The 50706-nt window shown below is 41.1% G+C and overlaps 2 protein-coding genes across 2 annotated transcripts; both read right to left on the bottom strand.

Annotated features, from left to right (window-relative positions):
• Positions 1-1700: 1700 nt before the first annotated feature.
• Positions 1701-25447, bottom strand: LOC131663181 (nuclear receptor corepressor 1-like). Its single transcript, XM_058933380.1, has 2 exons — positions 25289-25447; positions 1701-4222 (listed from the first exon to the last, which is right to left on the bottom strand). Exons 1-2 carry the CDS (start codon positions 25304-25306, stop codon positions 2573-2575), a joined length of 1668 nt encoding a protein of 555 aa, XP_058789363.1. The 5' UTR covers positions 25307-25447; the 3' UTR covers positions 1701-2572.
• Positions 25448-38441: 12994 nt separating this feature from the next.
• LOC131663108 (uncharacterized) lies at positions 38442-45518 on the bottom strand. Its single transcript, XM_058933212.1, has 5 exons — positions 45344-45518; positions 41211-41498; positions 40540-40787; positions 39575-40010; positions 38442-39491 (listed from the first exon to the last, which is right to left on the bottom strand). Exons 1-4 carry the CDS (start codon positions 45359-45361, stop codon positions 39599-39601), a joined length of 966 nt encoding a protein of 321 aa, XP_058789195.1. The 5' UTR covers positions 45362-45518; the 3' UTR covers positions 38442-39491; positions 39575-39598.
• Positions 45519-50706: the final 5188 nt, after the last annotated feature.

The following is a 50706-nucleotide window of genomic DNA, read 5'->3' as shown; positions in this document are numbered from 1 at the left end:
CGTAGCCAGGATTATTCGGCTCGCGGTCCCAAGGAAAACAAGCAAGCAAGCAAGCAAGCTCATTTGGCAGACTTTCTTCAACGCTCCCGAGCAATTGTTCTCCCATGTTTTATCGAGAAAAATAGGCGTATAATTTTTGCCAACTCCGTTCGCGCGGGCATGCACACACACACATACACACACACACACATACACGAATAACGCGTTAGCGAAGGTTTGTTTATATAACAGTCTGCAAAACGATATCGAGCCAATATAAAAGTATTAAATCCAGTCTCTCACCCGAGTGAGTGCTCTTTTACGTACCCACACATACACATGCATGGACGAGAGCCCGATACGGATAACCGGAGAGGTTCGCCCGAGGTGTATAAGTACGTGCACGTATACACATGAGTCTCGTGCAAATTCAGTGCTGCTTGCGTAACCTGCATTTACCGTTCTCGGTCGACCGATTCCCAGCGTATCGAGCGCTGAGAAGGAAGGAGGCGGGGAAGGGTGGGAGGCACTTTTTTCAACTGCATCTGGAGCAGCGCTGCTGACCTTTACACAGATACGCAAGATCGATCGCTATCTCGCTCCAAGCTCGGACCGGCGGCCCCGCTGTTTTCTCCTGGCGAGTACGATTTTCGAACACTGTCCGGAGGGCTCGCCGAAGCTTTTTCCCTCCACTGCCGGTCTCCGCGATCGCGTTGCAACATTGCGGTTTCGAGTTTGTGCCATGGATCCCCTGCGGTTTTTCAGTCACTCGATACTCCAACGCTGATTTGAATGTCTGCCGTTCCCGGCGCGTCGAGCTTTACGACGCCGATCGACGATCCATCTTTTCGACTCCCGCAAACTAACCGCGTATTTACTACGGCAGTGCGTGATAAATTCGATACACGCGCTCAAGTCGATTTGATTTGCCGCGGTGCATAAATACTCCTTCGTCGGTACGGCGACAGCGGCGCATTATTAAATGCACGGCAGGTTGCGGCATCGACGTCGTCGCGACTTTCTCCTGAGTTACACATTTCGTTGTTCGCGGTCAATCCTCGCGAGGAAATCGTTTCAGCCGATCGGTCAGTCAAATTAGCTGCATCCATGCATGCCACAAGCGTGCACGAAGGAGTAAAAGCTGGTTGCGAAGAAACGTTTTCGCGAGCCCGATCGAAACCGATGGGGGAATATCGTCGTGTAATTGATCTCGCGTGTTCGCATGTGTGAGTGTGCATTGCGTCAGTCGATCTTTCTCGCTGCCTTGCTTGTCCTGCGGTGGTGCTTTCACCCACGCGCTCGCGAGCACGCGGCCAAAATTGGCCTTTTTTCTCAACCAACGAAGCAAAGGTCTCCCAATCTTGGATTGTTTAAATTGCAGTCTCGTTCGAAACAGCAGGCAAATCGTCGTGTATTTTACTGCGATCCCCCGCGATTATTGCAAGCGAAATCAGATTTGCTGTCAGATGGCAAGGTATCGCACTAGAGAACTGTCCATCGAATAACATAATGAATCGACAGTCCTTATTGAAAAGTCCTTTTAGTGCATTAGCGGTTAACGATAAAAGCCGATCTAACAAGGAAGTGTACTGCATAGGTACTTGCAAACAACAAGAAACATTTGAAAACACCTCTTTTTCCAACGAGACCGATCGATTACTTGTGCAGGCAAGTCACATATTACCGAAGAACATAATACCTCTCGTGGAATCCGTTGATTTTTACAACTTTCCCCGCTCAAAGCCATTGAAACGCCAAAACACGATGTTCGTGCGTGTTAAGATTTCACTTTTCGCGCGGACACATACGTAATAGAAAGTATTTAGGAGTGTGTAATCGTTCTCGATTTTCATCATATATTCGAAGCTCCTATACGCGTCAGAATTTCGGACCACTTTTCCCATCGGCAAACGTTTGTTTTGCTTTTGACCGCCGCAGACCACATGGGATTATAAAAAATAACGCAGAAGACTTGACGCTTACATATCCTCAGCTTGCGAGTGTACTTTCAGTTGGAGATAATGAATACTGCGGCAAGTCGTTGCTGATAAATGGATGCGAATGAATAATTTAAGCCTGGTACGTTTCGCAAGATTGCGTCAGCCGAAAAATGATTAAATTGTCTAGTCGTAGTAGGTATTTCTTCTGTTCTCCGAAGAAGGTGGAAAAAATACTCATAGCAAACAGGCGCCTCGCGTCCACTGAACAACGCCATTGTCGCGACAGCAGTGATATCATTATCTCCATTATAAAAGTGTTCGCGAGGCCGATCGATTTGCCACTCATACATCACCGCTTGGCTTAGCCTGCAACACGAAGTCATAAATACGTCGCCATCCATTTATCTCCCCGACGATGTGACGCCGGGCAGTGGCAGTGACAGTGGGAAATGCGGTACGCGAAGAGCAAAAGAAAGAAAGTAGAAGACGGAAGAGAAAAGAGAAAACGAGAAACGAGGCCGCGTAGGAGGCGCTAGCGCGGATCATAGGAATCCTCGGGGCAATCGGTCGCACTAGCTATTACGAAAAACAGAGCTTTGGGGGCAGGGAGGTTGGGTGACTCGATTGGTGCTCGTATTCTCGTGGCTCATCTCTCAAAAACTGCCGCCACCCCGGAGGAACTGGTCGATCTGTCCAACGGAGAGAGACTGAGCTTGCTGGGGTCCCTGTGCCGCCGCGATGTAATAAAAGTTCTGAGCGTCCCTTTGCGGGTCCTGTAGCAGTTGGATCCTCTGGTGAGCTGGGCTGGCGGCGGGTTGCTGTTGCCTGCGCTGCTGCTGGGCGTAGAGCTGCTGAGACTGCTGTAGCAGCTGCTGCTGCTGCTTCCTGTAGATGGCCTCCTGCGGTTGTGGCTGGGCTCTTGAGGCCGACTGCTGGGCCGGCTGGGGCACCGAGGCTGCTGAACGGTAGATCGGACTCTGCGACAGACCGACCAGCGGCTGCTGCTGCGTAGCTACGAACGGTTGCAGCTTGTGACTGAGGCTGAAATCGCCGAGCGTCTGGGGCAGACTCTGGTAGAGCTGAGTGTTGTACTGACCGGTGGACGGGTCGTAGACCAGTTCGGACTGGTATATCGGCTCGCCTCGGGCAGCCTGCGCTGCTGCGGCTGACTGCGACGACGCGGCCTTTACGTACTTGGGGGTGGCGACTACCTGGGGTTTGGGGGTCGGGCTACCCACGCTGTTGACGTAGCGCTCGAGTTCGGCGGCGAAGTCAAGGTGCTGGCTGGGTGGAGTTGACGTGGTGGTCGAGTAGACCGGAGTTACGGTGCGGGGGGCGAACACGACTCCGGGACGCTCGGTGCTGCTGGGTGACACATACTGGGCGGCTACTTGGGCTACGTGAGGTCGGGGAGTGATGGCAACAGACTGGGGTCGAGCGCGAGTTACCGCGGCACGCGTGCTGGTCTCGATTGGCTGGTAATACGAAGATTGGCGCACGGGTGCCGGGGTCGTGGCCGCGTTGTAGCGAGCAGTAGCGGCCGTCGATGCCAGACGGTACAGGGTAGGACTAGTCGTGGGTGCGGGTTGGTACAGAGGAGACGAGGGTTCGGCCGCAGCGACCGTCACGTACTGAGGTCTAGCATTACGGAAAGCCGAAGGGCGGATCTGTTGAGCCCTTGGGGCCTCTTCCTCGAGCTCTTGGCTGGCGTCGTCGTCGGCAAGCTGATACTCAGTCTGGAAGATGGTTGTAGGCGCTCGCTGTGTGGTAGCAGGGTAATTTGGTCTGATGGGTCGTGGCACCGGTCTCACCGATGGATAGTTTGCTGGACCGGAGACGTCATCAGCTTCCTGTTTCCTGACCAGTTCATCATCATCCTCGTCTTTCGGAGCATTCGGGTCGCAGGGATTACCGGAAACGTAGGTGAACTCCCGTTTGTTGCCGTCGGGATCAACATATCCGTACTTGCCGCGTACAACGCAGTCGGTGCCTCGGGTCTCCTCTTTGAAGGAGCCGTCGGCGGCCTCGTAACCGAAGGTGAACGATCCATCGTCGTTGACCTTATTGTAGTTACGAATGGTCTGCACTGGAGGTGGTTTGGAGCCATGTATCGTGTCTTTGGAACGAGGGGAGGGCAGAGCTCTGGTTCGTGGCTGGTAGGCGATCTGCGAGCTGTAGTCGTCAGTCTCAGCGGCTGGTTGAGCATCATCCTCCTCCTCGTAGTAGACCTGGGGCTCTGCAATGCGAGCCCGTAGCTGAACTCTTCGCGCTTCCGCGAGGACCAGCAGGCATGCTGGGATCACCTGCAAACGGTAGGTCGATTAGTTGCTTATCGCGTTTTAAAACACCAGTTGGTGTATAAATATTTAAGAGCGAATATTTTGGTTAAAAACTATAGAAGAAAAATATATGGTAGCAGTTATTGCGTTACGCACAAGCAGGATACACTATAGACAAAGCTCGGTAGCCTGTGCAGTAGGAAGACGGACGTCAATTTTCGCAAGAGATTATTGGACACGCGTAATTAACGTCAGAGGGCCGTGCCACGAGAGTCAACCAAGCATTGCTCAACAATCATAAAATTGTCTCTGCTTCACTCATCCCTCGACATAGTGGCCACGGCTCACTGATAACATTTTAGTAGCACGAAGTAAAGTGCGCACGAGCAATATTGGTCGCGCAACTTACATGGCAAAGCGTGCGTATTGTGTACTTGCCAACGTACTTCTGCTTCTGCGTAGACGTTGCCGAGACAAACGAGTATAACTGGAAGTTCGTTCTACTGGGCACGGCAACTACGTGATTGAGTAATAAATTTTAATTCTAGACTATCAGCGCGTCGTACGTTTCCATTTTCGTTGGTTTTTCCTCTTTTAAATTATGTCTATGAATTAAATTCCACTTGATACTAGGAAGTTATAAAAGCAATATTTACGATTTGAGAATTAAAATATTAATCAAATGAATTTAGTCGTAAATGATTTTTTGATTTACTAAGCTTCATGACTCAACTTTAACTATATCATAAAATATATATCACTCTGGTATAAAAGATCCGACAGCGCGCCATCCATGGTTTAACGATTTTGTAATCTTACAGTTGAAAAAATACGCAAGACGCGCGTATTAAAAACTCATTAAACACGTGTACAGTAACTGCAACAAGCTATTGCAATACTGCAGAGTTATTCGCCAGTCTTTACAGCGGCAAATGAAAAATATAGGCGCTACGAAAATATATAGATTCGACTACTACTCCAACGTTGGCTGACTAGAACCGGTTTTATCTACTGAGGCGACAATGAATAGAGCTGAATTGCTTGCACAGTAATCTAGCAACTTTGTCAACGAAACGAACGAGCTCGTGATCAAGTTGGATTATCGCGACGGGTAAATCCTTGGTCTAGGCGCCATTACAAATATCTCAATCGAGCATTGCCCACGGCAAATCAGCTTGGCGCGAGACAAAGAGAGGCTACACGGAACGCAACGCAGCACGTCTAGCGGCAACGGCGCGTCAAAATTCATCAATGAGGCCGCTAACAAAGCGCCGAGCACACGCTCGCATAAATAGACAAGAGCCTTTTCTCGCGAGAGAGGCTGAGTTTTCGCGCGCGCTCGGCCGAGAGAGTGAGAGTGTTTCGCTGCGGATCGCTGAACCCACCGCCGACCCTATATGTAATGCACGTAGCAGCACCAGCGAATGCACGCGTGTGTCGAAACGTGAGAGGTAACGGCCTAGCCGCGCCCACGTAAATCGGAAGTTCCGGCTCCTTGCAGCCTTGGCCGGCTACCGCTAATCGAGTCCAATTCGCGGATCGTATCGCGCAGCCTGTTTCGCCCGCTCGCTCGCTCGTACTTGCAACCGATTTAATATGCGCACGCGTGACATTCGCCGATATTAGTTTCGGCGTGCACATATATACATTACTGCGGAATGGGAAAGGTCGGCCGCCGTATAGACTATCGATCGATCTGTTGATCGATTGATCGACTTTGTCTGACTGGAGTAATGACGGGCAGCGATCGCGCGGGAGCTTTGAAAATCCCGCGCTCGAGCTGTGCCAGCACGCGATTGGGAAAGATTTTGTATAATTGGATACCGCTGTTCGCCCGAGTTGAAATTGAATGAACAATTTCAGAGTGGAATTGAAATGACGGCTATCAGCTATCGCGTCTCTCTACCGGGGATAGACCAATTTGTCAAAAATCTGCGTTATTTCAGACTGAGATTGTCGGCCGAAGCCGCTAACGTGGCCTGTTGCTTGTCTCTCTAGGCTGCACATGCATAAACGAAACTATAATATTCCTTGCTGTTTTGAATTACAAAACGATTTTCCCATCCTTAGATTCTCAAGATTTCGGGCTTCACAACGTTGCTTGCGCTTTCGGACTGTTGTTAGCATTTCAACGGTCTATGCAATACGGTGTGTGATAAAAGATTTTTAACGGTATAACGTAACGCTCAGTGCTATATAAAATTGCAAGAACTTCGCGTATTCTGCAACTCGAAGATTGATGCAAAATACGAGCAAGAGTAAAACATGGATTACGTATTATGCTAATGGGCAAGATAAAACCAAAAAATAGGGTTCCAAGGCTGCACATTGTAATTAATGAGTGTGAAACAAACTTGCAACTGCAGACATTTCTCTTGAAAGTCAATTGACGGAGCATAAAATTTCCGAAAACTTGGCAAGGAAAGTGCCGTTTGAAAGCGCATCTCGATCGCGAAAATGTAACGCGCCGGCTTGTTTTGGGGTGCATTTTTCAAACTGACAAGTTGGCCGTAGAGAGAAAGGGAGAGAGAGAGAGAATTGATAAAGCAGAGCAGGCACGCACTAAAGTGAGCCCTCGCAGAAAAACACAAAGCTCCCACGCGAGCAAGTTATTGTCTGTGGTGTTGGCGGATAAAAACACCAATTATATCGACGTCAATCGTGATCGACGATCTATCAATTAGCAACGGCTATCAGATTGGTAACGAAAGAGCATAAGAAGGCAGGTAAAAGAAGGGGAAAAAAATGCTTTCGAAAGGTTCGACGACGAAGACAACGGTGGACGACACGCGTGCTGGACTTCCGGCAAAAAAGGACGGTGGGAACACCCAGAGATCGCGCGTGGGGCGGTGGCGCATGTGCTTGCGTAACCTATATGTATATATGCGGCGAGCACTCTTTCACTCTCGCTAAGCTGACCCGAATCCGTGCGGTGGCGGCAGCAGCGGCGTTGCACGGCAACCGTGAGATTCAGATTCAGAGCGTCGTAACTCGGGCCCCACGTCTCTCCTTGAACCGTCGCGCTCGCGCTCACCACCACCACGCCTGACGAGCCGCTACGCTCAGGAAATTGTACCGTTGCGCCGCTGTCGCTTTTCATGAGGGGGGGGGGGCACTTTTACTTTTTCTTGCCAGTCGATGTGCCGTGCCGCCACGCTGCACCGCACAGCAGCACACCGCTCGTCGTGAGAGAAAGATGAGAGCGGATTGTTTTGCTTGTTCAGCCGATGATGAGTTTACTGATGGTTATCGCTCAGGAAAATGCGCTCTCTGATCTTGTCGCTTTCTGCGCGACGAGGAAGCTTGTATTAACTTATAATCTTATAAAAAATTATTCAAAATGAATTATTTGCTCACTGTACAATAAGATCCATATTTATTGTTTGCGTGGATTTGTTTATGACGTCAAAATATCGACTCCGTAAGGACAGTTCCCTTTATATAAGTTTCACATATGAAAATGGCACAAAAAATAAACAATGCAACAAGTTAGTTGCACCTTTCGAATCTCTCTCTCTCTCTCTCTCTCTCACTCAAGCTATATGTTATCTATCATTTTCTTTATAACGCCGATAAGAAAACTTGACTTAACCAGGAATTAAAAACCTTATCCGAATGATTTATAAATGATATACCAAGGGATTGATTATTTTCGATGATTTATTTGATACATGCAAATGTATAATATTGTTTCTCAGTTGATCATGAGATTTTGAAAATGATGTTAATGGAAATGGCCAAGTTCCTCGAAATTTTCTCTCAATTGAGTTTTTAAATATACCTCGTGATGCAACAGAGCCATAAACCTGAAATTTTATCACTTATGGATATATATTTTTTCAAGTTAGCGTGATGTTTTGCCTCGAAAATTCGTATGATATCGGCGACCTTATTCGGAAAAAAAATATCATATTTGTGGCGAGAACTGATTGCAATATGTCATTGATAACATAGGGCGCGAGATCGTGCTTTCGTCCAATAAGCTCAAAAGTAATGAAATATCGCGTTGGTAAAAGGCGTCCAAGGCCGTTTGCACCCGTGCGCACGTCCACGCGAAATATCGCCGCGAGATTTTAGCACGATATTGCTCTCCCGCGGAAATCTAATCGATTTTCTCGCACTAGCTTGCGAATAAACTAATAACGGCCTGAAAAATCGTGACGCTCAAGGCAACCGCGTACCCGCTAATCTCTCTCTCTCTCTCACTCTCTTTCTCTCTCTCTTTCTCTATTCCTCTCTCTATGTGAATAATTAATATAACCATTATCGTTTATCGTTTTAGCTGCTTTCAAACCAGTGGTGTAGTATCGATGAAAAATAACATCTTTTAAATTATCCTTTTCTTTACCGCAAACTTAATTTTTTACCAATTTTATTTAGCAGTTTAAAAATAAATCGAGATGAATTTATAATTTAATGCTAGTGAGCACATATGATTCAAAATAAAGTATAGAATAGTTCTGTCAAAAATATGCGAGTTATTTGTTGTGGATTGCGTATAAATTTTTCAATTTCAGTATTTCCCACACTCTATGTGGCTAATAATATTTTTCATTAGGCCAATATATCCTATAATAGTCAATACCTTTGGTTCCTAATGCAATCGTGGCAGTGAGAGGCGCAAAATACCGCAAATCGTAAAGAATCGAGGGCGAGCTAGCACATTTGAATCCATGAAATTGCCACACACAAGTGGTCTAAGTCTACCAACTTTAATATGCTCTAAGATTAGAGTTAGAAAATAAAAAAGAAAAATATACAGATAAACCGGTGAAGAACTGAGTAATAATTAAACATAGTGTTTGCAACTAGTATGATATAAGTTTAAAGTACATTTCTGATTTAGGAATCTCATAAATTATATGACTTTCACTTTGAATATCGTATTAGTATCTGCTCTATATAACGCGGCGAGAGAACTGCTGAGATATTTAGATCGAATTAAGGATCATTTATGATATTACTTTAACGTAATAACATCTGGAATTTCGACTAATATGTGAAATATGTTCAAGTATTTATTTGCGTTCCCGTTTCCACGAAACTACCAGAGAATTTTACAACAGCAATGAAAGCTCGAGACACGTTTACCAGCAAATGCAGGTCAACGTAAATTTGTAAAATTTAAAATCAATGGAAACTTTTGGATTTATTAATAATCTTAAAAGTAGTGTTAAATAGCATTTGAATGTATACCGTGAAAATGTTTTGAAGATGTTTGATGAGTTAATGGTACTTGAAAATGTACTGGATAGTGTAGCAGGAATCGGGAGAAGGCGCGATTTATCCGTAAAAAAGATGAATGTACCGCGCAGGCTGACGTAAAAAATGTGAAAGTAGAAAAAGACGAATATAGTCAGACCAGATCTTAAGTAACGTGTTTACAATAAATTGAAGCACATTGCACGCCCTGGCAGAGAACCGAATTCTCTCGGAAATAACAAGCGAACGAATGCAGAAAAATACACAGGTGATCGAACTCGAGCAAGCATAATCAAATATACTTATTTTCACCGTCCAGACCTCGCATCGAGAACGAAAGTGAAACCGCGTCTCAGTGACCGCTTGCTTAGCCGCCGCAGTCAAGCGCCTCCGCACGTCAATTTTTGCTCTTCAATTGCCGATTCCCTTCTCCGTGGTCGCGACAGTACATTGCCCGTACAATAATCATTTACTTGGTGCAGATTGCTCGTGGTGAGTTAGCCGGCACTTGGGCAGAGCGCACGAGTGAAAAGCACGCCGCCATTCGATATTCGTCGACGGCTGCTGCGGCACCGCTGCGCGTGATTTCGTAGGCGCGCCCGTGTTTTCTTCCTGCGCGCGAGCGCGGCCAACCTTGCCGGGGGAGAGTAATGACCTTCGCGAAATCAAGGATTATAAAGCGCCGTGAGCTTAAATTACGCGCGCGCGGAAGTAATTGCGACTACCGATTCGAATGGAAATCGCTAGGACATTATTTTTATTTTTCTTCATTTTTTTTTCTTCCCCATGGTTGGCACTTGAAATTCCATTGGCGCTCTCATTTTTCCACGGCGATCGGCGACTATCGACGAGGGGAAAGCTACCGCCTTTCCATTTCTTCACTCTCGACCGCGGCTTTATATGCATGCGCGCGAGAGAGTATAACAGCAGCAGCTGTATGTGTGTAAAGTGCTGTACATATTGTGTACGCCAGAGGAGAGCCGGAGCGTGCGACGACGCACTTGAGTGATCGTTAATTAGATTGGGTAAGACAAGTGACGGGGAAATTGTGTGTGAGATGACGTTGTTGCTGTTGTTGATTGGTTTTGTTTTTCTTCACAGGAAAAAGGTGTTGCGGAGTCTCAGCTTTTAATGGACCTGCCGTCTTTTCTTCCTAGGCAATCAGATGATTAACTCGCGAGTGAGGAAGTCGTGATGGAAGAAAGTCACGCACGTAGAAGTATATTAGAATGTGATAGCATTGCTGACATTTATTGAAAACTCGTTTTTGTTGAAAAATATCTCTATCTTGCATGTAAATTGGATTGTCTTTTTCTGTAAAGTCATTTTATTTTTCAGAAGAGAAAGTTTACATATTTCCATACATAATTTTTTCGTTTATATTATTTTAAACTTCTAAATTGACTTGAAAAAAATTAAACCTATAAATAAACGCTTACGATTTATCGTTTCCTAGTGAATAATATTATCAAGAAAGTATACACAATTTGCATTTTTTAGAAAGAACTAAAGAATGGCGTTGGTGACAATCATGTTTGAAATTATTATTTGATCGTACGTAACAGATAGAAGTGTGTAAAATTTCTTGAAAGATCATTCAATACAAAACAGTTGGCAAAGAACAAAGAAATTTAAAAAAAAAGAAGGAAATGAAGTCAGCAGTGAATAGAATTTTTACATTGCAAATGAAAACCTTTGAAAGGTAGCTACAAGTATGCAAGCACCTATAACAAAAGCCCCCATGTCTATCCCGAATAATGATGAAATTTTTTAGTTCATACCACACCATAGATGCTGGTATACACTTCCTTAATTAATAATGAACGGAAAAGTACGATGGAAGATTCGAATGAACTTCGATTAGCCTCGTGTTTATGATAGAATTGCAAATGTTTTCAAAATTGTATTTTACTTTCTCTCTCTCTCTCTCTCTCTCTCTCTCTCTCTCTCTCTCTCTCTCTCTCTCTCTCTCTTTCTTGTGTAATCTCCAAAGTTCAAAGAAATCTTTATGCTTCCAACTTAATTAGCTCGGCGCTCATTAATTAACGTGAGACTCGTAAACTGCATTTATAAACTTCAGTCTAGAGCACTTAGAGCACTAACAGGCGAAAAACGGCATCTCATGTCACTCAAGTAACCTCATACAGACCGATTAGTCTTTTACCGGTATTTCCAAAATTTGTTAAAAATTAATCTTAGCTCGAATGAACCCAGTAATAATCAATAGAAAACTTATCCCAAATCATCAATGTGGTTTCAGGCATAACCATTCCACGATAGAACAAGTAAACCGAATATTATCTGTTGCAAGGGAATTTCATGAAGAAAAACAGTACTGCACCGACATATTCCTTAATGTCGCCAAGGCATTTGACAGAGTCTGACATCAAAGCCTTCTACACAAACTGAAGAAATATTTTCCAAAGCGCCACTACGAGGTTCTTAAATCTAATTTACAAAATAGAATTTTTCAGGTAAAAATAAATAAAAACTTATTGAAAAGCCAGTTCATAGAAGCAGGAATACCGCAAGGCAGAGTTTTAGACCCAACACTTTATCTGCTGTACACCTTGAATCTAAAGAAATTTCCAAACTTCATGACAGCAGCATGCGCAAACGATACAGTAATTTTAACATCACTTTCGGAGACAGCAATAGCATCTGAATTATTAGAAATTTATGTAAACGACTGTCTTGAAAGTTGGCTTAATTCATGGAGAGTTATAGAAAATGAAAGTGAACTTTTTGCCACCCTATTAAATTATTAACATGAATATATTTTATAAAACAATCGTGTAAAATGTCTAGGTATACACCTAGGCCGAATACTTACATGGAAAACATCTGATGTTAAATGGAGGAAAATTTGCTGACTCATCGGAGGAAAGTTCAAATTTACAATAGTGAACAAACTAATACTATACAAATCTGTACTTGATACAAATATCAGACTCTATTTGCACACACACTTAAAAATGGAAACACCAAGCTCACTGGAGTATTCTCCTGCGCCACATGTAAATTAAATTTACTTATTGTCTGATTGTGTTAGACAGGTTAGACAGGTCTAAATAAACTTAGAGTAATCATGAAAAAATTCCACTCAACAGCGTACATTTTCAACATAGGTAAAAAATAAAAAAATAGCAAAAGTAAGGTAGAGTTCAAGTCTCTTCGCATGCTCAATGTACTATCGCAAACCTCGTGGGACAGAACATTGCTCGGTTGAACAAAGTATAAGGCCATTCCACTCATTGTACTCGAATGAAGAAGAGCCGGCAGAAGCTAGGAGTGAGAAATTTCGTCGCTTGGGACAACAACGCCGAGAAAGTCGATCTTTGAACGCGTTCATAATGCGATTTCCCAGGACGATTTGCGTCGCCTGGCTCTTCATGCTGTCGCTGACTTTGTCTTCCTAATTTGCCAATGCGAAAATCGTGATTCTCAATTTGTTACTTTCGCTGTTAGCTGCTCCAAATCGAGTAAGCATTTTTTTTTATCACGCTTCCGGTTTTTTTTCGTTCGTCTTTACCTTTCAAGAAAGATATATCAGGATTTCAATCTCTCGCTTTAGCAAGGACGAAAGTAGAGAGAAGCTGCACTAAATTTAAGTCCATGATACTTATTTACACTTGTATAAAAGTACTATTTAAAAATCATAAAATCGTTCATTCACTATTACGTAATAGTTTTAAAGGATCAAGAAAGACAAGGAATTTGCATTCGAGTTTTAATGAAAATTATGACTAGGAAAAACATGAAAACAAAAATTAACGTGATCGATGAGGAAAAAGTTGAAGAGAAATCAGAATAAGCAGCGATTTCCTAACATTGCAACTTAGTTGCACATCTCGCGTGAAAACGCGTTCACTGGGAAAATTCAACGCGGAAGAGAAGAAAAAAAGATCTAACGCATGGAGATTTCACGCTTGGCTCGCTGCAAGTGGAAAAAAAAGAAGCAAGAACACAGGCATACGTACGCACACGCAAGCAGACGTGGCACACACGTTGGTGATTACGAAAAGCACGAAAGGTAATGCACATGGACGTGAAATCGGAGCTTGGTGGTGCCTAATTAGGGCCGAATTGGTTGACGACTAACGACGAAAGCAAGCTTCGAGTCACACACGCATACGTGCACACGTACACACACATACGAGCGCGCGCGAGCGCGACTACGAAGGCGAGAGTTCAAGAAACTAACCGGCATGCGGCAGCAGACACCTGTGCCCTTGTATGCTGCTGTTTTCACCCCATTGTTCTGCCAGCTATACGTTTGCTGAGGAATTTCGGAAATTCGATGCGGAGTCGGTTGTGTACGTCAATTTTTAGCGCGTCTGTCATCATTGGACCGCGCTACATGTTGCAATCGATACATGCCTCAAACAACAATTAAAGAGCAATGTTCGCGTAATTTTCAGTTTCGGAGAAATGACTACTTTCCCGCGGTATGGCGGCGATCAAAGTAATTGGCATGGGGCGCGCGTTCACTGTTTCGCAAATAATAGCCGCGAATTATTTATGAGCTCGCGCGCTTCGAGAAAAACGTCAAGTTGGCAAATTGTTAACTCGGCTAGTTTGGGCCTGCATCTTTACTGCAGCCACACTTTTACAATTTATCGAAATTCACAACGGCATCGCGATGATTCGCACGTATATAATTAACTAACGCTCTAAATAAGACGAATTCGAATAGTGTTTGATTTTCCTTACGCAACTCCCGTAACAATACGAAAAATATCGGGCTCGTGGACACATTGACTCGTTATTGAAATAATTGCAGCAAAGCTGTAGCTTAACGTGGCAATAAAATTTAATGAAAGTTGTACGGGAGCTATTGACCGCGATTCTCAATTAACGTAACGTGTCAATAGCTTTCAGTACTGCTTTCGATTGCACGTCTGATTGCATCAATTAGAACACACACGTGACATTGATATTAAATATCTTTGAAATTTTCCGCTTGCTAATATACAATAAAGCACTTTCATAAGTTACGATGCACGTTTGTAGCGGGCATAACAATCAGCTACATTGGAACGTAGAATACTAAACCGTAGAGAAGCTAATTTTTCCGCGTGAGAGAATAAAAAAAAGTTTCCTCCAGACTCGTATCGTACAACGTTCGCAAACTCGAGTAGCTCTGGCAGAAAAAAAATCTCCATGTCTCTCTCTCTCTCTCTCTCTCTGAGAGAAATTACGAAGCAGCCATCTAACTCGAAGGTGGGAAAGTGACTTAAAAAGGAAACCGGAGCCGCTAGGCGCTGTAACATAACGCAACGCATTGGCGACCTACTCAATTAGCCATCGAAGAGGCATAGGTGGTCTGTTGAATAAAAAGAAACACGAAAGAACAGGCGCCATGGCAAAGAGAGAGAGAGAGAGAGAGAGAGAGAGAGAGAGAGAGAGAGAGAGAGTAAATCGAAAGAATTGAATTCCAACGCGCGTGACACACACGTGTGCGAGTTTCGTGTCCCTTTGTGTCGCTATTAGCCGACTTGCGCTGTAATGTGCCTGTGGAAAATGGCACGCCTCCACAGAGACGAGACGAGCGACATATTACGTATTTATAATATAAGAGAGTTGGCATACAAAGTATACGCACGTTGCTCTCGCTCATGATCGATGTGTTTTGCGCGCGCGCCGCTAAATAGCTATTGTGTCTACGCCAGGCTGTCCCATTGTGCTCGACAAAAGCTTTGCGCGGTATACAGATGCGGTTCGCGTGTTTTTGACATGGGAAAGTTCTCGACCGGTGGTCAACAAATATATTTATGTTGAAGCTAGTTGAAGGTCTGCTGCTGCTTGTTCTCTCGACAATTTCGCAAATGCCCAATGGGTTTCAGTAAGGGATTTTAAAAGAGTTTTTCCAATTGGGTTGGGACAATGATCAGCATCTTAAGACGTTTCGAAATCCTAACTATGACGAAACATTGGAATTGAAAATTGGTTCGATCCCAATCGATCGCTCTCTTTCGCAGATTTATCTTGCTGCAATTGAATGGGCAACGAAGTCAAAAGCAGCTAAATATTGATAAATTTGCTTGGGAAAAATTTAAGCAACGCATTATGTAGTTGATCAGTAATTTCATCTAAAAAAATGTATCAGCGTATGCCGCTAAAATTAAAACAGAGGATCTCTCAGCTCGTAAAGTTAATTGTAGGTCGTGAAATCTTTTAAACGCCACTGTACACTATTACAAACGTACGTCAACTCCCACACACGTGCGAGTTTAATATAAAACTATGGAAGTATGTGGATGCGCGTGCGAGCGCGTTTGTGTGTAGGAGGGTTTGGCGCTCAATGAGATAGTTCGCCGGTTCCCACGGCGCACGACACTATAAACACCCACGAGGTAGCAACAGCAGCTAACTCAAGACTCGAGGAGAAGTGGTGGTTTCACTCTCTGAATGCGTAGAACGGAGACTGGGAAAACGCATGCGGGCAACGACGATGCTGCAGCGATGTAAAGAAGGCACAAGTCGTGCGCCGATCTCTTTCTTCGTTTGTATGGGTGTTTGTGTGTGGATGTGTGTGCGTGTGTGTCTATATAGCTGGCTGTATGACGAGTATAGAGCGCCGATTTCCCAGAGTACATAACGTAATCTCTCTGGGCGTTAAATAGACCCATGGCAATTGTCTATATATATACACTTTCGTGGCATTGTACGTCGATTGATATTATGCATGCGTCGGAGATCGCGAGCTTTGCTGTGAAAACTAAACTTTTTGTTTCTTTTTATTTCATTGGTAAGGTGCGAACGCTGCTATCCGATAGCAGCTGATGAATAATAATGTATTATAAAGTCGGCATCTTCATTCGACGAGGAAAGGTGTAGTAAGCGCGCGTTCGCCTGTATCTCTAATATTTCGTACGAATATTTCGTAACTTTTTGAGCGTGCAAATATTCAATACAGAGAATTTGGCAAATTAACGGGAAAAGTGCTCTTACTCCCCGCTGGTAACAAATCCATTTAATCCAGTTGTTGCGTGCCCAGATAAATCATTTGCGAGTGGAATTATGAATGATTAACGATATTCAGATTGAAGCTTAACAAATCAATTCTCATTTAACAGTTCGTAATAATTAGGCTTTATCGGAGATACCAGATAATTATATAATTATCAGGTTTTTAAGCGATTATAAAGTTAGATACCGCTTGTACGTTAGCTAGTTTTCAATCAAATTAAAAAAAAATAAGCTCACGCTTACCGCTAGTATAAATAGTTATTCAAGCAATTGATTAAAAGCATGGAATTGGCAGATACGGTGTTTGACCACTGCACAAAAATGAAGATACAATCGTTAAGTATTTAACAGCCAACACATTATCGTCGGTATGAAAAAATGATTTGGCCGTGGGATATTAAACCAGATTACAGACCAGCTGCTCGCTGTTCTAATTCTCTTTAAAATGTGTGTTTCTAAATTGAGCCGAACCCACATTGTTTACGAGCTAGTCAACAATTGCCAAGTTGCCGAAAGCGCCTCCCAGACATGCATTCCAAATCTAATGTATACGAGGAAAAACTCGCACGAACGCCAGCTTCTAACGTACTTGGCCTAATGCACACTCTAATTTCCGCGGATATTTGCACTCTTTTAACGAAAAAAATGAACGCAAAGCCGGCAATTTGTTTCTAACGGTAAACAGATTGGCGGATTGCCGGTCTCTGCTGAATTATCGTTCACTCCTAAAAGTCATTACTATAAAAGCTTTGTCATAAAAGTTGCGTAATCGTCCGAAGAAAAAAGAGAAAAGGAGAGCAATCTTAGCTAGAATTTGAAAATAGCTGTAAGTAGGGTTAAATCCGCGGCAAAATCCTTGACTGCAATAATAATTCTCAGCAAAAATATTTAAAACGTTATCTGAAAAGCGTCGAGAGCGGCAAAGGCTCGTTAGGCCCGCATGCCTGGTGTCGTTCATTCTTTAGCCCCTCTGGGCCTTACTGCATTGCTTGGGCCGGACATGATATTACAGCATTCTGTTCTTTCTCTCTGGTTATGGCGCTCGAGCGGCCTTGAACGCAATATAAAGAGCCGAGACGTGCTCTTTCACTCAAACCCACGGCCGACTCGGTCATCTCGTTATCTCTACTAACAGATCAATTAGGTCTTTTTCAATACCGATTATCCGTTGAGATCGCAAGTGGCACGACGCTTAATGATGTTTATAATACGAACGCGCACAAACACGCACGCGCACACACGTACAAGGAAGGAAAGAAAAATAAGACCCGATCTTGTTCATGTCTATGTAATCCCGTTTCGAAATTATTATTGGTCTTGACGGTTACCACGGAGGTTGTTAGCTTTTTCTTGTCTTAACTTAGGCTGACATTACCAACTCAAAGAAGAAGGTTCTGAGATTATGCAGAGTGGATTACACGCCATGTGCGCTGATTATTTATATAGATAGAACGCAATATTTTCTTTTACTTTTACGTTCCGAAAATCAAAGGTTGTACTTACCTTCCCGGCCTACAGCGATTAAGATTATTTATCAGACACGTCTAAACAACCTATTAATTGTTGCTAATGTTTAAATCGAATGTAATTACCGTGTCGTCCCGGCAATAAAAATATTCGCATAATTTATATAGCACGGCATCGCGCGTATCGACACAGAGCGGCCATCGTGGAGTTGACGCGCATGTTTGCGTAGATATTTCGTGGCTTGCGACACGCAAACGGATACCGTGTTATAACAAGATAATATAGTTTATATCGAGTGGCGCGCATTGCGTCGTACACGTGTATGCGTACCGCCTCTTGATCATTTCGTAGATTAGAACCAATTAAATTTGACGCGCGCGCGCACGCCAACAATGGACCGACGTTTTAACGCGCTGCTCGTAGCTTGCCTCGAAAATTCCAGTACGAAATTTCGTTCAACACTGAGAATGTTGCTAGACATTTTGCATATTCAAGGTAAGCTCTTCAGCCATGTATTACCGAACATGACTGACAATCGGCGAATCGAATGGCAAGGAAGGAAACCAGTAGACCGTTGTTATGAGCGAGCGCCGACGCACATATCTGTTAATTTTGTTATTCGCGCGCTCGTCGTGCAGACACAATCAATCGAGAGAGAGAGAGAGAGAGAGAGAGAGAGAGAGAGAGAGAGAGAGAGAGAAAGAGAAAACACAGAGGAGCGTAATTTCTGCGCGTGTACAGGAGAAAAGCACACGATGAAAACAATTTGAGAGCACACGAGTACGGAAGGCTCAAACTCTTCTCTCGAGTTCTTACGCAATATTTATGTGATGAAATAAGATAAACGATGCCTGCCGATCCAATAATTGCAGTTCACCCGCGATATACAGTAGTGCGCGAGTCATATGGGGAGGTGAATCTCCTTAGTCGCGGGAATATAACAAAATCATCAGATCGATTGGAAAACACACACTGACTATTCCCTCTGCTGAGCTTTGGGGACTTCTCTCCAGCGCGTGTGCATAAGCGGAGTACAGGCGTCTGTGCACGGCTCTTGTTGCATTCCCCACGGCTTGGAAACGGCTGGCAACGTCTCATTAACCGGCAGCGCTATTCCCCGCGACCAATTAAACATTTGTATAAGATCTGTGTGCATATATGTAAGTATCATTTGGCTCGGGGATTGAGCATTGAGTTTTGGCCGCTATCGTCGCATCAATTTTCTGCGTCGATTGCGAGTGCATGCGGATCATCGCCGATCGTGACATTCGGCCATTGCACCAGACAAACAGAGAAAGAGAGAAGAAAGTGCGCCTCGCGCTCTCTTCGCCTCTATTATGTGTATTAGCCTCGCTTTCGCAATTCGCGACTATTGCTGCTGTTGCACTGCAAATGCGCACGTTTCTGCCGAGCCGATCCACTCCTCTGGGATGAGCCTCGGCTTTTGCTTCGACTCCAGACCGAAGCGATATAACGGAAGTGTGAATCGCGCGAGTCGATGGGGTTGCCATGCAGATAGATTGTTTTTTCTCTTCGTTTCCAGATTATTCTCGCAACGCCAATTGATTGTGGGATGCTTGTTCTCGGGATTCAATGGATATCTGTTTGTTATACAAGCTTTTGATGCATAACTGTTGTGCCTGTTTCAGCCACTAAGCCTCGATATATTTTATTATCCATTGTCCTTTCGCTTATTTGTATTGTTTTTGTAAGAGATTCTCGCATTTTTCATTTTCTATAGGCCTGTGCACAGAACGAAGAAAGCCTTTGTTACGGCATTATCGACGATGTATTACATGAGATGATGACACGCGAAAATTTAATTTCGATGAAAGTAGGAAACGAAGCGATAGACGATCACGGAAAAATGGTAGTTTGTTGAAACTAAATTATTATTCCAAACGCTTTCTCAAAACATTGTTGTGAGAAAAGAATGAGTAGCTCGCACGTGAACATCTCGCGTCACTTCCGCTTCCTGCAATCAATCGCGAATAAATTAATCTAAAGTAAAAGCTGCGCGGCATGCGACAAATTGGCTCGAACGAAATTAGTCGACTGGCGATATGTACACATACAGGGCGGAGCGGGTTTTGTCGTTGGCAATATAGCATTGCGACGCTTTCCGTTCACCGAAAGAAAGCGAGAGTGCGCATACGCGTACGTACGCGCTGGCAGCTTGGAAAAGCATCGATTTCTCGGATCGATCGATTAAAAGGATAATGCGGAGAAGAAACCGGTGTTTCGCGCGCGCTCCCAGTGTCGGAAAAATGGAAAAATCAGCGTATGGGCCTAATTTAGATCGATACCGATCTCCAAGGCTTGGAATTCCGCGAATGCCAGGGGTTCCGTTCTCGTAGAAAGTCCAACGCCTGCCATTGTACGTGCACGCATTGCCGGTGCGCGCACGTGCGATCCAATATCAATGCTGGATCCCAGATATTCGCTCGATTCCGTGGAAAATGCTCGATATAATGCGATCTGCTTGAATTGCAGATGTAATGTCGCGATTAAATGCGCGCCCGCGACTTTCTAAAATTAGGTAACTTTTAGACTTTTCATATTATTGCTTGTAAGATCATAAACGGACAACGAACCGAGCGCTCGCGCGTTCGACCGATCGAACGTGATAGGAGAAAAAATTTACGCGATCGACGAGATTACACTCGACTGTTTCTTTCTTTTACTTCGTGCAATTACGTAAACACGCGTCTTTTCTCATCGAGTCACGTCAACGGCTCATTTGAGTATTTACACGTTAAGCTAATTATGCATTAATCGTGTAATAATACAAATCAGACAACATTCATAATTTCGGATAATCATATCGAAAGTTTTTCTTTCCCTGGCGTAATAAAGTTTGCCTAGTCGAGGAAAGAAAGCATACTGCACTCCTGAGCGCGTGAACACACCAGACGTAATATAACATTTCGCACGCTCGATATTCATTTCACTGATTTTCTTCCTCTTTTTTTACGTAAACCAAACTAATTACTTATTTTTAAAAAAAGTCCTAGAAGCAACATACGTTTAATTACCGTCCTTTGATTTATACAAAAATGAACAATAAAATTCCATTGGCCAGTGGCAATGGCATTATCACTGTGGCTCATCCAAGGAGGCGAAAGTATCCAATCCATCTTTGAGTAGTGACTTTGAAAGAAAAGTAACACACAATGCCTGGATTTCACACTTAATTTAACTCCTCGTATAACTCCTTCAGCTTCAACAGCCACACATAATTCAATTTCCACACCTTGCACACACGCTTGATTTTAGCGAAATCACGCTGCGGCTATGGCTGCTGCTCCTACTGCAGACTTAATTAAAACATTTCCACGATCAATGGTAGAGAGCAAGAGAGAGAGAGAGAGAGAGAGAGAGAGAGAGAGAGAGAGAGAGAGAGAGGTACGGAAAAAATCAGGTAGTTTTCGCGATATCATTCGAAATTCAATTTTACAGCCTAGACATGATTTCCTTGTGCGCAACTCGTTAATCGGAAGTGCAAATCCTCCTTCTAATGGGCAAACTTCAATGCCTTTTCTAAGCTCGTACAACCTACAGTCTTTTGCAATTAACACGCAAATTAATTCCCCCCCGCGTCATAACTTTCTATCCGCTGCAATGGTGCGTACGCCGACTAAATAATTAATGAATCGAGGGATCTTAATTTTTGTTTTTCTTTATCCGCATCACGCCTCACTATTTCTTTTTCGTGTTTTTTTTTCGTCATCGACACATACGCGTTCGCCAGCAGGCAGGGACAAAGAGAGAAAAGCGTAGATTAAAAAGTGGGACAGGAGCGTCGGTATTGCGCAATGCTCGTAACGGTCGCGTGTATGTTGCCGATCGTCGTCGTCGTCGCGAAGAGGAAAAGTGCTCTCGAAAGAAACGAAGGAAAAAAAAGAACATAAGTGCGCTGACCGGTAGTACGTATCTTTTGACACGAGCGCGCCACTCACGACGGACTTTCGACGCCTGGCTTTTTTTGGGAGCTTTCGTGCATTATACACCCGGCGTACAGAAAGATCTCTCTGTTTTTGGTATAACGCGCTCTGGTACATCGGTCTCCGGCTTTATAGGGATAGTATGAAAGTCTCGCTATTGTAATATTTGTTCAAACGACACCCGCTATCGTCATAACGTCGCAATTTTTTTTATCTTTATTCTTCCGGTCCTTCGAAATCACAATTTTTTTTCGTAATATTTCTAGACTGAGTGTTTTCGTAATGTCGGTTGAAATTTTTGAGTACCTTGCGCACACATGCACGTTCTGTATGGAAAATGATGGCTCAATTACGTAGAACTGAAAGTGATGGCAATAATTTGGTGACAAAATATATTGATTCTAATAACGAATAAATTGTCGGATCCCGGCAAAAGCGCAAATCTGAAAACCAGTTTAGATATTATAAAACTTGAACAAGTAATCAAGATAACTTCACTCATGCCTATTTACTTTTCAAAGCCTTTACGGTAAAGCTTGAAACAATTTTCTCCGACATAATAGCATCGAAATTGCAAAAACATAACAATTATCTGATAAAACGTTTTTTTCTTATAGCGTATAACAACGTTGAAAATTGGATAGTTCACAAAAGAAACGCTGGTTTTTAAAGTCATCCACTTGTCTAAATTGAACTAGTAGTAACATAAATATTTCACAAATTTGAAACAAAAAAAAAATCAAGCAAAGCAACAACAACAACAACAACAAAGAGGTCCAAGTCCAAACTACAAATAACATGCCTACGAGTCGGATGAGCTAATTGATGAACGAATCTACAATGTACTTGCGAGATAAGCAATCTCGCGAGAGAGCAGCAGCAACCAACGCACGATTAATTAACTGGCCTTCGTTACACATCTCAGACTCTCGACTGTCGTCGTCGTCGCGGGCTTGTAGTGCGCAGCGCATACCTACAATAACATTACGCGCGCGGCACACGTTGCGTGTCGAAACCTCAGCTATGCGCGCGCGCGACTTTCGGAAGGGAAGAGAGGACTGTCTGGAGCGCGGGTTTGCGAAATCGCGAGCTGCAAGACATCCGGGCCCATATGAGAAAATTACGCGAGACTAGAAATCCCCCCCCCCCTTCCGTACCCGCCACCTCATTATACTTAAGGCGACGAGAAGAATGAATCAAGTGAACAATCATCGCGCCGAGCTAATCGATTATATAAGCCCCTAATAATCACATGAAGAATGGGTAATTAGCTCGCTTGAGCACGCACACACACGTACATATACTTGCACTCTCGTCAATCTCTCGGTGAGAAAGTGTCGCGTATAGTCAGCTATCACAAGCGATTTCGTTTTAGAAAATGCCGTGGACAGTTCTTCCACTAGCTTCCTTGTTTTGATGTTACATCGTCCGACGGATACATACAGGAGCGTGCTAAAATACAGGGGAGGGTTTATTCAATTAATTAGTGCCCGATTAGTGTCACCGAAGCATACAAAGTGTGTGTGAGAGCCTGGCGAAGAATCAATACGTAAGATCGTAAATTAGCAGGTTGTCGAGTGTATTAGATAGATAAAGTAAGACCTGGCTATTTAGACTATCGACTGACAAGGCTATAAAAATTCTAGCGGTCTCCATTGACAACGTCTGGCTTTCGATTGATGCGAATACAATGAGACGTCTATTCCGATTTGCAAGACTGATAAACCTGCAGCATACAGTAACGGCGGGACGACTAAACCACTTTCAACTAACCATATATCCTTTCGAGAAAAATTGATTTATTCGATGGCTATAAGGCTAATTAATAGCGGTCGTTGCAAAAATTCGCTTATTCATGATCGTGATGTTAATACACGGAGAAAACACACGCAGTATCATCAACGACGCAGCAATCTAAGCATCGCGAGAGCAGCCGTATACTAATCAATGAAAGTGGACGTTGACAAATCATACGCTCGCGGAATATTGAGTAGCGAACGCCAGCGACAATAATGTGAAAACAGTAGTTGGTTTTCCCAGCTGCGATTCATCATGTAAGCGATGCAATTTCACTGCGTCCCTTGCGCGCGCGTCCACATGCGCAAAACGGGTAAGTCTAAACCGGTATATGTAAGCGGCTATACGCGTCCACTTTCGATGAAAACGCAGTTTCGCGCTTTAATGCTCGCAGCCCGCACGCGCCTATTAAGAAACATGAGCGCGTGGAAAAACTCGCGAAGAAAAAACGAGTCTCTTTAATAGATCATTGCCAGGCTCATCCTTTGCGCATGCTAATTTTACGCGCGCTCGTTTGTAAAACACATTTACTGCCAGGTAGCTTATAGCTCGTGTCGCCTGTGCACAGGGTATGTGTTAGTTGCGCTCGTTTCACCGTTTAATAGCCACAGCATTCGAATGAGAGAAATTTAAAGACGAATAAAAGAAAAGCTCATTAAGTAATTATTACGGATGTTTTTAGATGTCATGTAAGTGAAATAATTGACGAAAACAAATTATAAATTTTCAGTACATGTCGATGGTATTAATCACACGTGAATGTATTTTCGTGCACAATTTTATCGCAATGAGACGAGCTCATAGGTCGGCACGAGAGAGTTGCAGCAGGCGAAAGACGGCAGTCACTCGACGACGGCACAAAGCTCATACAGGTATGCACACGTATGCGCGCGCGCGCACACACACATACACACACACACACACACAAACTTGGGAGCACGATCCTCCAGCGCGCAATTATGAACAACGAAGAGCGCACAAAAATCATACTAAATTTCGCAAAGACGATAACTTGCGTAAGCGCCGTAGCGCGAGAACTACCGCGTATTATAAAATTGGATGTGAGATACAGCAGCGCACACGTCGATGCAGGGTAACTAGAATAAGATAAAAAACGCACAAGAGACGTAAAGAGAGAGAGAGAGATAGTTAAAAGAGAGGATAAACGAGGAGAGCGTCTCGAACCCCGTCTCGATTGTAGAAAAAAGTAAAAAGAAACAAGAATAAAAAAAGTCGCAAGTATTCGCGTGAAAGTAGAAGATCGACGATGCGCGCCAGCCTGCTGCCGCCGTTGCAAGGTGTACGTATACACTTCTGTACACATAATCGCGCTTTTTGTTTCGAGTGCGCGCAAAGCCTTACAGACTAATGGCCCTTCTATGCATAATATGGAAAAGAGGCCGGCGCGCCAGGAGCGTCCGAGGGAAGCTCGAAAGCCAATTAAAATTTACACGACTACTTATAATTTGAATACCTCGTTAGCAGCTTGCCATCAACTAGCTTGCACTCGACAGAAAAATTAATTTTCCACTAATCAGTAGGTCTTAATCGTATAGTTTCAACATTTTAATAACCGATTGCATGAGAATGACGGAAGAGCAAACAATTTATTCGGATTTTGCACGTTTCAAGAGCAAACGAATAGCAAAATGCAAGAGGTTTTCTTCGAATTTTATTGAAATACAATGGACTGAAATTTTGAACGTACCAGCAGAAAGATCCTCATGTTTGAACGTATGCACGCGCACGCGTGATAATCCTGTGGCAGCTTGTGCGTGCAGTTGGAAAAAGAGCGCGAACAGTCACGTTAGCAGCCGTTTCAATGTACGCAAAACACAGCTGGTCAAGGATTGTCCTTACGATTGCGTTGCGGTTGATTGCGCGCGCAAAGATACAAAGTTTGACGTTGAAGAACGATCCTCGGTGAGTTTCACTGAGAGAGTGCAGCCGGATAGAGGCGGCCACGGTCCTTTATAACCTATACGACACGCTTTTGCCAATAGTGGGGGCTTTCTTTTCCTTCGCGCGAGCACGGGCGCTCCACGCTCGCGCCCAACACTCTCGCTCTTACTCGCTCTTGCTCGCTCACCATTATGCTGTACCTACCGCCTGCGGATGCCTCCTGGTAGTAAGTAACTTCTCTCTCTCTCTCTCCCCCTCCCTCTCTCCCCCTATATTGTCGCTATGTGTACTTGCACCGAATTTTCCAGGCTTAGCTGAACTAGTTAGCGTGTTAAATTAGCGAGATTTTATCTCTCAAAAGGGCACTTAAAATGTTGTTACAGTACGATTGTCACTCCTCCCCCCTCCTTTCCTTTCCACTCCTCCTTACAATTGCTCGCTTGAAAGGGAAATTTCAGTCGAGGCTTTTCTCGCTCTCTGATCGCATTGTCGAGGTGAAGTTGGCTACATCACACGAGCAGAGTCTTTTCCGCAAGGTCATTTGTAACCGTAGCATAGCAGCGGCCTATCTGCTCTCTGGCATATTAAATGATCGCGACCTGTGGGCTAGGGATGATATTTTATATATTCCATTTTTATGACATGGATTAAGTATAATCGGTTAGACATTTTTTAAATCTTTACTCTTATCTACGCTCGAGAAATTATAGATTCAATTATGAATAAATGTATGTACAATTTTGGTTTATGAAAATACTAGTCATAGTGATAAAGGAGATATCGCGTGAAACCTAAAGTACAGCCGAAACCGACAATTTTCTAACCAGGTAAGCATGTATTTTGAAAAAGAGAAATAACTGAAAGTGAAAGAATGAAACAAAATTATTTCTAGTATTTTTCCAGGTACATAGTAATAAATGTGTATGTTCACTTTGATTCCCTCACATGACGCGTCACTTATGATTTCTAAAGAATCATTTTCGACATCCATATAAATTAATTATATGTTCTCCGAATGTAACGACGTTATGAAAATTAACATGGTGCTTATACTATAAAACATAAATGTAGTTTGAGAGAAATTTGAAAAAAAATAACGATAATAACTAAAAGTAATTTTTATTATATAATTTATAACTTTATTCAGCTTCTATAGATTGAGGTACTGCACGTTAAATGATGTATATATATAGAAAAGAAAATATTAGTTAACTAATTAATTATGCAGTATGTTGAATAATTAGTAAAATCAAGCATAAATATATTCAAGTGAATATAATGTGAAAGTACAGAATTAATTTGACGATAAAATCGTCTACAGAGAAGATTTATTTTGTCATATTGAGCGTCAATTCCGGTTGTGGTAATAAGTTCCTGTAGCATTAAACTTGCGGATACTTCAGTAGGACGGAGAGAGACGGGGAGAAAATGCTACCAATAGCGTATACGTGCCGAACAAGACGATCAAGCCGTTAATTTCGCGTTCAACGATCCCTGCCGATAATTTTGGGTTCCCCGGTAAGCACGTAGGTATCCATAGGTATACACTTGCACGCGTGCGCGCGCGCAAGTGAGTGTGCCTGGCATGAAGTAGAGTCGCTGCTGATTTCCCCCGAGTAAAAGTAAAAGAGAGCGCTCCCGCACACAGTCGCGTCGTTGCTCGAGGGACGCAAAGTAGGGGGACAGCAGAATTATACTCTCGATATTAGCACGGCCATTGCCAAATACTATCGACACGGCATTGCCAAACGCCAGCCAGCCTTTTTCACTCGCTCGAGCGTACCTCTGCTCTGCTCGGCTCTGTCAAAAAGGATATACACTCTGCAAGAGGGACACTGCGCGACGATTTATGCAACCGCGCCCGGCACCATTTCTTTTTTACTTGTTTACTTTTGATTTATTAGATCATGCACATTTTCCGTGGTTCTGGGGTTACCTCGAGAGGGTGGCATAGTGACACACCGATAATCGATAACAGCCCATTTGCCTTCGCGTCCAATGCTTACTCACTTTTCTCTTTCCGTTCAATTCAAATTTCGGATTGACTTTCTAAAAACAAGTCTGTCAAGGTAGTGACAATTAGTACTTGTTATAAAGTGTGCCAAGAAAGTCTCTTTGCAAAAATAATAAATATATATATATAGTTCACTTTCAAATTTGTAAAAAAACAGCATGAATCGTCAGATTTTTCTTATGATACTCCCCATTCTGAGTCATGAAAAATACATGTTGTTGCAAGTCAAGCTCGAGACATAAATTATGGGAAGCTGAAATTAGAGCACGCACGTTATTTTCGGCATAAACGCATGCATTTTTGGCCATTCATTAATTGGAGCTTGGCAGAATTTACGTTACAGAAGTGGAACAAATCATTTCATCATCGACTAATTAAATAATTTGATTTTTCTTTCTCTGGCCTATCAACGCTCTACATTAATATTCGCCTATGTTCTTTATAATTAAATTGGTTTTACGACGCTGAAACAACAAGTCAACTTTAAGAGTATAACTATTGCTTTTAAAACTGGATCATTGTATTTGCTTTTACAGTACAGTGTACACGAACAGAAGCAGTTAAAATCGAAAGGATCGTAATGGATGAAAGCGGATGCGCGTTGGCCAACGTCAACTAAAAGCCATGAGAAGAATGGTACGCTGAATAAAATGTTTTGTGTACGTTCTTGCAACGAGCATGTATAAATTTATGCTGATTTTTCAATCGTATGCACATTGTATAGTTACATATATAGAATCAAATGCAATTTTATATTTTTAATATTGGATACGATCGGTAACGTCTAACAAGGCTAATTACTGATCTAGCTATGTTGAACTGCCTACGAGTGCGTGTGCGAGCACACGACTGAATGAGTAGGTTGATCTAAAATCTAACCAGTCGAGCCAGAATGATGCAATACCGTTTGATGTTTAAAACATTCCTTTGATTTTTATGAATTGACGGTTTATCTGCAGCATGTTTCTCGACTTATTGCATTCAAAGGATTTCGAAGGATACGTGTTATTGGGTTAAATGCCTCGTGTGAAGTGACTGAGAATATTGTCGTAGAGGACATTTTTCACTGTTCATTTGCACACCGAGAAGCACATACTCTCTCTTACTTGGTAGTTTTTTTTTGCTCGATGTTTTTATTATAAAAGCGTTCTACGATATTAGTTCAACTGCTATTCGGATAATCACGTTAATACAACGTCTTCTAACAACTTTGTATTTATAAATAAATAAATATATATATATATATATATCGCGTATATCAGTATCAGTGAATTTGAAATAATTAAAAACAGATCGAATATAAATGTATATGAACATTTAAGAAACCCGTTGATAAATTTGTGTTTACGAAGTACTCGAAAAAACTTGAGTGCTCTGCAAATCTCACCTTACGAGCATAACTTTCACTCTCTGTCTCGAGGAAAAAGGAAATACGTGCCGCGGAAAGCACGAAATTGAATGTTGGTAATAGTTCACATGTCAAGCACAAAATTCATTGCGCGCATTAATGCTTCTCCATCTTTCTTAGGCCGTTCGAACATAAAAACTATACCGCGAAAAAAAAATTATAAATCATCTTTTCCGAGATCAACGGACTTGGAATCCTCCTGACAGCCGTCAGTAGTACGTTACTATACTACACGTCGTGAATGAAGACACGACGAGTGAGCGAGAAGATGAATGGACGGTACGAATAGGAGATGCTGCGACAGCCGAGGCGCGTAGTAACGGGACAGGTTTAGTCAGACGCGCGACATTGTAATTAAGCTATTAGGTAAAAAAGAAAAGACATAAGCTACTTGTGTTTGCACAATATGCATACTTATAAGGATAGCATTATCTTTTTTGCCCGTGTGGATGCCAAGTTTTTACCTTCGGTTAGGTGTTTTTCTGCCTTCTCGATCTCTTAGTGCAATTGAGAAATTCGTAATGAGCATCCTCTACTTACTTTTCTGCTTTTCGAAAAGTCACGTATACTTTCGTTTCAATTTCCTTGATTTGCCTGCGTGTACGTCGAAAACGGGCGCATTAATCACTTGAAACAAGCTGTCGCTCGGCTGTTGAATTTCATTCACTTATTTTATTATGCTGTAAAAAATCTTATAATTCACAAACTACACTGTATAAAACCTCATTTATTTTTCTTGTCGAGTGATAATATAAATTTGGATTCGATATTTGTAATAAGTCATTCTTAAAAATGTATATAAGATACCTTCTTATCCGTGACCTTGACGAGACAATATGATCTAAGGTGATTTGTGCATTGCAGTGAGAAGGTCGTATGAAATTTAATAAAAAGGATTAAATGCACGCTCTATGCTAGATATTAGTAGCTTTCTATTAATTGTTGAACGCATAAAATGTCTTCGATTGTTTTTAGTATCCCAATACGTTACCGTGTCAAAAGAAAGACGAAATGGAATAATGTCTATTTTTCAATGATTATTTAATCGGCAGGAATTATTATTAAAAATATTTACGGTAGCGTAAATGACAAAAAGCAGGCATATGCTAGGATGAAATGTAAAAACCATAAAAATTAGGAAATAAAAATAAAAATCGAAATTTACATCTCGTAAACAAGAGACGTGTCAAAGAGCGACCGGTAAAGTGTTTTATAATTCTCAGTATGCATCGCGAGCTCACGAGAAGCGCATATAATATAATAACGCTCGGAAAATCGGCAACGCTCGCGTCGATGCGGTGAGGCTAAACGGCATAAACATGAAGCGGCGAAAGTTGCCTCGGCTCTGCCACACTATATAGGAATAACACACACACACACACACACCGTATGTTGCAGTCTGTTATTCCTGCAATTTTACACTTTTGCACATGGAAGCTGCTGCATCTGTGAGCGTCAGACCGATAACGATGATTCAGTTAGACGATGATTTAGCGACCATGAAGGTAAAGAAAGTACTGTTACAAATCTCCAAGTTGCCACGCGTGAATCGCGGCTTATACACCGCCGATGTTCTGTACACGCTCATTGCACTTTCGTTGCAGGCAAATGAAATTCAATGCCTTCCGCGAAGGCCATTGCTCCGATTACCTTATTTCCTGATCACTAGATGCAAGTGCAGATGTTGGTCAATAAACGACAATACATCTGATTTCTTTCATCCCTAGTTGTTTTTGACACTTTCTTATGAATTGAAATTTGCCACAGTTACATAAAGTCCAACTTTCTTTAAATACCAAGGTAACCTAGGTGAAAAATCAACGGAATATCTCAAATGCAGACAAAACAGTATGACTTCCTCAATAGAATTTTCTATTTAAATTTCAATCTTTCTGCGCTTGTAAATTTCAATTGCGCGGACAGCCAATAAAATTTCTGCGCATCAGGAATATCGTAAAAATAATGAAAACGAAGGTGGCTATAGTATAATAACATAGTTACTCTGACTACGTAACGCGCGTGCGTGCAAAAGTATATCTCACTAGCAGAGAGGACATTTGACCGGATATAAGTCTTTTTTTCCAAAAAGCTATTATGCAAATTTATAAGCTCTCCAAATGCCCAGAAATACCACTAAAAAAATATATCATTAATTTAAAAGGCCATACGTTGGTCGCTAATAGTATTCCGATGGTTCTTTTACGCGCCAGGCGACCTTGTCACGAATTTAATTCAATTTGAGACTAGCGAGGAAAAAAGTGTTTGATGTAATAGTTAATTTGCTAACCCATTTTTCATAGTGCTGACCGCTCGGCGAACAGAAAATAAAGAAATACAACGTCAAGAGAAATAAACGCCTCCTCATTCAAAATAACCTTTCGCGTTCTGTCTGTGTTCTTCCTGAAGTGGTCTGGATATGATAAGATCGGCGTTCTCCTTTCGTCTGCGCACGTTACAGCCTTTTTGTTCGTATTACGTACAATACTCTCACGGAACTCTTGATTAAATTTTTATATTCGCGCAGTAGAGCAACTATGCATTCCGTCAAAACACAATAACACAAGTGATTCGTTGATATTGTATACTGGTGTTTATATTTTTCTCACATCCTAAAAATTATTACACTTACGGATAAGGCGATGTCAACGTCTCGAAATAGTGCTTGTTTATGCGCACGCTGCTAGGGCCCATCTTTGACTGCGTACACATATACAACACTCTTCGACTCTATGTGTTTTGCTATCTCTTTCTTTTCTTTCTCCACGGACTTCTAACTTTCTGAGATCTGACGTCACGACGGCGCATAGTAGTTACAACAGAGCAGCGGTGTGCGCGTGAGCTGAAAATTAGGATTAAGTAAACGGAACTCGATTGCCCATTGTTGAACAGTGTACCTTGTGAGTTTGGCTTTTGTGTTTTGGAATGTTTTCGAATGGCGCCTCGGGGACTTACTTGTTTGTGGCTTGTTCGCTTAGCTTCTGAAGGGTATAGCAGATGTAATTGATTGGCTGCTTTTGAATTTGATTAAGCAGTGATAATACGCTTAATAGCTAATTACCTATTAAGCGTTTATTTTGTTTTTTGTAGCTTTCTTCATAAAGTATTAAAGTATATAACAATATTAATGATAATAATAATAATAATAATAATAATAATAATAATAATAATAATAATAATAATAATAATAATAATAATAATAATAATAATAATAATAATAATATTAATAATAATAATACTTGTTATAACAAATTAGCATATTGCATTGATTGACTATCTTGAGTTTAAAGATAGTGTTTATTTCATAGCACAATTTGATTCTTAAGTTAATATAACGAGAATCTCTTGACTGAACTTATTTGTTTAAGAACTAATGATAGTTTAATTAAAATTTTCGTATTCGTATAATTGAATTTTTGATTACTGTTATCGCAAAAGTTAATGCCATAACTTCTATTAAAGAAATAATTATTAATAATTATTGATATTGATGGAACTAAATTTACTTAAGCTACTTAAACAAACAAGCTACTTTAACAATAACAAAAACTTTATCCTCTACTTGCATATCATAAACTACAGTTTCAAGTGTTTTGTTCGCCAAGGAAATTTCGTGAAATAATTAACGATTACTCGTAATTGTATTGTGTTGCATCTGATTTATCTGAGAAAAGGAACATTGAGAAATTATAAATGCAGCAGGCTATTCATTCTGAGATAATGTTAAAAGATATTTCTTGATTGCCTCAAAAAGTTGCGCGCGCGGTACTAGTTTGTACAAGCGAAAAAAAAAATTATGCTATAAAAGACATCGAAAGTGATATTGTAATTTGCGAATAACGTGATTGTTCCTCTACCTTATCAACGTGCAACTTTTACGTGGATGATTCACTATGGTCGCACGGTAAATATAAGTGCCAGATGCATAAAGCGAATCATAAAGTAAGTTCACGTACAATTAATTGAGAAGGTTCCTTGTTCCTCCTAAAATTGCTTAGAAAGAAAATTTTTAAACAGCGAGGCGGCTTTTGCGTAACTTCAGAGAGTGCCGATAGCGGAATAGCTTTACGTGACCAGACAACCCGATGATAGACGTCATCGATATTTTATAGCCCGAAGCCTTATGCAAACTCCGGACCTTTTCACCATTTTACATTGTGTTCGAAATCCTTCGAGATAGATGTGTATTTTTATTCCGGTCGCTCTCCGAGAGAGAGACCCTGGCCTGCCTGCATGCCTGCACGACAATCGTAAAAGATTGCTAGGTTACACTTTGCTGAGATTATGTTATTAGAGCATTACTTTTAAAGCAACTTTCTTCCTGTCGATACGCTTTTGAAGAACAATTCTATACGCCCATTTCTTCCTGCAAAAATTTACGTAATAAATTTCTAATCGGATATAACACGACTGCAATCTTTATACAACTATTCTACGAGCACACGGACTCGATTTCTGCGATAAAGACTGCAACTATCATAATTTGATTTCTTATTTCGATATGAGTTTTAATAATAGCTTCACGTTTAGTGTGAAGCTAATAAATTCAGATCATAGCGTAGTATAACCAATTGAAAAAAATAACTTATGTGAGTGCAATTTCACAGAGCGTAACAATGAACTTCGGGCGATACTTGTAAAATATTCCCTCTTTTTTTATCCAAGAAATAGAATAGATAATGCAGCCCATTGAAATTCACACTTGTACAACAAGAAATATCACTTTTAATCTATCGACAAGTCGACACGTTTATATGCCAACAGCAAAACAAAAACAAATTCCACGGAGGAGCGGGAGCGTATCGAGCGCCTCAATATCGATGCACGATCGTCTACGTTCCCATTTAATACAGGTGCGCATCCCTGGAGAAGAATACAAGCTCGCGAGAAGGAGCGTCTTCGTCGTCGTCGGTGTCAATGCTATCCGGTGCGCGCGAAACCATCTCGGACCTCCTCGTATTTTCAATGCACGGCTGGAGCGTTACGAAAGTCGCGAGCGCGCGAATTCTTCGTGCTCAAAATAATACCGACACGAGAATAAAGTGAAATAGCCGAACGGAGAAAGAAATTCGAAATTGATTGGCGACATTTGAAGCATTACAAATGCTCGTAAAACTGCCACTGTTAAGCGATTGTTATTGATGCCGGGGGCAGTTTATTATTCGCCCTCCACACGATCAGTTCCTTCAAAATTGCCTAATTCTGCAGATAAACAGTGTCAATTAATATGCCGAAAGCCAGTCATAAGCAATGTTAACTTTCACAATTTTGCACAACCGAACTAAGCAGTCGATTTGAAGCTCAATTAATTTTTGTATTCGCTTTATTCTTCATAGCACCAATTATTCAGTTCTTCGTGGTGAGCTGACATTAAAAAGCCAAAAACATCAATGAGCGCGCGGCTACAACGATTTAATAAAATTATTAGGTCAAAACATTCCATATGCATATTTACGAGGAGAATGCGTGCTCAACAAGTTTTTTCACATCAACAGGCTTTCAAAAATTTGAATAACTTCTGAAAAATTTAAATGTTGGCTTTGTCCATCCCAGACAATAAATCTCCAAGTTATTCAACAGTCGCGCAAAACTAACGAGTACGAAAAGAAGAAACATATTCCACGACAATTTCAAGAACTATCGTTTTATATAAAAATGCAATTTGAATATGTAGTGGGAGTCTGTATAATAAATAATTACTCGGAATACTTTCAAAACATAGCTTAAGAAAAGAAAAATAAAAGCAAACTGCATCCATCAGGTATAAAATGAAATTTCACGCTGTGCACCGACAACGAGAGAGGGAGAGAGAGAGACTTACGTCACAGGACATTGAGACGAAAACGTCAATTAACAGGTAAGTCAGTCGAATTCTCTCACTCATTTATCGAAGCAACACAAAAGCGCTATTTCAAGTGAAGTTTTGAGTGAAAGTGTATAGAGCGAAAAAGGTCGCGTACGCGGCGGCGCGCGAAAAGCGGCGAGAATCGTGCATAGGTGCGCATTATGACACGCGGGCACGACGACACTCGATTTCTTCGCTCTCTGAACTTGCTGGGCTTTCTGCCAGCTGTCTCCTTTGCATGTGCACATCGATCGTATAATTGCTAAGTATTGCAAACCGATGAAACAATTGATTGTCACTGATTCATCGTTGCTATTTTTTCGTACACGTACGCAATCATGTGCTGTCGTCAAGAGATTTCGCTTTTTTTTTCGTTGAAACGCAAGTCATCGCCATTGGTTATCTGTTGTAATCTCAAAAATTAGCATTACAAGGTCATAATACAACGATTTTGATTTTGCTATCTAACTACTCTATCTGCATGCTCGCTTTGGAGACTAGATATTTCTCACATCCATAATCTGCCGCATAGATGGAACAGATAAGAATATTATGAGATGTTCACCATCGTAACATACGAGCCCATTCATCTTTAAAACCTTACGTTTTTTACGCGTATTAAGCATCATTTCGTTACAAATATATGTGTGTGCGAGTGTACGCATGTGTGTGTATGTATGTGTGTGACGTATAGAAAATACACACACATATATAAATATTTTTTTTTCTGATTTTCTGGTAACTAGAGAACTGAGATAATGATTTAGGTTTCATTTTGAAGGAAACTTATGTTCATTACATTACCGAATACGCGACTATTAAAATGTGCCGCGTGAAAGCTGCTGTTTACTCGAGACATTTTTGTTCCACCACTGCTCGACTTATATGGTTTATTACTTTATTCAAAATATTGCGGCAGAAAACCAGTTCCTGTAAGATCCTTTAGCATATCAGTATGCTCGCCATTTCACTTTTCCTTCGACTTATTTCATTTTGTCTATTCCAATGTCGCAATTTCATACACTCGTTAGACTATAAAAAATATTATCTTTTAGAGCAATAGTTCGAGACGCCCCCCCCCCCCACACACACACAGAGTTTAAATAATAATAAATCTATTTTCAACTCAACGTTTTAAAAATTTCCTTTGATTTCTCAATGACGTATTCATCATACATTCATTTGGTGATTTGATAACGTAATAACCATCAATAATATCATTGAAAGTATTTTCATTAACTCCCAACTTGGGAGTTTCCACTCTCAAGTTAAGTTAAGAATGTGAACTCGTATTCACAGTACTATAACGAATTTTTATTAAAATAATATCTCAACAGCTAATCTGCAAAATAAGCTTTGATTTGCGAGATACATTTTATTGTGATGGTTCTTTTATAAATATAACGTCACTGAGTTTTAATTGTTTTAATTGACACTTAAAACTTTTAACTTTCTGATTAACTTCAGATAATATCAGGAAAAAATAACATAAAATAATAGGGGCACGCATGTAATATTTTTAGTCTTAATTATTTTATATAATTTTCAAACATTTCGAAGTGTTACTTGAAATTTCTCTTAGCCACGACTGTAGAATATTAATAAACAAGAAAAATCGTCGAAATACATGTCAACCACTAACTTCCGCAACATTTTTCTCAGCCCTTGCTTCTATTATCGGGCAATCTTCTGAGAAACTTTCTTTAAAATTTCGACAGTATTGCACACATTAAAGTTTACCATGCAAATGTTCTATTCGGTGTTAATTCCCCGCGATGTATTGCACCGATCGTAAAGCGAAAAGAAAAAGTGACTACAAGCGTAAAAAACAGAAGAACAAGAAGAAAAAAGAGCGAATGCGCGCGCGCGTGTGTATGTGTTGTGAATAAAATTAGCGAAATACAATTAGTCGTTAATCAGTGAGAGTAGCGCAACGCGCAAGCAGAACCACGCGGAGAAACCGTTTTGAGCGAGCTACCTTGAAATTAAGTACTCGATTCGGAGCATGTATTAGCGAATAATCCCAGTAGTCAACTGCCAAAAACGTCGTCTAAGATACAGTCACGTGCGTGTGTGCGGAAAGAGCGCTTGCGCCCCGGTCTTGGATTTCTGTATGTATACATGCGTTGTGCAATGCGCGACGATGTATCTCGTGAGAATAGTTGATCTCGCGCTCGCAAGCTGCTGCTGGTGCCTCACCGCTGCGACTGCGTGCTTGGCTTCTCCTATCCTTGTCCGGTGTGTTCTACGTATAATACTTCAGTGTGTCGCAATTCACACAAAGGATAATAACCTTGCTGCTGGCTCACCGCGGATGCAACGCAGCTTACGTTCATGTCGATCAGGTTGCCTATACGCAGCGAGATGTCTTAATAACTAACGTTACTTTCGCCTTCTCAACTTTATTAAAATAATTAAAAATATTGTTTATTTATTTATTTTATTTTGTTTATTAATTTGATTTCTTCATTTTTTTTATTGATAAATCTACACAATCATTGTGTAGTTGTGTTCCGATTTATATAGCTGTTTTTCCAATTTTTTCCAATTTTTTTTTACTATTGAAAAGACAGTGCGTGATGATTAAGCGTGTACCTAAAAATATATTAAATAAAATGCAATAGATTATTGCATTTATTGACTGTGATGTACGACAAAAAAAAATTACCAAAAGCGAAATATTTTTGGTAACGCGTACATACGTCTTAGCTAAGTGAGCAGAGTTTTAATTACTTTTCCTCGCTATTTATTATAAATAATTATTTTACAATAGATAGTGAAATTTGCTAATGCTAGAAAGCATATTCATTTATTAAAATATTGAATATGTCATTGTTAATAAAATGGACATGATGTAGGCACGTTCAATGTGCCTTACCAAACCCGGACCGTTTCTACTGCAATGCTTTTATATTATATACGATACATTCAAGAATTTGGTTCTTTAAAAATTTAACAATACAAAATTGTTTTTTACAACTACTAAAGATTCTTCCTTCAATTTCATTATAAATTTATCGAATGCAAATACATTGAAATGATTAAATGAAAAAGCAACGAATTCAATTAATGCAACGTGCTTAATAAAATGACCCGATTATCAATTTATACTTTGTATTTCAATTTTCTTAAAAATTGTACGTCTGTCTGCATTACGTTGGCATTACGTAGAGCATTGCGTTATGCTAATCGTCAATAATAAATACTGTGGTGAACAATGCGTAGCAGAGTCGCAATTTGATTTTGCTTGTCGTTGACTTTATGGATGAGTGAACTAAAAAAATACCGGATACTTGTACATTTAGCAGATCGCTATTTAAAAAGTTCATAGTAAGCTATTACACAAGCTAGTCGAACCAAATACATACCACACCCGACTTCCTTTCTAGGAAAGTTCTATTGCAACTTGGCAAGTTTCAATAGCATAATCATTTTTTTCTCTTAGTATTGGGAAGATGTCTCCATAGTTCGAAACATTATAGCTGAGTTATTTAAAAATAAGCAATAATTATTTAATGGTAAAATGTGAAAATGTCAACTTTAGTTGATAAAAATGTCTAACTATGTTGTTTTGTAAACATATCGTCCTTTTATCATAATCTTAAATTTAAATCAACTTGAAATGTAAGCATGAATATACGCGAGTGATGGCAAATAAGAATGAGTAGTGTGTTACGTATGTCTTTTATTATGAGCACACATTATTTAGCAAACACAATGATGAAGATAATCGATAGCTTAAAAAACGCTTAAGAGATAATTAAAACGTAGGATTTACAACTAGTTAATTTTTTTATAATAACATGTACATAAAATACGCCATGACAAGATAAATGAAAACAGTATGAAAAAATGGAAAACTCACGTATACTTCCATCAATCTGAATTTAACAATCTTCATAAATTTAGTGCATTGCCGAAACGAAAAATTTTTTCACGTTCCACAAAGAATTCACATAAGCGGAACATAAACATCCAGATTTAAATGGAATAACCCAACGTCATACACGTTTCGATTGAGACAGTGAGAAGAAAATTGAGCACTCCAATACACGCGCGCGTGTGTATGTCGTTATCTTGAAATATAGTAAACTCAATTCTATCCCCAATCACTACGAGATAATTACAAAGCCGTTGCGTCACATATACACAATGTATAGCAAAGGGTAGAGCCGTCGCATCATCAGCATCATCATCTCTCGATCGGTAATAATCAGACGGGCGATAAAGTGCACACACGTACATACGATGCGCGCAAACTCGAGTGGCGGGCGCGCGTGAGAGTGAAAGTGCACATACAGAAAAGCCCTGGCACGACGATTACTTCGCACTACGAGATTTGCGAGGAAAGAGAAACGGACGACGAACGCCTCTTTGCCTGCCGGTAAGAGCATATACGCAGCATACTTATGGACTCGATCATCCGGTAGATTCAGCAGACATCGAGAGAGATTTTTGAACTCTTCGTATGTTTTCCTTTAATGGGCCTATACGTAAAGCTACACATTGTTATTACAGATATACAAGTATGGATAGCTGATTGTCGAGTTAAAGGAAGACAAAGGAAGGTTCTGCATTTTCTGACTGCGACAAGGCTTCTAGCGGGAAATCTCTTCTCGCAGACGGCGGGACGATTCTTATAGTACAGTGGAATAGTAACAGGCAGACACGAAAACGATCTTGTTTGTCTTTTATATCAGCATCGCGACTTATTATCATGACTTCACTGGAAAATATTGTTATACCTGTGAAGCACATGTTTTTTCAATGAATTCAATGAATTCAATTAATTAATCAAATCACAATGCTCAGTCTGTATTCCACTTACCCCTAAAAGACTGGAAAGACCGACTTAGTAGTAGCCGAAGCTAATGTCGTGCAAGGGAGCAGCAGCGTTTGACGGCAGCGCATAGTCCCTGGCAAGTTGATCGAGAAGTCCGCCATTACCACTGCGCGTCTGAGGTTGAGGTCGCGGTCGTTCCTGAACGGGTGCTGGACCAAATTGAACCGGGCCATTCTTGGCGTACTGGATGGCCTGGGGTTGTTCTTCGTACAATTGTTGCTGCTGAATCAACTGGGATTGCAAAGCCGCACTCAGCTGAGATCTGCTTGGCTGGTCGGCTGGCGTGAAAATCGCCTGGGGTGCTGGTTTCGGAACCGCTCGGGATTGCGCGGCATAGATCGCCTGGGTATGAGCTGCTGTGGCGAATTGTGGTTGGTACTGCTGTTGATAAGCTGCCGTTTGCTGGCGCGCCGGTGCTGCCCTGCAACGTTCATTTTTCGTTAGTCCAATAGACACTTAACGAAATCGTTTTTATTCTCTGTGCAGATCAACCAACGTAATCGCATAAAGAGTTAGGTCTTTCAGTTTACGACAATATAACCAGTTTTCTAAAATACTCAATTAGTGCGTTAAAATGTAGTTGAATTATAAAATTAAGCCAATTGTGTCTATAATAAGCACGTCTTTTATATAACTTTCACAATCCAGTTTCTCAAAGATATCCTTTCAGGCTTATACCCACACCTACATATATCTTTACTTAGAATTAGATTTAGTTCAGAAATTCTTATGAGACGGTGTTATAATGAAATTCAGCGTTGTCACTTCCGTGAGATTCTATTAAGTTGAATGGAAAAAATGCACAATTATACGATCAGATGTTATCAAAGTACCTGATTGTATAATCGTAAGGCAGGGAAAAAAACTAGTTTGAAATATCTCCGTTAAATTTATTCCAATTAATTAAATAATTAAAACGCGAATAAAAAGTTAATTTTAACATAACTTACCTTGGTGGAGGTGGTCTAGCAGCAATTGGTAGCTGATACTCGGCGTAATCTTGGCCGTACTTGGCTGCTTCGAGAGCTTCCTTGCTGGTAGTTTCATCGACAAGCGTTGGTGGAGCGACGGTGATACCTTCACCAGAAGGCTGAAAGCCATACTGATCTGCACCATACTCGACTACTCGAACTTTGCCGCTATCATCGACAAATCCATATTTGCCTTTTACTTCGCCGTTGGCCAACTTTGTTTCGATCTAAAAATGACAATTATGTTATCAACTTATGAAAATGAAATTTTGGTCTGTAACAAGTAAAATAAAATAATGAGATAGAACTATTATCATTTGCAAAGTGAGTTGTCACACGTTTTGAATAACTAAATTGCTAAATTGACACTTTTATTATTGCAAATTTATTTTGAAAGAAACGTCGATGATCGCCTTTTTTTCAAATCACACCGGTTACTAATAGTATTCTTAAAAAAATGTCCATGATTGGAAAATAAAGTTTGAAAAAAAAGAAGTTACGAAAGAGGTATGAACTTTCCAGAAAGTAGAGCAGTAGTAGCAAGTCAAGAAGGAAGAAATGCTGATTGGATAAGATAAAAACACAAAAAAGAGATAAAAGCAGGCGCGTTACTCGTGATGCATTAGTCATGGACTGAATGTATGGCATACTTTGAAGGAGCCGTCGGCACCCTCGAAGCCATAGGTGTAAGAGCCGTCCTCGTTGTGCCGGTTGATCTGCTTAAGGATGGCGACAGGAGTAGGTTTAGCCGCAGCGGGTCCCCTCTGGGCGGCAGCCTGAGCTGGACTATAGCTCCGGGGCGTCGGGCTATGGACCGGTCGTGCTGCCGGCTGATCCGACTCGTAGTCGCCGTACACCTCGCCGTTTATGTAATTGCCATCATCCGGCTGGTAGCGTTGGCCCGCCACCAACGTCACCGCCAGCAGCCCCAACACCACCTGAAAACGTACAGCTTTAATGAGCTCATCAACTGCCTATACGTGGCGCTTCTTTCACGCAACTTTTCTTTTTTTTTTTAATTTTCGTTTTGTTTCTCTTTTTTTCTTTCGGAACTCTCCATGCACACTCTGATCTCTTGATTATGCGATAAAAGAAATGCAGTCGCACGGCAATTACCTAATCAGCAGACGCTTGCTTTTGAAATTAGTTCGGTTAATTGGAATCTCACTTTGACTTCTTCGGTTAACGTTGTTTCGCGACAGTTTTCTTCCCGTTAATTGAATCGATTGTTTCGATTACATACCATACGTTAAAGGACATCTGCGAAATTCTAATAGTTCCTCCTTTTTCGATCTCCCTTTCGTATAAGCTTTCGAGCTCAAAAGTGTATCATGAATTGTGTATCGAAAAATTGAAATGACTTATTCACTAAGAATTGAATTGTTACGTAAGATGACTACAATGAGGTATCGCAAATAAACAAAACCTTAATTGTAAATGAAAGAATTTTTTTTGAACAACAAATACGACAAACGCATTGTTTTTCGGGTATTTCAAGGTAGATCAATGAAGACGAATTATATCACGTTTTTTACATCATTTTGCAAATGACTAATTGGTCTTGCGTCGAACGCGAAAAACTTTCATCATTTACAAATCGATTTGCTTTCCTGAACCGTCGCAGACGACTCCCTTATTGGGAACCGCGAAATAAGCTCTCAAGGTAACCTCTTTCGTTTTGGAACAATGATACCATCTGCAAAAAAAAATAATGATACCCTTGCTTTCGGTACTTACGTGAATTGTTTCTCAAAAGTGAATTACATTTGACCTCGATTCGCAGAAAAAGGTAAGGGTCGCCGAAAAAATATAAAAACCAGCCGTACAATCTATCAATTGGTCTCGTAATTAGTGAAGCCTCTCAGCGAGCTACGATTGCTTTTCTCGTCAGCCAACAAATGAACTCTAAAGGACGATGAGGGTTGCGGCTCGTCGTAATCGTAATATCGGCCCCTGGCGCTGTCGAGATCCTCGAAGCAGAGCTCACGGATTCCCTTGAGCACGATGTAAAATAGAAGTAGCTGTGCGGCATTCGACAGGATCTTGGGCGGTGAGAGAAAGGAAAGCACGGAGCTCAATGGCGAAGCCGTACGACCCGGCCGGCAAAAACCCGAAAGCATTTCAATGCTCCCGTAACGCACGCCCGGCAATTCCACTTGACAATTTTTCAGAGACCAAACAGATTTTGTAACCTGCAGTGCGGGCCCTCCAGAAAAATATCGAAAAAAAAAAAAATGAAAAAAAGAAAACGAAACAACGTAGTCGTGCATTCACGCAGTTTACGTAAGTCTTTTGTTCTGAAACTTGTGTTTGTACGTGCGCGTAGTTTTCGAAAAGTTTAACTTAGTTATGTTACGCAAGTGAAAAAAGTGCGGCTCTAATTAGTAGAATGAGCAAATATTTGGACGAAAATAAACTAGGAATAAATTATACAACTTTCATACGTATTGCCGATCAAAGCTCCATACTGTTCAGTTGAACAAGTAAATAGATTAAATAACTACGGCGACTGTCAGAGTATTATTCCAAGGCAAACAAACATACGGAGAATATGTAATGACAGAGAAAGTGAGAGACGATAAATATAAATAAGTGGAAAATGCGTGAAGAAAATTATCGAATCAGAAATCGAAATCACATTTGAAAGGATAGACGGCTGCTCCCTAAGTTCACCATATGTAATTACATATCAATAGCTATCGACGAAAGGTAAGCTTATATCGACTGTAATATGTCGGAATTCCAATCCCATCGAAATTGAAAGTCTCTCAAATATTCGCGCATTATTGAATGTATGTACAATACAAAAGGACTTAACAAGCTATACACTTTCGAGCGCTTTCAAATGGGTTAAACAACACAGCAGCAGCAGCAGCAGCAGCAGCAGTAGCAGCAGTAAGCATCGAAGGCTTTCAAAAATAATGTCACAATGACGTCGAATTGCACAAAAAAGAAACTGAAAAGCGGACGATGCAAAAACATGCCAGATCGTTGGTATTCGTTTCAAAAGCCGCGGTAGTCTTTCTCTCGTTAGGCAGCGCGCGGCCGATGCCTTATAATATCAAGATTAGAAATCGCTGCTGAAGGACGCGAAAGTGTTTTTCAAGTGTTTTAGCCACAACGCGGACTCGATGAAACCGACGCTAAAACGTGTACACAGACGACATTGCACGTGTCTTCCGACAGCTATGTACCGCGAAACTGAGCTGAATGCCGATTACCAATTTGAAACTGCGCTACAGACACTCGCCGATGGACTTTCCCGATATTCCAAGTTTCGTACGAATATTTACGAAAAAGGCAGTTTCATAAGTATCGTTATCTTTTCGTAACAATCAAAGCCCAAAGAAAAATCCTATGAATTGTTATTAACGCGTCTAGATGTTGATTAGCAATCGTGGCAAAAGAAAAAGTAGATCACGCGGTGTACAGAAACGAAATTCCCATAGCGACGGAACGATGCAACACCCACGCTCGAGCCTCGCGAGCTCATTAATGCGTGCTGGAATATACGCGTATATTTAACGAAAAAGCCGATGAAGTAGCATTCGCCTTCCACGAATGCACAGATACTTTTACCGGAACCTCTACTCTCGGACGCGATCATGCATTATACACATGGACACAAGGCTCGCGCGCGCGCGCACGTAAGCTTTCGATACATGTAACTCAACCGCGTGCACTTCCTGATTGCGTTCTATTTTTTTCGCGATCCAGTTTTAATACTAACGTTTGGCAATTATGATTCGCATGCGAACTTGCCGTGTATCGGCTGGCCGCTATGCGAGTGAAAACTGACGGGCGTTACGTAACGTCGTGGAATCGATAATGCTTTGATTAATGCTTCGCGAACGCACACCCATTTATCGCTCTCTCTCTCTCTCTCTCACCGTCTCTCATTTCCATCTTGTCCTCTCAATTGCAGGCGGGATGGATTGTAAGTTCATTAACGATCCCCTCGCCATTGTAGACGCGCGTTTAGACACATAATTATTTATTGCATAACTCACGCAATCGCGTTTACAACAAATTTATGCCGCACGTGCTCGCGTGCGCGTGCGCCGCGTGAGAATTCACGAATTTTTCGATAATAGTGCGAACTGTAACGCGAGCTTTCAAATTTCGCGCAACGGCTTCATTCTGCGGAGTTGCCATTTTAATTAAGTGATCTACGGGAGGTATGACTGATGAACGATGTTACGGCTTTCAATAGTACCCTCGTTCTGAGACGGGTGTTCTTTTCATTTTGTTCGCCGTCAAGCGCAATTAAGTGCATCGTTAAGTTAAAATCAATATAGGATTATTACATAAGGTGAGCAATTAATTAATCGAGTAGAATGGACGATGCTATTTTTTTCATGATGAGTAGTATTATATGCAGTGCGAAATCTTGCTGTACTTTAGAGAAAGTTGCAGGGCAAATAATTTGTAGACATACTTATCTTGAGCAATATTTGAAGATCCTTACCTCTTTGCCGTGAAAACGAGTCACTTTATGCAACGAATTTATCAGTAAAGAAACTGCAATAATTGTCAGGGAAAATAGTTAGATACAGCGCATGAAAAATTTTATGTGACTTGAAATAACAAAGTGACAAAAAGTTCCTTTCAGCGATAATAATCGATCGACACGACAAATTACATTTTTACGAGAGTTTTGCGGTAAAAAGAGAGAAAAAAGTCAGCTGCAGCAGCAGAGAGTAATAAGCGTATCACTGAGGCCGATCACAATGCGCGATTGTCGGTCACGTGTCACTCGCGTAACGAACCGCACTCTACGTACCGTCGTGAAGGTCCTCATGATGTCTTCGATCGCGAGTCGCAGAACAAGCCTTTGATCGCTCGGCGCAGCGCTGAATCAGCTGTGTGCAAGTGGTCGATGTTTCGGGGCGCAGGCAGTGCAGTCAGGCCAGGTCCAAATATGCGTGCGAGTAGGCAGCGGCGAGTAGGCTAGAGAGTAGCGGCCTCGGCGCGCACTGGGGCCCTCATATACCTTAGCAGGTATTGCCTCCCCCTACCAAGTTGGTCCGCTTCAGCTCTCCGAGCGAGCGCTCTCACTCTGCATCCCCTGCACGCGCCGACCGACACACGACAAGCACTTTCACTGTCTATTCTACCTCCCTCCCTTTCTCTCTGCCTCCCTCTCTTTCTCCCTCGCTCTCTTTCACGTGTTCGCAAGGCTACGCAAAAGTACTTACACCTTAATGTAATGTACCACTTTGCGATCCTCGTACGCCACTTGGCTTGCGCCTGTGCCTCGTTCTTTCCACGGCTTATCATGTTGTCTTATATTAATTGTCAAGGTTCGGCTTCGTCATGCGAATTTCTTCGAGCTGCTACGGCTACTGCTACTGCTGCTGCTGCTGCTGCTGCACCGAAAACGCGATGATAACTTTACGCTAGCTATTTACTACTGTATACAAGCTGTAAATGACCAATTTCGCCATTTGAAACTTAAATTGCAATCTAAAGTATCTATGAGCTATTTCGGTAAAAAGCACTCGAACCATCTAATTTATTTCCAATGTTTGTAAGCCTACATCGTGAAAATTCTCACATGACCCGTTCTACTGCTGTGATCGGTTTACCCCGACTCAAAGATGGAATCGATCACCCTTACATAACGCTCGATTTAATGATTCTTTTAACCGCATAACAGTATTTAGTGACTAATAAAGATGATAAACTCGTGTTGTTTTCAAATAGAAGTTTACTTGCAATATTTTCCATCAGAAACTCGTTAATAATCAATATCTTGTCTATACTTGTTTTTAATTATACGCGTTCACCGAAAATTACGAGCGAATTAATTACTTAGCGGGAAATTACTCGAGTCACTGTACATTTCAATCTATACATACCGTAATCTTGAAAGTAAATTAGTATATCGATGCACTTAAATTATGTTCTTTACACGCAGCTAAGGAAAAGTGATTCAAGTATGGACGGTTTGTCGTATGAAGTACTCAAATGTGAACCAAATCTTGTAAGTTTCTAAAGCCACATACGTAGTCAGTTAATCTTTGTTTATAACTTTACATCAGCATGATTTTTTCGATCAAAATTATATCGGCAATACTGTCAAAATAAATTACAAATTTCCGAAAATTACCATGTGTGTTGAAAAGAATTTTGTATCGAAGTTTACGTAAGTTCGCCGTAATATCCATAATATACTGCGGTGAATAAAAATCAGATTCCATTATAATATTCTTAATATTTTTAATGACATAATAGTATTGTAATAAAATATAATAGGTCTTCTGTAAAAGCTGTTATATTGGAAAAAGTATTCAACAAATAATAAATCACAAGGATCGTTAGTGACTAGCAAAGGTATGTTGAAAAACTGAAGGCAGGGTCGAAGACTTACAAAACTCCTTATTAGAATTCCAAAAGTCTTATTTTTACTAAACGTCTACGTGGAAGAAGTAGTGGAAACAGATAATGCTTCATTGATAACATATTAAAATGATAAGTACATAACTGCCTAATTACTGATTAACAAATAATATTATCGGCTATATCACATATCGAGTGACGAGAATATTTAATACATATTGAACTTCGAATTTTTACATTTGCCTGCAAAAGTTTGCCGATAAAACTGCTGTCTATGAGAGTCTGCCAATTGTTTGCTCATAAATTGAGGCCCAAAGTTTTAAAAGTTTTTAGTGAAGAACCTAGCATTAACTAGAAATACGGAACGGAGGCAGAACTTTGTAAGTCCAATTGATGGTAGACATTGGAGACAGGACACTTTTGATTTTTATCAAAAGTATATGTTTTTTAATATTTCTAGCGGCGTTTAGCGCTAGATATAGATAAAAACTATTATTATTACGATATTATTTATTGGTAAATAAATATGCAGCTATATCATCATGATTTTAAAATGTTCTCAATGAAGTTTCAAGTTTTTATTGTCCGAAATTCTGTGTTGAAGAATCATCAAAAGTCAAAAGTTTGAAAAACACGATAAAAACATGTAATATAAACTCTAAAAATATTATAGTTTACTATAATTATATGCTTTACAATGTAAATAACATACTTCAGTAGATGTTTACGATTGTAATTCATACATTTTCAGATGAAAAGAAAATGCTAATATTTTATATAACTGAATAAAGCCGAAATTACTGTTTAATATTTTATCGTGATAATCTATCGATTTACATATTTTATTGTCTACTTTGTTTGTTCGAAGCTAAACTTTCGCATAGATAAAGTTCAATTAATTTCTCTATCGGGGGGTATCAGTCGGTTTTTATTTTGGAGTTAGTATGATTAAATCAGTCAATTTATATTAAATTTATTCCTACTATGCTGATGCACTTTTCTAACGTTTAATCATCTACGAAAATCTGCAATAATCTCATATATACATATATATATATACACACTATAGCATAACTGCTGATCACGTGACTATCTTTCAGCCAATCAGATCACGGATAAACTGACTTCACTTTGTTAGGTTCTCTTTTTTATGAGAGGAGGATTTTATTATATAACCTTCGAGTGTTGTCAGTCGTAGCAATTTTTCCAACACGTAAGGAGGAAATAGAATATGAATGGAACTGTCTCGCGTGATTACGCATTTCAAAATTGATTTGCACCCTTTATTTGGCCGACACATATAATTTTGAAAATTGAACAGCGTGCTCGAATAAAAAGAAAAGACGTTTCGTCAGTGCGTTTATTATTTGCCGGCTACAGGCTCATTGTCGGAGTGCAGCAAGCAAGCGAGGATACGAATAGCGATTACTTCAGCGGCGGAACCTGTGCACGAACGTAGCCCTCTGTTTCTCCCGTCTAGGCAGTTACACAAAGGTGGCACGGGCGCGGACTGACGGCCAGCAGTGACTTCCGAGTGAGCCGACTGCACAAGCATGTAAGAATTGTTACGGTGGCAACTATACCCTTTACATAATTCAGGAGCGCGTACGCGGGAGCTGCGAACTGGTCCATTCTCGCTTTCGACTTTTGCGATGCAGTGCTAGGACTACAAGAGCCTTGCGATCGCTCGCTGTGGCGTACTTTACGGTGTCCAAGCAGCTTTTTCGTTGCCCATCTAATCCGACCGCACGTCGCTCAATTTCATCCTTCTTCCCCCCTTGGTCAATATGCCGGCTTACGCGCGTGTGTATGCGGCTGGCACCGCGCAGATCTGATATCTTGCCACGCGACTTCACAGCCGACCGCACCAGCATAGTATCAATACGCTGAGCGACATATATCTCTTTTATATTGTACTGACAAGTAGCGACTGGTGTGATTTGTTCATTTGATTCTAATTAGAAATTTATGTAATTATAACTTCTTACATAAGGGAATATAGATCAGCTGATAAATCGATCTGCTATCAAAACCGGGCTTTGTCCTAAGAATAAAACAATATAAGTTTCAATGTAATACAATAAAATTTTATTTCAACTCAGCTGTTTAACAACGACAATCAAAATACAAGAAGAAGGGATGAAACGATATTTAAATTATGTTAGATTCCACGGGCATCGCTCGGCTGGCATTTCTTATAGGCGTCTGGCTGCGAGAACACGGAAACGCGACTCCACGACAGATAAGCATTCGCGTATATCCGCACACGCGAACAGCTATCTACGAACGACCGCCGATCCACCGAGGTGACGTAAGCGGAACGGGATGCAAATCCGCTCTCTCACAAGGAGCACTTTACTCGAGCTGTGCATGCCCAATGAATTCTCTCTCAGAGCTGATCTTTGAGGTTTGTTACATGACGACGTATAAAGAACGAGTTTTATTGTTCGCTCGCACGAGACATTCGCCATTTCGAAGAAAGTAGATCATCTCCTGATTGACGATAGTTGAATTACGGTTAATTGTGATTCACGTCTGTTGAAAAATACAAAAGCCACGCAAGATTTTCATTTTGTCGACCAATAGAAATCTAATGTTTTCACGCGAAATATGCAAGGACAATCGGCGAAAAGAGGATCGCGAAGGTGCAGGAGCGTTAAACGGCCAAGAGGAAAAGCCGAAGCATGCGAGCGCGGCAGACTTTCCGCGGCGCGCGGGCGCGCGGGGGGGAAAAGGAAGTAGGAAGTACGCACGCGACGCGCGCGGACACGCCATATATGCGGGCCGCCGCATGTGAATGTTAATGAAGACGAATGGGAACTTTCAAGGCTGTAAAGTCAAACGTAATGTGTGGACGGCCGCGAGCGCGTGGAAACTCGCCCGCGCGCGCGCAGTTAGAAAAGTTGTCTGCATATATGCGCGATAAATCGATTTATACGTATATGCTCGCTGACGTGCGATCGGCGATTTTACGCAATGCCAGCGCATGCAGCCCGTTCGTTGTCTTTTGACTTCCGTTTTGCCAGGTGCATTAAGCATAACCGTTGCAGCATTTTAGACGGCAAAATCAAAATTGCTTCGTGTCCGGGTGTAATTAGCGTTCGGGCTAGATATCGCCAATACCAACTTGGACTATTTCCTTTAAATATTATCAGTGAAGCAAATTAGAAAATTCAGCATTTGTAACTAAACTACTTTTGTTCGTATGGTTTGAAACCTATTGGTCGTCAAATTTTTACATTTATACAAATGTATCATACACCACTGATAACTAACTGATTTCTTAACATTTTACGCATGAACATCAATTACAAAATGTCAACAAAGTAGACTTCTGTAACACAGGAAGAATTTTAGTTACTGAATAACTTGTGTAAGTTCCAAGATCTGAATTAGTACAACTTTTGTGACGCATTAATTAAAAATAATTTGGTCAAGTTCTCTACTAATTTTTCTATATCTATAAAATATATCCGTATTTACCACTGACTTATAATTTTTTTTAATATTATTTATTGAAAAAATTAAACTTTAAACTACTTAACCTTCAATCATAAATATAATATGACCTGATGATTGTTACATGCCTTGAATGAGATAAGTTGGTTAAGAGAAGCGACATTTGAATTGGAATAAAGGAGTAAAGGGATGCCTACAAGGACAAAAAGGTGATTACTTACTAATTTGCTTTTTTCATGCAGATGATAAAATCTTGCACGAGGATTTAATTATTTTTGTTCATCGTAAGCACTGTCCAATTTTTAAGTCTTTTATTATATTGTGGAAAAATATTGGCATTTGTAG

The sequence above is a fragment of the Phymastichus coffea genome, unplaced genomic scaffold (assembly GCF_024137745.1).
Source record: "Phymastichus coffea isolate CEN01 unplaced genomic scaffold, Cenicafe_Pcof_1.1 PCOF00031, whole genome shotgun sequence".
NCBI classification, from domain to species: Eukaryota; Metazoa; Arthropoda; class Insecta; order Hymenoptera; family Eulophidae; genus Phymastichus; species Phymastichus coffea.
Note: the sequence above shows the minus strand (reverse complement) of the source record. Positions and strands in the feature narration are given on the sequence as shown.

What these genes read in the sequence shown, in the direction of transcription:
- LOC131663108 (XM_058933212.1), bottom strand. An exon ending in GTGCCGACGGCTCCTTCAAA is followed by an intron (nt 40,788 to 41,210) that starts GTATGCCATACA and finishes TGTCATTTTTAG; the next exon opens with ATCGAAACAAAGTTGGCCAA. An exon ending in GCTAGACCACCTCCACCAAG is followed by an intron (nt 40,011 to 40,539) that starts GTAAGTTATGTT and finishes TGAACGTTGCAG; the next exon opens with GGCAGCACCGGCGCGCCAGC.